At 47.3% G+C, this 70,187-nt stretch overlaps 4 protein-coding genes across 10 annotated transcripts in view; 2 read left to right on the top strand and 2 right to left on the bottom strand.

The window, feature by feature from the left end:
- Window positions 1-8,181, bottom strand: part of LUC7L (LUC7 like) — a 20,252-nt gene extending 12,071 nt beyond the window's left edge. The window contains exons 1-5 of one of the 6 annotated variants that reach the window (XM_063142977.1): window positions 7,973-8,181; window positions 6,228-6,298; window positions 5,130-5,224; window positions 2,537-2,635; window positions 719-829 (exon numbers count right to left, since the gene is read on the bottom strand). In XM_063142977.1, coding sequence (XP_062999047.1) covers window positions 719-829; window positions 2,537-2,632 — 207 coding nt within the window. In that variant the 5' untranslated portion in view covers window positions 2,633-2,635; window positions 5,130-5,224; window positions 6,228-6,298; window positions 7,973-8,181. Of the gene's footprint in view, window positions 1-718; window positions 830-2,536; window positions 2,636-5,129; window positions 5,225-5,880; window positions 7,194-7,972 lie in introns of those variants that run through there. The other 5 variants (XM_063142974.1, XM_063142975.1, XM_063142976.1 and 2 more) reach the window with 5 other exon arrangements.
- A 16,173-nt stretch (window positions 8,182-24,354) lies between these two features.
- Window positions 24,355-25,212, top strand: PERCC1 (proline and glutamate rich with coiled coil 1). The gene has a single exon (XM_063143402.1). The coding sequence runs from the start codon at window positions 24,355-24,357 to the stop codon at window positions 25,210-25,212; it is 858 nt and encodes a 285-aa protein (XP_062999472.1).
- Window positions 25,213-31,630: 6,418 nt separating this feature from the next.
- CCDC78 (coiled-coil domain containing 78) lies at window positions 31,631-51,793 on the top strand. The gene is made up of 15 exons (XM_063143265.1): window positions 31,631-31,708; window positions 32,710-32,841; window positions 33,431-33,517; window positions 35,726-35,905; window positions 38,422-38,595; window positions 39,607-39,657; window positions 40,623-40,711; window positions 41,947-42,025; window positions 43,214-43,339; window positions 44,596-44,810; window positions 46,438-46,612; window positions 47,049-47,092; window positions 48,997-49,063; window positions 50,382-50,482; window positions 51,648-51,793. Exons 1-15 carry the CDS (start codon window positions 31,631-31,633, stop codon window positions 51,772-51,774), a joined length of 1,725 nt encoding a protein of 574 aa, XP_062999335.1. The 3' UTR covers window positions 51,775-51,793.
- A 561-nt stretch (window positions 51,794-52,354) lies between these two features.
- Window positions 52,355-62,620, bottom strand: ANTKMT (adenine nucleotide translocase lysine methyltransferase). Of its 2 annotated transcripts, none has more exons than XM_063143267.1 (6): window positions 62,614-62,620; window positions 61,692-61,855; window positions 60,775-60,879; window positions 58,212-58,352; window positions 55,736-55,786; window positions 52,355-52,963 (listed from the first exon to the last, which is right to left on the bottom strand). In XM_063143267.1, exons 2-6 carry the CDS (start codon window positions 61,851-61,853, stop codon window positions 52,775-52,777), a joined length of 648 nt encoding a protein of 215 aa, XP_062999337.1. In that variant the 5' UTR covers window positions 61,854-61,855; window positions 62,614-62,620; the 3' UTR covers window positions 52,355-52,774. The 2 variants fall into 2 exon arrangements, with proteins under 2 accessions (XP_062999337.1, XP_062999336.1); XM_063143266.1 differs by lacking the exon at window positions 62,614-62,620 and adding an exon at window positions 62,123-62,204.
- Between the last annotated feature and the right edge of the window lie 7,567 nt (window positions 62,621-70,187).

Raw genomic sequence — 70,187 nt, 5'->3', positions numbered from 1 at the left:
ACGGTTAAAGTGTAGATTTAACAACTAAGTAGAAGTAACCTATGCAGCGGCTTGCTGTAAACAAATTCGTGTTTTGTGTTTAACAATTTTGTATCATCAATGAGATTTGGGGCCTTGCCCTCTTCTTCTTTTAATCTGCTCCTTATGAAGTCCATCACAGGGTTCAATGCTAATATAGGTTCACAACTAATTAGAAATAATATCTGTGGTGGCTTGCTGTATACAAACATGTGTTTAACAAATCTGTATCATTAATGATACTTTGGGTGTCGTTCTTTTCTTCATTTTAATGGCATTTGCTTTTAAACTGTTCTAGCTCCTGACGAAGGATTCATTAATGCGAAACGTTGAGCTCTTTGGACATCAATAAAAGGTTTTTTTTGCAAACCTCACAGCACCAGAGCTTGTCTCCCATCCACACCCTTGACTAAGACCACCCAATTCATTAGTGGCTGTGGTATTTTGTTTTATTTTATTAGAGTTTATATTCCAGCTTCTTACATGAACCAGAGACTAAGAGGATGGAGTCCTGGGCCGGATCTACACTACTGCTTTAAAGCGCTATAAAACTGTTATAAAGCGCTTTAAAGCGTAGATCCGGCCCTGAATAGTCCATTCTACAGGAAATCACAGAGCTTCGTTTAACAGCAGAATAAAATACTAACTACTAAAAAGCTCTTTTCTAGTTCAAAAAGGAACTATCGCACGATTGAAATACCTTTGCCGCCACCTCAGCACTGATCTCCTCCTGTGTTTCTGCAAGTCGTTTCTTAGCCAGTTCAGTTCTTCTGTCACACTCAGCGATGAAAGATTCCAAGTGATCCATTGCCTACGCACACACAAACAGACAAAGCTGACATTCGGTGTATCCTTCCTACAGGGGACTTTTAGATCCCTTCCCTGTTGAGAAGAGGCTTTGGGAAAAGCCCTGACATGGACCTGCTCATCTTGGACACAGAGCAAAACAATCCAATTTTCGTTCATGGCCTACTTTGGGACATCTTAGATCAAAGAGGATAGTGAAACTGATGGGGAAGGGAACAACTGATGGTGAAATAGGTACAAGAGGCGTTTCTTATGGGAAAGTGTCATTATAAAACCATTTCCCCAGAGCAAGAGGTATCCTAATGATGGAATGGTACCGTTAAATTATTAGAACACAGCAGTGATACTGGTTTACTTGGGTAATATGAAAGCAATACGCTAAGGGTGAAACCCTATGCATGCTTAGACGGGAAAAAGTCCAACAACTCCCAGCTAAACACAGATAGGGTTGTGTCCTAAATCACCCAAAGAAAGAATAGCTAAGCAGCAATGAGGACAACTTTGATAAAAAAATTAGATTTCAAAGCATGAAGGCCTGTTTCAGGGTCTTGGCACCTACATTGTTTTCCTTTCGTCACCAGCTGAAGACCTTCTTATTTTCTCAGTATTTTAAAACCTAACTTAACTTAAATTTAAACTCTGCTGTTTTAATTTCAAATTTTAACCTACATCAATTTTTGCTGTGTGGTTTTATCCTGGTCGTGCTTTTTATATTGTATTTTGTATTTGTGTTTTTAAATTGTTGGTTGTTTCATTATGCTCTTCATGGTTTTAATTTTTGTGAACCGCCCAGAGAGCTTTGGCTATTGGGCGGTATAGAAATGAAATAAATAAATAAATAAATAATTTTTTGGAGATAGAACAGTAAGCCAGAATTCCAGAGAATCTTGGCCTTATTTACAAGCTGTGTGTTGGTGCACATAGTTCTGCTTAGCTTTTTCCACCAGCAGGAGTGACATTTACCAGCAATTCAATACACACTGGACCTGTTCAGACAACACGGTAAGCCATGGTTATGCTGCTAACCTTCTTGCAGCAACTGGCTAGTGAGTGTATCTAAACCGTGGTTACATAGCCACCATGATTAGGAATGGGTCACATGACACGCTAAGCCATCATGGTTAGCCCAAAATGCTTAACCACCATGGCTTAGTGTTGTCTGCACAGGCCCTGGGTTTTCTGAACTGGGGCTCCTCCTTCTTGCTCCCAAACCTAGACATGAATCATAAACCAAGAACAAACCCTGGTGTGTGACAAGCCAGGAGTTCAAGTTCAGTAGCTTGGAATTCCTGGTTAGTTCAGCATTTCTGTTGGTGGAAGGAGCAAAGTGGAGTAGTAAGCAGGCTCTAGGCTCCATTCTGATCTCTCTTGGGTAGTGCAGGCATCTGAGTGATTGCAACCAGTTCAGGCAAAACTGCTATAGTTCTCAGAATCTGTCACATTGAAAGTTTGGAGCCAATAGCGAGCACAGATGAATGCTTTGGAGGAAAGTCCTAGGAGCTTCCTAGGGCAGTTCAATCACTAGTTACAGAAAATATGCGGTGCATAATCTGATGATCACCCTCTGGAGCGCCACGTAGTCAAGAAATCACTGAACGTTTTGGAAATGGGAGCAAAAAGGTCTCACGAGACTAAGACTAGCAAGAATGTCAGACTTACTGTTGGCCAATCTGATATCAGCATATCGTTATCAGAAACACAAAGAACTTACGTCCAGCTCAAAGAACAGGTCCCTCTCTTTACTTGCAATCTCATAATCTGCTCTTAGTGCCAAATCATGAATTTTTGTACACTCTCCCAGGTCCATGCGCTGTTGAAAAGGGGAGAAAAAGAAGACGGCAATAATCAACCCAGGCAAGATCTTTCTACCACTGCAAGCACAATATTTAATCACTTACACAGCTGTCTGCTACTAATCCCAGATTATATTCCCAAAACAATCACACAAAACTGTATAATGGCTAAGAGATTGGGCTACAAACCAAAGTCTCCAGTTTGAGGCTGACCTCTCCCACAAATTCTCTAGGTGGCTACTATCTTTCAGACTCCATCCTGTAAATCCTTTTGCTGTAAGGATTTCAATGAGATTATGTATGTGGACGACTTTGAGCACTTGAAGGTGCTATATAAATGCAGAGCGTTGTTATGCCAAATTAGGCACACAAACATAGGAAGCACAATTCCCAAGGCCTGCCTCGCATCAACATGCCTATCTTTTCGGCGCCAGGTCACAATTTTACCTCTTTTCCCAGGCATTTGGCAGCAAGTGGTGAGTTTTAATTGATCCCAGATTTGTTTTACGGTTTGCCCGATTGCTCAAAGTTGTTTTTAGATGTATGTTGTCTCTCTGTATATTGCCTGCTATGGGTTTTTTTTTTTTTAAAAAAAAAAGCTTTTAAATTTTGCATATTGCTTTTAATGTTTTTGATCTTTGTAAACCACCCAGAGGGTAGTATAGGGTAGTATGCTATAGGGTAGTATAAGAATGTAATAAATAATAATACATAATAAAAATAATTCCAGGGTGTCACTTTGTGGTGTGTTTATATATCTGCCCCCACCCACGGAGTGTTCAGACAAGTGTAATACATGATCTTAATTTATGGATGTTCATTTTGTGCCAGATAAAGTGTATATCTATCTATCTTTAAAGGGGTCTCGTATTCTTTTAACCAATTAAGATTCTCTGCATACTTTATCGGGATTGTTTTACTACTTTTGAAATTTACCAGTTCAGGATTTTTAACATTTCAAATACAGATTGAACTCAATTTTGCCACATGTTAACACACTGAACGTCTTTGTTGAATTGGGTCCAGAGACAGATTATTCATTTATATAACATCGTTAAAAAAATAAGAGGAAACATACAATAAACCATTACTGATAGTATACTCATTACTTTTCCTTATCAATAAGAAATTCCAAGGTGGTTGCCTTTTCAAATTAACTGCCTGCATATACTTTTGCCCATGGAACAATAGCAGCCTGTATATGCTAGATCAGATTAAGGGAACAACTAGTAATGTCTTATCACCCATGATTTTTAGCATCTATATGACACCATTGACTGAGATCACTGGGGAACGAGATGCTGTCACCCAGCTCTATTTCTCCTTGTCATCTGAATCAGGTGCGGCTGTGCAGGGGGTGAAACAGTGACTGGACTCTGAAATGGGTTGGATAGGGCCAATAAACTGAAGCTGAATCCTGACAAGATGAAAGCCCCATGGGTAAGTGGTTCTCATGTCCAGGAATTGGGTGTGTGGCCAGTTCTACTTAGGGTTGCACCCCCTAGAAAGAGCAGGTGTGTAATTTGGGGGTACTTATGGATTCAGCTTTCACTGGAGGTCCAGTTTGCTTTTGACCAGCTTTGATTCGCTAGCTACAGCTGCTCCTGTGTAGGGATAGTCTGGCCTCTGTGGTCCAGGCTCCGGTAACCTCCTGGTTAGACTACTGTAATGCACTGTATGTAGAACTGCCCTTATAGACAATCTGGAAGGTTCAGCTGGGGCAGAATGTGACTGATGGAATGTTTACGAGTGCAGACAGATGGAACCACATCACACAGATTCGAAGGGAACTGCACTGGTTACCCATTTGCTTCCAGACCAAATTTAAAATGCTGCTGCTTACCTTGGTACTTGAAAGAGCTTTTCTCCCTGTATCGGAACTAAAATTACGCGGCCTAGGCTCTTTTTAAAATACCTGCTACTTGTTCTGTGAGAGAGCCTTCTCTTACTGTGCCCTGTTTGTGGAACATCCTCCCCAAAAGAGGTGCAACTGACACCAACTATACAATCTTTTCAACACGAGGTTAGAAAACCATGATGAAAGGAGGACTAAAAGTATTTTATTATTATTATTTATTTATTTAATTACATTTATATACCGCCCCACAGCTGAAGCTCTCTGGGCGGTTCACAAAAGCTAAAAACAGTAAACACTAAAAAACATACAAATTTAAAAACCATCAGAAACATAAAAAAACAACAGTATAAAATAACTGTTTTAAAAATATTTAAAATAATAAATAACTTAAAAATCTTAACACTTAAGTGCTCAAGCAGAGTTTTTCATGATGCCTAAAATCTCAACAACTCCATTGTAACCCAGGTGATGATCCCCATATCACAGAAGTTGGGAGGTTGCTAGGTTGCCACCACTGGGTTTGAGTTCATGCCCATAGTTACATAGAATGTTCCCAGGCATATGTCTGCTGCCAAACCAAATTGCATATTGAGCAGAGCCCCGTGACAAGTGCAATTCTATCAGATGTTAGTAACATTAGAAAGAGTACTTACTGTCCCTGCTAGAATATCATGAGGGCAACAGTCCAGAAGATGGCTCTTGCAGACCCGTTCATCTGTAAACTTCACCCTTTGTCTGGTTTCATCTCCTGAAATTCATGTTTGGTTGTAAATATAAACATTAAGAGTGCTGACTGAGAAAGGTAAGCCGTGGTATGTTTTACTTTGCCTTATTATGCAGATTAAAATACTTCACGAACCCCAGAACTGCTTGGAAAGCTACAAAAGCATAAGTTATGGAATATTCAGTTTTCTTTCACAGCCGAGAATCAAACTAAGCACAGCATTTAACGTCACATGCACCACTTACTAAGTATGGTGCTGACCATATGTTCATAGACAAACATCTATGTAAAAAGACAAGAGTCAGAAAAGGGCAATCTGGATCCAGATCACGGAAGCTTTTTTTCTTCCTAGACAGAGAACAAGGATCCGGAGAAACCAAAACCCACGCTATCTGAAGGCCGTGAATCACAAGACAGACCCAGAAGTGGGAATTTTAAGAGGCAGCCATTTATTAATCAAGTATCTTTTCAGTTAAGTACTGCTGACTTGTACATATTAACACGCAGTGACTTTTTAAAGGCCACCAGAACATTTCGTGCTGGTCTGAACAGTATAATCTGTCTTATCCCTCCCCTTCCCCACCCACAGAAAACATTGTACAATTGGGAGCCACTTAAAACAAGCAAAACCAAAAAAAAAGTTAGTTAATACACACTGCGAGCTCCAACACATACTATACCCATCTGCATTCTTCAAGACCTCAGCTGCAGAATTTTATGCCCGCTGTTGAAAAGTTTTAAAGGAAAAGTTTTCTTGCCCATACCTGCAGTAAGGAAGTCAGGGGAATGATACATAAAAAGTAAAGGCAAAGTGGTAATGTATGTGACAATTGTTTTTAAAAAGCTAGTCTGTGTATGACTATAGATCAGGATTTGCAAGCATCCAGGATAAATGTTGTGTCTACTTGAAAATGTTTTTTTCCCTTTTTCCTTCTTTTCTAAGCTACACTTTTAAAGTTACTCGTGAAAAAAGCAGCAAACACTTTTTTTTTTGTTATAACAGCTTTAAAAATTGGTTGTGACTCACGGCTCGATGAACATGAGGCTTTTCTGCAACTCCCTTGCAGATTGATGTAGGCAGGCAAAGATACACTGAACCTTTATAAATAAAATAGAGGGGCCACAATTGTTCAGTTTGTATGAAATAAAAATATGGGAAGCAATTCAAAAGCAACTCAAATACACAAAGAAAGAGCGAGCACTTATTCACTTACGAAACAAAGTGCAAAAAGTTATCTGCAGAGTTCTGCAAATGTGCCAGGCTTTTAGTTGCCGATTCAGGTAAGGAAGCAGATACAAACCTTTTCAGGAATGCACAGCTTTTCAAGGGCGATAATATTTTTCCTGGAGCACACACTAAAGTCCTGTTTCTATGCAGAACAGGCCTCCTTCCGTGTTTTTACACACGAAGCATTACCTCTACAGGCGAGTCTACAAAAGAAAAGCCTCACCACATAAGACCAGAGAAGTCAAGCTTTTAGCTCATGACACAGAGCTATAGCTGACCAATCTGGCATTTAAAGCCTTATGTTTTAGGCAGATGAAACTGTCCAGGTTACAGAAATTAATGTCATATGTATTCCTTACTGGTGCTTTCCAAAAAGCCCTAGAAATGTACTGAACACACTAGAGATCTTATGTTACTCTGAAAGCCTGATTCTTCCGCTCACACCATCTGTACCAGTGTTTTATGCTACTGAGCAGATGTTTCCAGGGATCGGATGTTACGTCAAGAGCGACACCACCTGCTTTGGCAGGCATTTGGGTTGGCACACCTAGAGGATGTGATGACGCAGGTGCCGGGGGACTTGGCTATCCTGCTCGGAGAGCTGTGCCTGAAGAACTTCACCACCCACATTACCTGCCACACGGCCAAGTTTTAAACTGGCCGGACTGGTCTGACCTTTGGCTTGATCCATATCATTAAGCAATAGCTTTGGTCCAAACCAAAAGTCCCTCTAGTCTCCAACGGTGGTGGCCGCCAATGGCCTCTTGGAAAGCCCACAAGGAGGGCATGAAGGCAAAAGCCCTCGACTGTATGTCCCACGCATCTGGTATTTGCAGGTATACTGCCTCTGGATGCGGAAGCTCCACTCAGCGCTTGAGATCGTAGTTAATAACCACTAATAGAAGCAGTCTAAAGTCGCTCCGATTTTAAGGTGCATTAGCAAACGCTAATTGGCCTAAAGGTCCTTTTATTCGCATCCCACATTTCCAGAACAAGCCCAAATCTTAATCTGAGCAAAGGTTTCCAACGGCAGAACCAATGCAAAAGGCTCAAGCCAGGAACCTGCGAAATAACGAAGCAAAAAAGAAAAGAAAAAAGAGTGCCTCTGAGCATAGCCAGAGTGCTTATCCTTCACAGCCTTCGCCCTCCCGGAGTTTCTTGAGGGATTACAGATTGCAGGGATGACCTGAGCCCCAAAACGGGTTTTATTTTTTTATTTTTATTTTTTTTGGGGGGGGGGAAAGAGGGGCCTAAAGCGGGAATTCCGCCACTATCTCTGTGAGGGGACGGAAAGCCTCGAACGGCCAAGAGGGACGCGAGGGGAGGCCCCGAAGGAAGCGAGGCCTTGCTCGGGGTGGGGCCGAGGCGAGGCCCCGCTGCTGGACACCGGCGCGACGTGAAGGGCGGGGAGGTGGCCTCGGACCGCCACGCCAGGCCCCGGTCCGCGCTAGGCCCGAGGCGCCTCCTTCCTTCCTTCCTTCCTTCCTTCCTTCCTTCTCCTTCCTTCCTTCCTGCAGGCCCCCGACTTGCCCGCCTCAACTCACCGTCCCGGGCCGTGCCCATCAGCTGGTCGAGCAGCGCCCGCATCTGGGCCTGGGCCGACATGGCGGCAGGTGGGGAAAGCTGAGGCGCCGGAGGGACCCGCGTTGCCTAGGAAACCAGGGGAGACGAGGAAGGGGGGGCACGTCGCGAGCCAGGCCGCCAGCACCCGCCAGCCACTCCAACGGCCTCCGGTTCTCCAGCCGGCGCAAGGCACGATGGGTAAACAAGGCCGACGACGACGACGACGACGTCTACTTCCTCTTCCCCCTGCTGCCCCCTCCCCCGCTCTCCGCCCGGCAGCTCTGCACTCTGGGAGTGGTAGTCCGACGCCAGTTAGAGCCTCGGCCTTGCCGCGCTGTGCGCTCTGGGAGTGGTAGTTCGACGACTCTGACAGGCGTCTTTGCCGTGCCATGTGGGTGGAATGTAGACCTCTGAATGATTTGGACTTCAACTCCCAGCATTCCTAACGATTGGCCATGGTGACAGGGGCTTCTGGGAGTTGAAGTCCGAAGGGGGGGAAAAAAGGATAAGAATATAAAAAGTGCTATGCTGGATCAGACCCAAGGGTCCATCTAGTCCAGCACTCTGTTCACACAGTGGCCAGCCAACCAGCCATCGGCCGGGGATGAACAAGCAGGACATGGTGCAACAGCACCCTCCAGCCCATGTTCCCCAGCAACTGGTGCACACAGGCTTATTTCATGTGCTTTATATATCCATGGTGTGGAAAATGTGGATGAGGAGACTTTTTCTCCCTCTTTCATAATACTCTAACCCAATGGGCTCATCCTATGAAGCTGATAGGTGGGATATGGTGCAAAAACATCCTCCCACCCATGTTCCCCAGCAACTGGTGCACACAGGCTTACTGCCTCCGATACTGGAGATAGCACACAACCTTCAGGGCTAGTAGCCATGGATAGCCTTTGCCTCCAGGAATTTATCCAACCCCCTTTTGAAGCCATCCAGATTGGTGGCCATCGCTACATCTTGTGGTAGTGAGTTCCATAATTTAACTATGCGCTGTGTGAAGAAGCCCTTCCTTTTAGTTGTGCTCTATAGGTGCTCTACCTTCCGCCATAGGCCAGAGGCAGCTCCTGCACCTCAGATGTTTTCACTTAGAGCTCCTTTGATCCCCCTCACCATCAGCTATACAGGATAGGGGTGATGGGAGTAATTTATTTCTTTATTTGAAGTATTTGTATGCCTCAAATCTGGATGGCTTTAAAAGGGGGTTGGATAAGTTCCTGGAGGAGGCAAAGGCTATCCATGGCTACTAGCCTTGATGGTTGTGTGCTATCTCCAGTATTTGAGGCAATAAGCCTGTGTGCACCAGTTGCTGGGGAACATGGGTGGGAGGGTGCTGTTGCACCATGTCTTACTTTGTTGGTCCCTGGTTGACAGCTGACTGGCCACTGTGTGAACAGAACGCTGGACTAGATGGACCCTTGATCTGATCCAGCAGGGCTCTTCTTAGGTTCAAAAAGCTCCCCAAAGCGGGTTACATACAATCAATTAAACAGTGTGGTGTAGTGGTTAGAGTTCTAGTGGGAAATCTGGGTTCTGGTCCCCCACTCAGCCAAGAAGCTCACTGGGTGACTTTGGGCTAGTCACTGATTCTCAGCCTAAACCTACCTCACAGGGTTGTTGTGAGAATAAAAATGGAAAAGTTGAGCACTGTGTAAGCTGCCTTAGGTTCATTGCAAGAGGGAGGGTGGGGGGAAAGGCAGGATATAAACATAACAACAATAAAGAGAGTCCCTACCTGCAGGCTTACAATCTAAAAAGACATGGCACACAAGGGCGCACGCCGTCGGAATCAGTGGTGGAATCTCATCACAGCAGTGGTGACAGTAAGTAACCCAGGGATGTGCAATACTGATTCTAGGCAGCAGATGGTGGTGAGTCCATTCCGAATATGTTAGCCTCTTTCAGCAAAGATAATCTTCTTTTGTAAAGTCTATTTATAAAATTATGAGTGCCTTTTAGCCCAAAGAAGACCCCCTTTTATAAGCCTTAATTTTTTAAAAAAATGTTTTTTAAAAAAACTATTTGAAAACTTTAAAAGGAGTCTTAGAGCACTCTGGAGGCTGGTGTCTCTGATGTTACTTCGGGTTTCAGTCAGAACCAATCAGAACTCTAAAGGAGCCACCAGACTCCACTGGATTAATTGTTATCCAGAGTTGACACCTATCTATTTATCTATCATCACTTTTTAAATCTTGTTGAACTCTAATGGTTTTGAGGTTAGTAGCAGAGAATCCTGGAGACTTACATCCCCCCACTGATTTAATCATAGAATCATAGAATAGCAGAGTTGGAAGGGGCCTACAAGGCCATCGAGTCCAACCCCCTGCTCAATGCAGGAATCCACCCTAAAGCATCCCTGACAGATGCTTGTCCAGCTGCCTCTTGAAGGCCTCTAGTGTGGGAGAGCCCACAACCTCCCTAGCTAACTGATTCCATTGTCGCACTGCTCTAACAGTCAGGACGTTTTTCCTGATGTCCCGCTGGAATCTGGCTTCCTTTATCTTGAGCCCGTTATTCCATGTCCTGCACTCTGGGAAGATCAAGAAGAGATCCTGGCCCTCCTCTGTGTGACAACCTTTTAAGTATTTGAAGAGTGCTATCATGTCTCCCCTCAATCTTCTCTTCTCCAGGCTAAACATGCCCAGTTCTTTCAGTCTCTCTTCATAGGGCTTTGTTTCCAGACTCCTGATCATCCTGGTTGTCCTCCTCTGAACACGCTCCAGCTTGTCTGCGTCCTTCTTGAATTGTGGAGCCCAGAACTGTATATTTCTGTATATGTTTTAAAATTATAGCCCCCCTTTCCACCAACAATAACAATATAATCTGGATTAAAAACAAAATCTTAAAATTAAAACACAATATAGAAACAAAGGCATTAAAAACAAATTTAAAAACACAGTGCTAAAAAAAAGGGATAAAAAGAACACCAACCAATTAAAAAGCACTTTAGCAACAGACCAGTTTACGTGCCAAAGGCCTAAGTGAATAAAAAATGTTTTTGCCTGCTGGAGGAAGAGTAATAGAGGGTCGACCTAGTTTCCCTTGGCAGGGAGTTCCAGAGCTTGGGAGCAGCCACCGAGAAGGCCCTGCCTCATGTCCTTGCTGAACATGCGTCTGATGGTTGCAAGAGAAGGCCTCCCCCAAAGATCTTGAAACCCAAGCAACTTCATATGGGAGAAGGTGGTCTTTCAGGTAGCTTTGTCCCAAGCAGAACGTTCTCATTTTTAATACTGGATGTATGTCCATTGAAGAATGAAGCGTTTGTCTTATGAACTCACCGAAAGGGCATTTTTGGCAGGTGATGGCATGAATCATGATGAAGGACTAATGCGTGAATGACCCCCTGATAAGATGTCTAGCATTTTCAGGTCCTATAACTGCATTGTTGTCTGAGTAAAGTCAGCATCATTATTTATTGGAGCACTTTTGGTACTTCCAGACTTAGGGGTTCATCACAATTGGCTGAAATCCTCCAACTTCATCGGGGCTTTCTGTTTTCTTTCTGGGATTGCAATGGGTTCCTTTATACAGCAGACACGTGATTTGAGTTGAATTGAAAACTTCCTTTTCCTACAGCACCATGTAGTGGCTGAATTACGGCACAATATTAGCATTTCACACAGCCAATCGATCGGAATAATGCCTGTGACCGCATTATCTCCAATTTTTCAGAAAGCAGGATAAGGGTCATAAACCTCAGGAGGGGCCCTGGAGACTGACAACATCTTGTAAAGGACCCGGTAACTTCCATGAGTAGCCATTATATCATGATTGCATGATATAAGTCCCGTGTAAAAGGACTCTTAGTTCGTGGGCCAGAAAGGTTGGCTGTTACCATCTGGAGTGAATAAACGAGGTAGTCTTTTTCTGGATACCCTATGACCCTAGTAAAATTATTTGCCACGATGGCCATCTGTAAGGAGTAGCTTTCACTGAAAAAACGCCATTAAAAAAACCTGAAAATACATAAAATACTTTAAGGGCCTGAAACAAAAGCTGTTGTATCATAACACTTGGGTGTAGAGGTGGTGGAGAAAAGGAAACACTTCTTCACACAGCACATAAACTACGGAAGTCACTTCCACAAGATGTTGTGATGGCCGCCACTTTGGATGGCTTTAAAAGGGGGTTGGACAAAGTTATGGAGGAGAAGGCTATCCATGGCTACTAGTCCAAATGGCTATATCCACTATCAGAGGCAGTCTGCCTATGTGCACCGGTTGCTGGGGAACCTGGGTGGGAGGGTGCTGTGGCACTCATGTCCTATTTATGCCTTTCCCAGGGGCAGCTGATTGGCAACTGAGTGAACAGAATGCTGGACTAGATGGTCCTTTGGTCTGATCCAGCATGGCTCCTCTGATGTTCTTAGATCATGCGGTGTGCTCTGGGTAGTAACTGGAAGCTAAATGCACCATCTAGCTTCTATATTCAAACTGAAGCTGAATCCAGACAAGACGGAGGTGCTCGCTGTCAAAGGCCACAACCTAGGTTTGGAGGTGTGTCAACCGGTTCTGGATGGGGTTACACTCCCCCTGAAAGACTGTGTTCGCAGCTTGGGGGTGTTTCTGGATCCGTCGCTCTAAATGACAGCCCAGATAGATGCGACGGCCAGGAGTGCCTACTATCAGCTTCGGCTGATACGCCAGCTGTGCCCCTTCCTAGAGTTGGAAGACCTAAAGACCGTAGTGCACGCGCTGGTAACTTCGAGGCTTGACTTCTGTAATGCACTCTACATGGGGCTACCTCTGTGCCTAGTCCAGAAACTTCAACTAGTCCAAAATATCGCAGCCAGGCTGGTCACTGGTACACCTAAGGGTGACCACATTACACCAGTTTTAAAATCTCTTCACTGGCTGCCGATTAGTTTCCGGGTGAAGTACAAAGTGTTGGTTATTACCTTTAAAGCCCTACCTGGTTTGGGTCCAGGCTACCTGCGGGATCGGCTTCTCCCGTACAATCCGCCCCGCACACTCAGGTCCTTTGGGAAGAATCCACTTCAGCTAGCAAAAACTAGATTAACAACTATTACCGAGAGGACCTTCTCTTCTGCTGCTCCCAGACTATGGAATGGCTTGTCGGAGGAGATTCGTCAACTTGACAGTCTTTTAGAATTTAAAAAAGCAATAAAGACTGATCTATTCCAGCAGGCCTATCAGTGAAATTTTAGAATGTTTTCAGGATGTTTTAATCATGTATGGTATGTTTTAATTCGTTTTAGTGTGTATTTTATCTCATGTTTTTATACTGTTTGTTTTACACTTTGAATTGTTTTAGTTTTTGTGAACCGCCCAGGGAGCTTCGGCTGTTGGGCGGTATAAAAATGCAATAAATAATAATAATAATAATAATAATAATAATAATAATAATGTGGAATCAAACTGTTTAGGGCTCTTCTAAAAGGCAGCAAAGAAGGGGCTGTGCATTTCTCCCTAGGGGAGGTTATTCCACAGATGGGGGGACACCGCAGAGAAGGACGCGTCCCTTGAACTCACCAGTATAATAGCTCTCACTGATATATTGCCCTGCTGTGTGTGTGTGTGAGTGATTCCTCTGAAATGTGGTCTATACATCTATAAATAAGTGAGTTTGGGGTGGAATTCCCAGATTATGCTGCTTTAGAGTCTCACACCGTCTGGGTGGGTCTGCTCTCTTCTGTTTATCTTGCATATTTGTAAATGAACAGATATGATGAATACTAAGTCTCCAGAATAAATGGATACCCTTGGTGAAAGGGGGGGGGGAAGAAAGAGAAATCAAATATTTTTCTTCAAGCAAACTCCACCATGAGCAAAGTGCTGAGGTCTTCATTACCCATCCCAGAGATTGTCGTGATTCCAAGAACTCACCCGAGATTTGAGACAATAAAGAGGTCTGCTGTGCAACAAATCTTTATTCAGTAAAGAGACATCTCTTCACACCTGAAGGGAGTGTGAAGGCTAGGAGCTATCCTCTAAGCTTAATTAGCCTAACAAAGCAAGGCAGGTGCCTATCAACTCAATGGACTGTTTCTTGCAGTACTCAGCAGCCTTTTACTGAATCTCTCCTTCAGGGAGGGTCTTCAAGTCAGAGTGGATTTGATTTAAATCACTACTCAGAAAGACTTGATTTAATCATGTGACTCCCCCTCCCAAAAAACGTGCACTCTATTCATTGAATTTTTTGAAACTTAGCACTTAAGAGGTAAGGGCTTGATTCTGTGTACATAGATTTGCAAAAGAACAATGGAATTGTGATCTCTGCAGACACAAATTCACAGTTTTGAGAACTGTAAAACCAAGCCGCTGTGATAATATCTTCTAGATATAAAAATTGCCCAATAATCCTACAGAAACCTCTGGAAGAGCATGACATTGTGAATGGATGAATGGAACTGATTTACCCAAAAATTTAAACGTTGCATGAATATACAGCCTCATGCTACATAATTAAAAACTAATCCTTATTTCATGATGAATAACCTTTGGACTATAATGTATCTTAAATAGAAAACTATCTTTAGATAGGTTTTTCCTCAAAAAGCATTTTATTAAAAAAAAGAATCCGATTTAAATTAAAAAATCCGTTTTTTTTTCATTTTTTTTAAAAAAACCCATTGTTTTTTATCCGCCTTCTTTCAAGTTGAAACTTCTGGCGAGTGGCTAACCTAGCCGATTGCTTCTCATCTTGTCTAAACTCTGCTCGCTTGACCCTGCGGCAGACTCTGAGATCTGCCAACTCTGATATTCCCTCCCCCTCTGACGAAGATTTAGTTCCCAGGAGTGTGGAGGAGGATCTCTGAGACTGGGCGTCCTATCCAATAAGTTCCTGGGAAGATTCCTTCTTGACTCCTGGAGAGTCTTGGAGAATTTTCTTCTACGCTTCCTATCTTAGCTCTTCTTCTTCTTCTTCTTCTTCTTCTTCTTCTTCTTCTTCTTCTTCTTCTTCTTCTTCTTCTTCTTCTTCTTCTTCTTCTGCCTCCGAGTCGGATTCTGGCTTGGAAACCCAGTGCCCCACACTCAGGAAAACGAGCTTGATCCTGCCCGAGACTGATGCTGTAACTCCTCACTTTTACCATCCCGGTGAATAGAGGCACGCAGACCGCTGCAACCTAATGCTCCTTCTAATGGACAGAAGCAAGCTGAGTGCTTGCGGGGTTAATGGCTGGTGTAATATTATTGCAGCTCGTTTGGAGTGCTAACATATTGGAGCTATTGATTTTTCCTGCATGGAGACCAAGAAGAGGGCCCAGAATTCTGCCGTGGGGATAGAGCAGCGCCAACCCCTCGCCCGGAGGCACCCTTGCGGCCGCCTCAAAGCCAAAGGGATGATAAGGCAGAAGTTGCCTTGGCAGAAAGTTGAGCAGTGTGTATATTTTATGAGAAAGTTCTAGCCAGGAGAAGAGGCCATCCGACAGAAGCATATGCCCGGACATATGCTCTGTCGACCCGGAGTGCGCTCTCAAACCTCTGTGAGGTAAGAGGAACGGCGAGGTGCAGTTGCTTAACCAAACAGCCTGGGCGAGGAGAAGTTGGCAAAATCAACGCCAACCCATCTCTACATGCACACGCTTCTTTCCGAGAGCTAGGCTGGAATCCAGGGCTGACCGGCCCAGTGGGCAGTTTGGGGGCCTCCATGCCAGTCTGGAAATCCCTCCAAAGGGAACACGATCCCTTCACCTTTTGGAACAACAGGGTCTGAGAAGTGGGGCCCCCCAATTGTGTCCCCATGCATTTTCCGAATTTCAACCCCTTTCCCCTGCTCCATACAAGCGAGTGGAGCAGGGCGCCCATTGCAGCTCTTTAATTTTATTTATTTATGTATTTATTTATTTATTGAGGGTATTTTTATCCCGCACCTCAGCCAAAAAGGCTCTTGGAGCGGCTTACAATTGATCAGTAAAGAAGACAGTCTCTGCCCCCAGGCTTACATTCTAAAAAAAGTCATGGCACACAAGGAAAAGGGGATGGGGAGGGAAGAGGGAGAATATAAAGAAATTAAGGAGACTGTTCAGGCTGGTGGGAAGGCCCTGCTCCGTCCTCTCATCTCCTAATGGAGGGGCAGATCAACAGCTCCTTCTTCTTCCCCACAGGGTGAAGATGACATTTAGCCGTGTGTGTGTGTGTGTGTGTGGTGTCCAACTGAAGCAGGCTCCGATGGTCTCTGCCTGCTCCATTCTCCTTTTCCCTGTTCCACACAAGTGAATGGAGTAGGGCACCCTATGTGGCAACTTTGCCTTGCTTTGTATGAGCAAGTGGAGCAGAGCGTCTGTTGTGGCTCCTTTCCTCTGCTCCATACGAGTGAGTGGAGCACAGCGTCCATTGCAGCTCTTTCCCCCGTCCCATACATGTGAATGGAGCAGGGCATTCTATGCGGCTCCTTTCTCCTGCTCCATGTAAGCGAGTGGAGCAAGGCACCATCCATTTCAATGGGTCTACAATAAGTAGGACTTAGGTTGGATTTTACCCACTGATTCCCCACCCCTCCTCAAATAGAGGATGCCTTCACAGAGAGGACTGACTTCTCTCAAATACAGCACACGGCCACCCTAGCAGGATGCGCTCGCTGGGCCTGCCTCCTGGGTGGGCCTATTTCCTCTTTCTTGCCATGATCGCCGTGGTTCGCCCCTCTCTCTGGACCCAATGGACACCTTCTCCCAGAGAGAGCAGACAAGGTCAGCGGAGATTACTGCGTCTTCTCCTTGCTCCTCACACCGGCCGTTCACTCAGAGAGGGTGGGTGACCAAGTGGCCAGGAAGCGGACCCAGCAAAGCCAGGATGCTCCAGGGATTGGCTGTGGGCCTCTTCCCGGGGCATGGGCCTTAGTGGCTGCCCGTTGATGCCAACCTATAACGCCAACCCTGGTGCAGCAGACTCCTCTTTCAAGAGGCGTAGGAGGTCCACTCCGGTTTAGGTGAACCTGACCTGGTGTAAACAACCCTCGCATTATGCCCCCCCACTGATCCCCCCACAACGCCTCAAAGCTACGTTTAGTTCCCTCCACGCCCGTCCCGAAAGGAAGGCAGAGGCAGCCACGGTGACGTCAACCGAGCATACTGAAGGGGCGATGACCGGCTTGGCTTATCAGCCGCTGCTCGGATCTGTCTGTGTATCTAAACATGTTTGTTGAGCCAGCAAATGGGCTAGATGATAGCTGCTCCTGAGGCAGGAGGGCGGCCGGCGTGAATGTTTGGAGAAGGCTAAGTGCTTCCATGTGGGGCCGGGTCACACGTCGCTGGTGCTGGAGGGAGTCCAGGTACAAGGCTGCCTTCTCTGGGGCAGAGGGGAGAGAGAGCATCTTCTTCCGCCGGCCTGGGCAGCAACGGGATCTCAAAGGACATTGAAAATGCCGCCCTCCCACAGATCCCACCATTCGGGTTCAAATTCCAGAGGGGGCTGGACAGCAGCGTCAACACATACTTTAGCACAGGGGTAGGCATCCTGCTGCTATCCAGATGTTGTGGAATACAAGTCCCATCAGCCCCCCCTCCCCCAGCCAGACAATGCCCGGGGTTTATGGGAGATGTAGAGCTTTATCACACCAGCGTTATACTGTGCAATCACTGCGAATTGCATGCAAAGGACTCCGAAGTTTCCCACCTTATAATCTGCTTTGATTGTGAAGTACTCCCATGCATCCTGCCTTAATTGTGCAAGAAAGCAAAAAGATCCGCCGTATTTAGCCCCTACTTTTTGAGCATTTCTTCCGAGCCGCCGCTGGGGCGCAGGAGCAGGGTTTTAAAGAAATGCTTCCATCTGCGTAAGCTTTGAAGATAAAGACACCAAAATTGGCTATTTAATTTGCTATATGCGGGAATTTGTATTGGATTAGTTCGACAATTTGCACAGTTGTAGATAGATTACGTATGCCAAGTTTCAGATTGTTAGCTCAAGAGATGGCATTTTTATAAGTGGTAGAATTCTGAAACTTATAACGGTGGAACCTTATTTTTTTTAAAAAAAAATTTTATTCCCCCCTTTTTTTATTGTGGTGGAATCTTATTTTATGATTCATATCAACTAAAGCAGCACTCTGGTGCCCAATCCGCACATGCATGCACGCACACACACACACACACACACGTACGTTCCTCCTTCACCATTGTAATTATATTATATATTATAATTTGTGAATACCCTAGAAACAGTTGCAAAACTTCTCCAGGGATTGTGAGGGAGGGGGAAATGTGTGTGGGTGACATCACAGGCACTGACCAGTAGGTGCCCACCTTAGCTGTCTCTCCCACTCTCTCCAGTATTCAAACTGAACCCTGCTAAAATTCCTCAGAACCAGTTCTGGATGGTTTGGGGCTGCCCATTCCCCCCCCCCACACACACAGATAGGATGAATGCAATGCTGCCCTGCAAACAATGAAACCTCCTAAGGGTTTAACATTAAAAAAATTATTACGTTGCTACCTGTGATTTACGACACAAATTGGTACCAATAAATCCATTAGGAATAGGCGGTGAAGCAAGCCATCAAGGCCATTATTATCAGCCCGTTAGGGATGGGCTCAGGCCAGGAGAGGAAAACAATTAGGATAGGAAAGGGGGAATAGTCCAACGATGGATCGATAACCGCTGTGCTTTCGGATGAAAGCCGGTGGGAGATTGCTGCATTTCCAACCTAAAGAAGAATTTGGATGAACTCAAGGGGTTTGTTTGTTTCTTGCCCCCCCCCCCTTGAGTTGGTCCTAATAAAGGTATTCCTCTTCAGTGACTTTTGAATTATCTGCTAATTGATGCAGATCTAAATGCCGTTAAAAGGACAGCTGCCGGGGCTGGCCAAAGGTTGGCCATAGCTGAGTGGTAGAGGATATGCTTTGCGTGCGAGAGGGCCTAGCTGCCGTCCCCGGTGTCTCCAGGGGGACTCTTATCCGAGAGCCACTGGCTAGGGTGACCATATTTGGGAAACCAAAAAAGAGGACACCTAGTGTGTGTGTGTGTGTGTGTGGAAGCAGCTTTCTGAGTCCTGCAGAAAGTACGTTATTCCTCTGCCACCTTAAAGAACCCGATTGGAGTGGAGGAGGGGAAAGGATTTCATTCTGCACCACCACCATCCACTCCAATTGGGGCCTTTTCTATAATGTCCATGAATGACCCACTTTCCCCTTTAAGACCTCAATTGGAGCTCGGGGTGGGGGAACGATGTGCCTCAAGAAAGCATGTCACTCCCTCCTGCCATGCTAATGGCAGCCTTAAAGGGGAAGGTGTGTCATTCCAGGACATGATTGAAAATTATAGAAAATCCCCCCTGACACCATGGAAAGAACAAAAACCAGGACAAATCCGGGGAAATCCTGACAGTTGGTCACCCTACCACTGGCAGTCAGTAGAAACAAAACTGATCTTGATGGACTGATGGTAGTGTCCTAGGCCCTGTACCATGGTCCATAGAAGGAGATTTTTTCTTGGCACGGAGCTAAGCCAGGGCACTTGCTAATATTTGATGATCGAGCTGTTGTTAAAGGTACTGGAGCAAGTTGGCTGGGTAAAACATATTGACTGGGTTCACACAACATGCTAACCTCATCTTGAGTATTGCGTCCATTTCAGGGCTCCACAATTCAAGAAGGACGCAGACAAGCTGGAAGGGGGTTCAGTGGAGGGCAGTGAGGATGATCAGGGCTCTGGAAACAAAGGCCTGTGAGGAGAGACTGAAAGAACTGGGCATGTTTAGCCTGGAGAAGAGAAGATTGAGGGGAGACATGATAGCACTCTTCAAATGCTTGAAAGGTTGTCACACAGAGGAGGGTCGGGATCTCTTCTCGATTGACCCAGAGTGCAGGACACGGAATAACGGACTCAAGTTACAGGAAGCCAGATTCCGGCTGGACATCAGAAAAAACTTCCTGACTGTTAGAGCAGTACGACAATGGAATCCAGGACCTAGGGAGGTTGTGGGCTCTCCCACACAAGAGGCTTTCAAGAGGCAGCTGGACAACCATCTGTCAAGGATGCTTTAAGGTGGATTCCTGCATTGAGCAGGGGGTTGGACTCGATGGCCTTATAGGCCCCTTCCAATTCTACTGTTCTATGATTCTACGATGGTTTAGTTTCCGGAACAAACCATTATAGATTAGCATGTTGTTTGTGGGAAGTTTCCCGCTCTGTGGTGGGTTATTTCCCCTAAATAAGCCACCCTGAGAACTCACGGTCTGCAGTAAGGGTTATTTTACATATGGGGGGTTAGCGTGTTGTCTGTCATGCCTGTGTGGGTTATGGAGATCACTTACAGAGCTGCTCAGGAGGAGTGGCCAAAAACGCTGCTGCCACTCTGTTCCTCTCAAGCAATCTCTATTCCCACCGCAAAGGAAGCTGGGACACCTGCCCGGTTGGGCAGGAGGACTACAGGAGGAGGAGGGGCAAGGGGGTGAAATAAAGCTATCAGTAGCTTTTTTGCCTGATCATTTGATGGGAGCACAATAGGGTGTTTGCGTGACCCAGACAAAAGTTGGCAACTTTACATTTATATGTATGCACTGACGATTCCAAAACAGCATCCGAGAAATTATTAAGGAAGTTATTAGCCGAGGACCAACCTAGAGTATTTGGATAGCTTTGGGGGTGGGTTTTATCCTTTACATTAACCTTTCCCAACTAGCACTCTTGGTATGTCTTGGACTACAAGTCCCATCGTCTCAGGCCAACACAGGTAAATTTGCACCTCCTGAATCAATGTGTGAAGAGGAACGCAGTACTCTCCGGGTTTTTGCACGTCGCAGAATTTTGCGATGCAATTCTCAGTTTTAACGAACGCTTACGAAAATTCTTATATTAGGAAAATAGCACTCCAAAACGTATATGTTGTGGGAAATTGCTTGCCCAAAATGTGTATATTAGGGGAAATAGTGCACAATAACACATATACTAGGAGAATGCATGCCCCCCCCAATTTTTTTAATCCAAACTTCTTTTTTTAAAGTTTGCAAATTGATGGAGAAACAGGACGGAATGAATTTGCAACTGGACGAATTTGAAAACCGCAGAAAGCAAAATGGACAGATTCACCATCCCTTGTTTTCCACTATATCTCCCCCCCCAATTGAACTAAGTTAGGGTGGGCCTTCTTTTTTTGCTTACTGCTGAAGTTATCAGGAGAGTAAACTGTCTTTTAAAAAGGGAGGTGCATGCAACGAAAGCTCCCCCTATATCCCTAGCCTTGCCGCTGTGTCAGCCCCAGAACTGGGATGGGTTCTCTCCATATCAGGGGCCTTTGCCTGGGAAAACCTGAGTCTGCAGCCAGGCCTTCGCTCACCTGTTCAGGCTCGGCACCTCTTATTTGCACACGAGTTGTTGGATAAGCATTACTTTCTTCTGGAGATGATGCCTACTCCTGGAGTCAAAATACCATGAAATTTAATTTTACGCCTGTTTGACAAGGCTTGATTTAGTCTCCAAATCGACGTCGGAGATAAGAGTCCTCGGCCAACCCACGTCGGAGCGGTTTGGCAGCTGTGGCTGCAGACCTAATAGGGGCATCGACAGGAATAACACTCGAAAATCCCCCAGGAAGTCGGCCATTAAGGTGAGTCCTATCTCCCATCCTTGCCGACTCCTTGTCTACGGTGTTCTCCGGTTGCCGGGCACTAAAGCAAACCAGAGTTTTGTTTACCGAGTCTACGATTACAATAGAGCCACCAAATATTTGCTAGTCCCCAGTTTCACAGCTCCACTATAAATACTTCAGCCCCAGGTGGAAGGACAGAGAGTTGGCAAAGAAGAAATAGGGGGCCCAGCCGCAGCTCACAGGTAAGCAGAGGGAGTATGTGTGTGTGTGGGGGGGAGGCAGCCGGGGACGAGCAGAACTCATTTCAAGGTCCACAATCTCTAGCTAAGAGCCACCGTTCTTACCCTCTTGGTCTACACGTGCAGCAAAATGAGGCGGTAGAGAGGACTGGACCACCACGTATTCCCTTTTATTTTATTTATACCTTGCCTTTACTCCAAAGAGTTCAAGCCATATTCATGGTCCCCCTTTGCCCCACCCCATCCCACCCGCACATTTTCTGCTCACAACAACCCTGTGAGGGAGGCTAGTCCGAGATAGAATGATCAGCCCAGCAAAGTTACCCAGTGAGCTTCATGGCTGAGTGGGGATTTGAACCCAGCTCTCCCCGGCCCTAGCCTGATACGCTAGCCGCTACACCAGACTGGGTCTTCAGGCTGTAGGAGAGGAAGGGGTGAGGAATGCCATTTTATAATGCTTCTCCCCACCCAAAAAATAAACTTCTGTAAAAGGGGAACAAAACGCACGTTTTTGCCCAGACTTCTGTCTCCTACACTAGTTTTCGACTTGTAGAGAGGTATTCCTTTCTCTTCTTTTTTTTTTTTTAAAAAAAGAAGCAAGGGAGCATTCGAAAATGATATGCAGCCTGAACTGGTATAGTCCGGTTTATCACCACAGGACTTTACCACCTCATTCCTGGCACCTTCTGCTGCACAAATTTACTAGGCCTTAAGCTGAACATGGAATAGAATGCTGGGCTGTAGCACTGCAAATGACAGGTGTGTGTGTGTGTAGGTGTGTTGAGTGACATATTTCTGAATTAACTCCCACATTCAAAAACATCCTGCATGTAGCAAGCTAGCATGGCAGGCGGAAAGGGTAGCTCTTTCCCTGATACGTAAGTTTTCTACATGCAGGGAGCTTTTGATGTGAGGGAGCTTCACACGCAGCTTGAAGAAATACAATCAGGAATTCTATCACTATAGTAATACCACCTCCAACCCTAAATGAGAGGCTCTTGAAAGATCACCTTAATAAACTTTCTTCTGAGGAAAATTCCCATGCAGTTGAGATAACTTTTTTTTTTAATGAAAACAATCCTGTCGGCAGGGGACTGATGGTACAAGTCCTCATCGCAGAATTTGCGCCCCAATTTAATGAGCCACGAAATTGAAGAGCCGCAAATAAATATGACAAAACTCATACAACTGTTTGTTTTTTTGTTACAGGAGGAAAAGCACTTTGGGAGGGGGCAATTTAGAGCGGAAAAGCAGGAAAGGAGAGGTAACTCCTAGTCCTTTTCTTCATTGCTGCTCCAAATCACCCCTCAACAGGGCTGGCCCTAGCAGAAGGCAAAGTGAGGCAACGGCCTCAGGCAGCAGGTTTTCTGGCGTCATGAAAAGGCAGCCAATGTTTAGCTATGAATTTCCTGTTTTTATTGTATTTTTGCTGCCAGGGAGAGGCGCTTGTGAGACTTTCCACCTCAGGTGCCAAAGTAACTTAGGCCACAGCTAGACCTAAGGTTTATCCCTGGATCGTCCAGGGGTCAAACCATCTAGGTGACACACAGGTAGGGTGACCATATGAAAAGGAGGACAGGGCTTCTGTATCTTTAAAGTTGTATAGAAAAGGGAATTTCAGCAGGTGTCATTTGAATGCATGTAGCAGCTGGTGATATTTTGTCTTCATCATAAGAGTTAAAGCTGCAGGAGCCCTGCCCTCTTGACCAGATACAAAAGAGAGGAGGGCACCTGCACCTTTAACTATTGCTATGAAAAGGGAATTTCCCCAGATGCTGTCTGCATACAAATAACATCTGCTGAAAATCCTTTTTCTCTACAACTGTTAAAGCTGCAGGAGCCCTGTCCTCCTTTTCATATGGTCATATGTTTCATATGGAGACAGGTTCCACCAGGGATGCTGAAACGGGTGGGCCCGTTTTAGGGGTGGGCCCTTGACTACAGGTGGAGACTGTGTGACACCCCCCCACCAGACGTTGATGGACTGCAACTCCCATCAGCCTTAGTCAGCCCAGGCAATCATGAGGGCTGATGGGAGTTGCAATATAACATCTGGAGGGCCGCACATTCCCCCATCCCTGTATTATTATTATTATTATATTTATATCCCGCCTTTTTCTTCCAAGGAACCCAAGGTGGCGTATATAATCCTCCTCCTCTCCATTTTATCCTCACAACAACAACCCTGTGAGGTAGGTTGGGCTGAGAGTCTGTGACTGGCCCAAAGTCACCCAGTGGGTTTCCATGGCCGAGTAGGGACTAGAACCTGGATCTCCCGACTCCCAGTCCAACACTTTAGCCGCTACACCGCACTGTATTAGAGGCAACAAGTGAGACCTGCAACAAAATGTTGGAGTATATCCTTATCTCCTAATGGGAGGGCTTCTGTTCAGGGTTCCGAGTATGTTGATTACCTCCCCTTAGTCTCCTGTTGATGCCTGGACCCATTGGGGCTCCAGTCCTATCGGCACTCACCATCTGAGTTTGCTCTTAGAGGGAGCGATGATTATAATGATGATGGGAAAAGGCTTAGTTATGCATCCCATCTCTGGCAGCTAATGCTTTGCTGTCCCTCCTGTTATTCAGTCTAGCGGTTCAACCCCCTGTAGTCCGAGAGAGAGGAGAAAATGGCTGCCGGAGTAATACAAAGTCTAAGCAAGTTTAGGCTCCCCGCGGCCTTCCAGCCTTCGTTCCTACCTGCCGCAGCCTGCCAGGAGATGATTTTCCAAGATTTCTCCGAGGAGGAAGAAATGGAGGAGGGTGAGGAAGAAGAAGAGGAAGAAGAGAGGGAGGATATGGAACCAGCGGGCAGGCTTCCCGGCTGTAGCGCCGGCAGAGGGGAACAGGCCACTGGTGCCGTCTGCAGCCCGCGCGACACGGAAATGACACTGCAGCTCCTTCGGTTTGCAGAGCGCATCAGCGGCGATATCCAGAGATATTTTGGAAGGAAGAGCAAAGAAGAAGATTCGGATTCCTGCAACATCTATCAGGACTGTTGCTCCCCTCGGTTGTCGGGGAGGGTGCTGTACTACACCGACCTGGTCAGGATTTCTCAGAGCTGGGAGTCCGGACAAGACGAGGGCTGTTTGGACTCCTCTAAGCCTCCGCCACAGCCAGACCGCGAGCTGTGGAGGTCTTTCTGCAGCCAAGATGAAGCCGAGAAACTGGGGCCGCTGACGGAGCTCTTTGAATATGGCCTGGGCAGGTACGTCAAGGAGCAAGTCTCCCCCGACAACAAGAAGCTGAGCCTGGACAGGAAGTATGCCCACGTGGCACCCATGCACAGCAGGAAACTGCCCCAGTCCTTCTGGAAGGAGCCATCCTTTGGCACCATGTGCATACTCAACGGCAACCCCCCAGATTTTAGTGACCTTCTGGCCAACTGGACTTCCGAAACCAGCCAGGAAGAACTTAACGCCATCCGAGAGCAGGCTAGCGAGGCTAACAGGCGGGTGGTGGATGCTGACCATTTTAGTGGCCTATGAGAGATTCGGATGGGAGGCAACACCCTTACCCCTTCTCACGTTAGCACTGGCCTCTTGTCTATTGGGTGTCTTCTCTTCCATGCTCTGCTTGTATATTTGTAAATAAATATTGCAGGAAAAATGTCCGTGTCCTCCATAGATGTGCACAAGGGGTGTGCTGGGTGTGTCCAGGCACACCCTAATGTCTCAAGCAATAAGTGCTGAATTAGAGGTCCACCAAGTAGGGATCCAGGTGCAGTGGGAATGGCCCTCCGATTGCCCTCCAGCTGCTCCACCACCACACCAAAGAATTGCTGCCTCCAAGACAGCATCATTGCTCCAGACAGCAGGAATGAAAAGGCCAGTGTCACCACAAAGCCCCATCAATGCTGGGAGCTTGAGGACCGTCTCCTCATCCCCCCCCACAACAGCCCTCCCAAGGTCAGCCAAGCCAAACGCGGAGTAGCGCATCAGTGCCTGCAGTGTTTAATAAATAAATGAATACAAATAATGTCCTTTATGACCGAGTATTCAATAAATGTTCATCTTTTTTTAAAAAAAAATATATCCCTGGGTGTACACCCTAATGTAATGTGCTGCACACACCTGTGATCTCCACCGGTACTTTCCCTTTGTAAGGAAACTGGTCCTGTACAGATGTTTGTGGACCATATAGACAATAAAGCAATTCCAACCAGGCCTTTAGCAGGGAAGACTTCTGGGTCTGTGGGCAGAGCTTAGAACAGATCTGGGGTGGAGCGGCTGGCCGTGTAGGCATTACCAAGAAAGAGGACATGCATCACTGACATGAACCTACCTGTACGCTGCGCTCAACATCTAAGGTCCTCCTCCAAGTGCCTACTCTGAGGGAAGCTCAGAGGATGGCAACAAGGTAGAGGGCCTTCTCAGTGGTGGCCCCCCAATTATGGAATGATCTCCCGGATGAGGCTCGCCTGGAACCAACGTTATCTTTTCGGCGCCAGGTCAAGACTCTTCTCTTTCCCCAGGCATTTAACAGCATTTAACAACGTTAAGTTTGTTTGTTTTCTAACGGACCCCAGAACAGTTGTTTTTAAATGGATACCGTTGTTTTTATATTGTTTATGTTTTTGATGTTTTTAAACTTTGTATACTTTTAATGTTTACTGTTTTTAACTTTTGTAAACTGCCCAGAGAGCTTCGGCTATGAGGGAGTATATAAATTTAATAAATAAATAAATAAATAAATAAATAAATAAATAAATAAATAACCCCAAAAAGGGGGATACAGATTTGCATAAAATTTGCAATCATTTATGATTACATTTATATCCTACCTTTCTTCCTCTTGCAACAAACCCAAAGTCTTCCTCCCATTCATTTTATTCTCACAACAACCCTGTGAGGTAGTTTAAGCTAAGTCAGTGACTGGCCCAAAGTCACCCAGTTAGCTTCATGGCCGAATGGGGATTAGGAACCGGGTCCGACACTCTAACCACTGCACCACACTGGTGTTACTATAATTTATATAGAAATACAATGCATCTGACCATAGTGGGAAAGAGTGACCAGGTGAGCTGTGTACCTGTTCAGTCAGGTACTGTTGTCCAGGTATTTTCTGCTGATGGGCCTCTTCAAGGCACCTGCAATGCCTTTCCTTCTTCTGGTTCTCTCTCTCTAAACAGCCTTTGGACTGGAAAGCCCATCAAACAGAGGACACCTTCAAACAGAGGACTGTCTTCTGACAGCCTTTCAAATAGAGGACTAGCCTCTACAAAGTGGGACATATGGCCACCTTAAACGGAGCCCAGTGATTAGGAGCAGGTGTGGAGACAAAGCCTAACTTTCCACGGTCAACCTTACAGGGCTGTTGTACACATTCCTGAGACACTGCATGGGAAGCGCTGAGAAGATTCCGTTGTACTTTTATCGATGCCACGTTTTTAAAATTATAATCTCAGAGGACGGCAGTTTCCTTAAACGAAAGGGCTGAGGCCCTGGCTTCAAAATTCAGGTGATATCAGGTGTGTGTGTGAGTGTATGTGTAAGAAAAAGGGGTAATGACTGGAATGCCTAGAAACAACCCCTCAGAGGATTGCAATCGGCAAAGGCATTTGTCTTCTGCTAAGCAAACCTCTCCTCTTCGCACAAAAAAACTCTTATCGGTAAGAATAAAGCAGACCCACATTTCTCGCCCACCCTCTTTTTAGGCCAAGAGTCAACAAATCCCCGGCAGGTGAGATCCCTTGCACTAGGGAAGGAGGAGAGCCGGTTAAGCTTCAAATCTTCTTACGCCCTCCTCGTCTTCTGCTCCTCCCGTGCCCGCCGCCACCACATGCCCCCAAATCCCTACAAACAACAAGTCAGAGTGGCGGAAGCTGATATGGCCATGGCCAGACGTGAAATGGGGGGAGCCGTTTCAGCAGCTTTTCAGGGACAGAAGTCGTTGGGCGACACTCAGTTCAGTATTTTGTGAAAAATGGGTATTTTGTAGGGATGTGCTCCGCTTCTAATCGGACCGGCGAATTAAAAGCGGAGCGGGGTGCTTCGCCTCCCCTTAAGGCGGAGGCGAAGAGGATTGGGGGGCCGGCGGAGTGTGGCGAAGAGGATCGAGGTGAAGGCGGATCCTTCGCCTCGATCCAGAGCTCCTCCGGAAAGGTAAGTGGGGTTTACCGGGCCCTGCCGCTGTCGCCCATGCGGCGACAGCGGCAGGGCCCGGTAACCCCCCCTCCTCTCCCTTACCTGCCTCTGTCCGCGGTCCCTCGGCTTCTTCAATTGAGCCCGCGGTTCAACCAGGAAGTCTAGGCCACACTTGCAGCCCAGATTTCCTGGTTGAACCGTGGGCTCAATTGAAGAAGCCGATGGACCGCGGACGGAGGCAGCTAAGGCCCCCCTCCCCCTTGGTCCCTTACCGGGCTCTGCCGCCATCGCCGCCCGTGCAGCGACGGCGGCAGGGCCCGGTAACCGCCCCCCCGCCCTCCTCTCCCGGCCTTACCTGGCACCAATCCCCTCCACTGCGGAGCTCCGATTCGGAGCCGGAGCTCCGCGGCGAAGAGGAGCGGAGTATGGGCGGCGCGGAGCGGAGCGGGCCGATCCGAAATTTTCGGATCTGCCCGCGGGGCGGAGCAGGGGGTCCGTGCACACCCCTAGTATTTTGTGGAAAAAAATACATTAAAAAGAACACATTTTTTTGTGCGGGTTAAAAAACCCTGCAAGTTGACATGGAAGTGGAATGGGCCGGATGTATGAATGAACACGTGTGAAACTGACAGGGACCAGAAATAGACCGATCCATCAAACCCTGTTCTTAAGCTAAGGATGCATGGTGTGCAGAAGTCTTGCCTGTCCCAAATGACTGTCGATCAATTTCATTGGGTGACCTTGAGTTCTAATGTTGTTTCTGTTGGATCCTGGATTGGATTCAGTTTTACTTTTACCACTGTTTTTTCAAGTACCTGGAGACCTGAAGAAAAGGAGAAGTCAGCAGAAAATATATTCTCTAAATGTCAAGGTCTCAGCTGGACAATTATTGAATTGTTGGATGGAAGTGTTTTTCAATTAATCAATCAGTGGTTCCATGATTGTATAGTTTCCCCTCTATATAAGTGTCTGTATTTTTCATTCTTCTTCTTCTTCTTCTTCTTCTTCTTCTTCTTCTTCTTCTTCTTCTTCTTCTTCTTCTTCTTCTTCTGCATGCTGCTCTATATTGATCGTCTGTGAGTATATGTATGTGCTGCTATAAATTATTCAAGTGCTAGTAAAGGATTTGTTTTTAACCTACAAAGAATCCTTTGCCTCTTTGAGTCTTTGCTGCGTCCTATACTGAGAGCTGCTGCTAATTCTGCTTAGCTCTGGATCAGAGTGTGATTTTCCAACAGTTTCTACTAGATCAGCCCTTCCAACTGGCCTCCAACGCTTCCTCCATGACAAGCTGTAGCATGCAAAGTTTGTCACTGTGCTCTTGTGGCTATTGGTATGACAGAACTCAACATCACACACACTGGCTGTTCACAAACTAGGTCCGTCTAGTCCAGTACTCTGTTCACACAGTGGTCCACCACTGCCCACAGGAAAACCACAAGCAGGACATGGGTGCAACAGCACTCTCCCACCCATGTTCCCCAGCAACTGCTGTATATTAGACTTACTGCCTCTGATACTGGAGATAACGGTCCGGAAGCTTCAGCTGGTACAAAACAGGGAAGCCCGTTTACTAACGGGGACTGGCTGGCGAGATCATATTACGCCAGTCCTTTTACAACTTCATTGGCTGCCAGTCCAGGTCCGGGCCCGATTCAAAGTGCTGGTATTGACATTTAAAGCCCTAAGCGGTTTGGGGCCAGGTTATTTGAAGGAACGCCTCCTCCCATATGTACCTGCCCGGACCTTAAGATCATCTACAGGGGCCCTTCTCCGTGAGCCCCTGCCAAAGGAAGTGAGGCAGGTGGCTACTAGGAGGAGGGCTTTCTCCGCTGTGGCACCCTGGTTGTGGAATGAGCTCCCCAGAGGTCCGCCTGGCGCCTACACTGTACTCCTTTCGTCGCCAGCTGAAGACGTTTTTATTCACTCAGTATTTTAACACTTAATTTTAACTTAAATTTAAAATATACTGTTTTAACTCTGTATTTTAACCTTATATCAATTTTGCTGCATGGTTTTATCCTGGTTGTGCTTTTTATATTGTATTTTGTATTTGTGCTTTTAACTTGTTGGTTGTTTTATGATGGTTTTAATTTTTGTGAACCGCCCAGAGAGCTTCAGCTATTGGGCGGTATAAAAATGTAATAAATAAATAAATAAATAACGTTCAGCCATCAGGACTCATAGCCATTGATAGCTCTCTCTGCGCCAGGAATTTACCCAACCCCCTTTTAAAGCCATCCAAATTGGTGGCCGTCACTACATCCTGTGGGAGTGAATTCCATAGTTTAACTCTGCACTTTGTGAAGAAGTCCTCCCTTTTATCCGTCCTGAATCTCTCACTAATCAGCTTCATGGGATGACCCCACTGGGTTCTAGTGTGAAAAATGTCTCCCTATCCACATTCTCCATGCTATTATACGTAACAGTTAAGATTCATATAGTGCCTTCAAGTGTTCAAAGCACTTTACATGCTTCAAGGTAGAGTTCAGTATTCCTGTCCCCATATCGCAGATAGGAAGACTGAGGCTGAGTGGCTTGCAGTGGCCTAAAAGCATTTAGTGAGTTGTGGGCCATCACTCTGCAATTCCATAGTTTAACTGCACGTTTTGCGAAGAGCCAATTTGTTCTCCATTGCTCCAAATGATAAGACCTGAATTAACAGAAACCTACCGACAGCACAAGCTATTCAACTGTGGCACACACTGCCCCAGAGGGTGGTGTACCCTTCTCCATTAGAGGTATTTAAGCAGAGGCTGGAAAGCATCCTACCTGGGATGCTGTAGCAATGGCTTTTCCTGCATCGGTAGAGGGATGGACTAGATGACCTTTGGGGCCCCTTCCAGCTCTATGATTCTCTGAGTGGGATAGGGCAGAGAATATGGTGATCAGGGAGCATCGTATCTCCACTCTAGGGAGCTTCTCACCTCCAACTTTTAAGGCACTAATTCAGTGTTGCTTCTCAATACACTACTTGGAAGTTATTTGGCTCTTTAAACTAATACCACATGGTAGGTAAATGGGGGAAAGACCTTCTTTGCGTTACAGAGACATCTGCTGGAGCTGGAATTAAAAAAAATGCACAAGTGCAAAACTCAGCTAATTTAGTGCATTTGGAAACCGTCAAATGCGAAGAAGGAATTTGCGAACGTTCTCACATCAAGTTTTGTTAACAGTAACAGAATGTACGGATGGAATGTTGGTCTGGGAGTTTCAAAACTTGCATTTCAGCCCAGAAAACCTCAAATCCACCACTTGTAGCCATTCAAACAGTTGCACCCTTCAAAATCAGCAATATTCTCTCTCCCCCACCCACCCCGGCCTTAGCTAGACCTAAGGTTTATCCCAGGATCGTCCCTGCCTGCTCCCGGGATATCCTGTGTGTCATTTACATGAACAGAGATGACCCCGGGACGATCCTGGGATAAACCTTAGGTCTAGCTAAGGCTCCCCTTTCCATTTTGGTGAGATTTTGCAAATCACTCTTTGTATTCCTGATTTTGACAGCATTCCTTCCAGCAACCCTCACAAGGAGTCAAATCTGGATCTCGCTTTAGCTTTCCATATTGCTAGAAAAGAGCTCGGCTTGTGTTCCCCACAGTACTTCCTGAGAGAGCCGGTGAGTCTCTTTCCCGTTCCACCTTTTTAAAAAGATGAAAGCCACACCTGCTAGCAACCTGAGTTGATAGCAACCCTGCCTGCGGAAGCAAGAGCTACTGGCACATACGTCGTGTTCCTGATACAGTTCTCTTTGGCTTCTTTCTGCCCTTCTTCCCTGCAGCTGATCTTCCTAGCCCATCATCCCCAGCCCCTGGACCACATGGACTTTGGAAGTGGCCCTGAAAACAGCAGCGTTAGTACCTTTCGAGAGCAGGTTCAGCGCCTCACCAATGAAAACGTAAGTGTCAAATGATTAAATGTGCCTTCTCTTGCTGTCCATGCAGGGCTGGTCCAAGCCACTTTGCTGCCTAGGAAAAAGGAAAGCGATAGGTGAGGGCTGGCACCCCAGTAGCGGCTTCACACCTTGAATAGCTTCTTTAGAGTTCTAAACGAAACCCGGAGCGGATTCACAGCCCCACTGACATCGGAGCCACCAGCCTCCACTGGAAATAATAACTAGAATCGAAATGGAAATACAGTATATCTCACCATACTGGGAATGACTGTGACCAGGTGACCTGGGTGCCTACCTGCACAGTCTACTGCTCAGGTGTTAACTGTGGATGGGAAACTTCAAGGCTCTTGGACTTTCCCGGTTCTTTTAGGGTTCTTTATGCTCGAACCGGACTTGGAGGGGACATACCTCAAACAGATGATGCCTTCAAACAGAGGGCTGTCCTTTAACATCCCTTTGAATGGAGGATGTCTCCAAATCTTAAATTGTGCCCTTTAAATTAGAGCAGTGGTTTCTAAATCTACAACTATACCTATAAATTAGCCCATACATGTTTTATGCCACTCAGTGGGGCTGTTCACACAACACGCTGATCCACACTCAGTGGTTGTGTGCGGGTTGTGGGTTGAACTGTGGATTAGCTCATTGTCTGAACCCAGAACACTTCCCAGAAGGTGGCTTATTAAACATGCAATGTGACTTGTTAACCACCCTGAACAACCCAACAACAAACCATGGGTTCTCAAGGTGGCATGTTTGAGGAAAACTAAGGAGTACGGCAAGGCTAACAAACCACTTAGTGGAAAATGTCCTGAGTTCAGGGGACACGCTAACCCACGGTTCAACAAACAAGCCATGGTTCAACAACAAGCCACACTTAACCACTGAGTGTGGGTTAGCGTTTTGTGCGAACGCAGGCTATGTCTTCTTATGTCCTCTTTGGGGGCAATGCGTAAGGGGTCACCCTAACTTTCAGTGGTGTAAGTTGTTTTCGCTCGGGGCAGGTTCAGCTGCTAGACCGAAATGAAAGGATCTATGGCAAACTTGGAGAGCTCCAGGAGAAAATGGGGCAGATGGCCGGCTCAAAGTCTGATTTGTCATCCAGGCTGATCCACAGCGAAGAGGAGAAACTCAAGGTAAGGCGTGGGCAAGCCCTCTGCACAGACACACAGGGCAGATAATAATTGTCCGCTTGTTTTGATCACGTGTTCAAAGCACTTCACACGCGATTGCGATATCTCAGTGATCCTTACGACAGCCCTCCGAGGCAGGCCAAGCTTTCTCTGGAAACAAACAACTCACAAAAAGCACATATAGCTGTTTTCTGGGGAAGCACAATACCGCAAATTATTGCATTAGAATCGGGCCTCGCATCCTGGTTTCGTGGGGCAAGAATAGCGTCCGATGATTTTTTGCATCCAGAAGTAGAAGGGAAACTTAATTTTCTTTAAATTTTTTACTCACTCAGTATTTTAACACTTAATTTTAACTTAAATTTAAATTTTACTGTTTTAACTCTGTATTTTAATCTTATAATCAACTTTGCTGTGTGGTTTTATCCTGGTTGCGCTTTTTATACTGTATTTCGTAATTGTGTTTTTAACCTGTTGGATGTTTTTTGTGGTTTTAATTTTTGTGAACCGCCCAGAGAGCTTCGGCTATTGGGCGGTATAAAAATGTAATAAATAAAATAAAATAAAATAAATAAAATTCTCACCCTCTCAGATTTCCAAGGACTTCGTTGATTTCCAGATTGAAACCAACAAAATGAGAGAGCAGCACGAAGCGGAAAACTTCGAACTGAAGAGTCTGGTGAGTCTGTTTTGGGGTGGATACCATGTTTCTAGTCCCTTTATACCAGGGTAGGTGACATGACCGCCTCCAGATATTGTGAACTACAACTCCTATAATCCCTGACCATTGTTCTTGCTGGCTGGGACTTACGGCCTCCACCTTTGCACCCTTGCTGCTGCAAAATTGCTGACCAAATTTGATAGTGTGGCAGCCCAGGCAAAAAAGCAGGGATTTCTCTTTAATGCAAGCCCAACTGGCAACGCACATCTTGTTCTAAAGCAAAAGGGCGCTCCCCGGAGGCAAATTTGGCAGTGGCAGGGAGTGGTGCAACCCACGGAGGGTTCCAGGGGTGGAGAATTGGCCTCCAGATCCCCTAGAAGTTGCAATTTCCATCTGCTTTATGGAATCAAGGAGGAGCCTTGGTAGGGCCAGATCCAGGGGGCTGCGTTGGATCCAGACTGAAGGCAAAGTGGTATTTGGTCAAAGGATCGAAAGACAGGCAGGCAGAAGGCAGGTATTCATCTAGAAAAAAAACCTGGGCAAAACTAGAATGTGTGGCAGAAGTATGAACTTGAGGAGGAGGAAGTGTCATGTCTAACCCTACTGCCCCTGTTTTGGGAGAAGATGTCTCAGGTAATCAATCAGATTCAGAACTAGAAGACGCAGCACCAGACACCAGCCAGCCTGTACCAGTGGGGGAGGAAGCTCTCACGGGCGATTCCCCAGCAGGGAGTCAGCCCTCTCCAGAGCTTATCTCCTCAAGGCCAAATCCTACACAGTGAGAAGTGAGCTTTCTTCCGGAGGTGAGCGTCCTGACAAGCTAGCTGATGCTAGGGTCCGCTGGAAGCTCAAACGCACAGGGCGGAAGGAAGGCGTGAGAAAGTCAGTTCAATTACGCCAGAACCTGCCTCCGCACCAGGCTTTCTGAAGTTAGGGGCATTTGAGAAGTAGCTTCCTATTCTTCTTGAGCGGACAATTGTCTTGCTTAGTTTGCATAGTTTTGCCTAGGGGGACTTTCCAAGAGGTTAGGCTCTCTTCAGGTAAAAGAGACGTTTGTTGCTTAATAAAAGCTTTGTAGATTACTTAGCAAACCTCATTTGCCTCCCATTGAAAGCAGGAGTTTTCTGAGAAACACGACAGCAAGGAAAGAAGGAAGGTCAGATTTTAATATTAGTAGGACTTGTCCACATATATTTTAAAGAACTGCCAATCCATTGTTGTTATTATGCTATTTATTTCCAAATATAAAAATCACACAAAAGCTAAGCTCTGTTGGTCATTCCAATGGCACATAAGCAGGCCTCCTTGGTAATGGCACCCACCTAGGGCCGGCCCTACCATTAAGCAGCGCGAGGCAGTCGCTTCAGGCAGCAGATGCTGCGAGGCAGCAGCAAAGTCTTGGAGGAGAGAGCTGTGTGCCAAGCAGCCTGCTCAACGCCCCCTAAGCTAGCCTACTGCCTTCAGGTGTGGGGGAAGATGCTACCTCATCGCCAGTGTTGAAGAAACAGTCCACTTGGCTTTTGTCCATGGAATGGGCAAGGGTGCCATCTTGTTCTCTGCCTCAGGCAGCAAAATGTCCTAGGCTGGCCCTGCACCTACCGTCCCACGAGATGTTCGAGAGGCAGAAACTGTGCCCAGCTTTAAACGCCTCTTGAAGACATATTGAGCCAGTGTGGTGTAGTGGCTAAGGTGTTGGACTGGGAATTGGGAGATCCGGGTTCTAGTCCCCAGTCAGCCATGGAAACCCACTGGGTGACTTTGGGCCAGTCACAGACACTCAGCCCAACCTACCTCACAGGGTTGTTGTTGTGAGGATAACATGGAGAGGATTATATATGCCGCCTTGGGCTCCTTGGAGGAAAAAAGGCGGGATATAAATGCAATAAATAAAATGAAATAAATAAACGTTGGTTTGTACAAGCATTCCCTGACTCCTCACGGACACCACTCCATTTTATTATTGTCTCTGTTGTAATGTTTTTAATCACTAATTATTTTGATTTCTTTTTATACTGTTATTACATTGGTTTTGTTACCGATTTAATGTGACCCGCTTAGAGATTTTTAGGAAATTATTTATACAAGTAGTATAAATAAATCAAATTTAAACAGCAAGTCATTACATTAAAATATTGTCCAACTCTTCCCACCCTTGCTACTCCTCGTGCTCAAAGCAGTATTTTTCTCCTTTCATGCACTTCCTCCCATGATTTTGTGCTTTCGCAGAACCTTGCCCTGGAAAACCGTATTTTGGAGCTTGAGCTTCGTGACGAAAAGACCGCAGGAGAGAGAGATGCCTTACGGGAGCGCCTCCATACCTTCGAGGCCAACCGCAAGGAGTTGGCGGATGAATACCTCGTATTGAAGAGCAATTATCTTGCGTTGGGCAAGGAACACGAACAGGAAGTATGGGCTACGGATGTATGAAGCCTCTGACATTCGTTCAAGAAGCCAACTAGCACCACACACACACAAAAAAGCCAGAATCTAGCCAGGATTTGGGGTTACTAGTCGGTACCTTGAATTTTATGAGCAAAGCAGGAATTTGGGGGTAAAATGTTCGTTTTAATGCACATCAATGTGCATGCTCGAACCTTTGAGCCCACGCATGTGCAGCCAGGCACCCTGTGATTGAGCTCAGCCCCAGTGGGTCATGCCTGTTTACTAGCTCTACTCTCCGTTATGAGTCTACCACGCTCTCCCCCCACCCCCCGGCCTTCTCAAATACCAGAATTTTGAAATCAAAGATGGCAACCTTAGAATAGTGGGCTCCTAATTTAAGGGGAGGGGTGTATTAGCAGGGCCGGCGCCAGACTATATTGCGCCCTAGGCAGGCGCGTTCTGAAGCCACCTCCCCGCTTGCTCACTCACCACCCCCTCACTCGCCTGCCCACCCACCCGCTCGCTCACTCACTGCTCCCCCGCCCGCTCGCCCGCTCACCTGTCCGCTCGCCGCCCCCGCCCGCTCGCCGCTCCGGCTCCCCCCTCGCTCACACGCTCCGGCTCCCCCCATTGCTCGCCCGCTGCACCGCTCGCTCACTCACCGCTACGGCTCCCCCCTTGTTCGCCCACTCACCGCCCGCTCCCTCCCGCTCCCGGCTTTGAAGCCAGGACGCTGGGGTTGGGGGGCGGGGCAGAGGCTTTGAAGCGGCGCGCCTGGAAGTGGCTTCCTGGCGCACCGTACTGAAGCCTCTGCCTTCAACCCCAGCGTCCTGGCTTCGAAGGAGCCAGGACGCTGGGGTTGGGCGGCAGCCGGGGCGGCGGCTTTGGAACAGCGCTCCCAGAAGCCACTCTAGGAGAGCAGCTTCTGGGTACGCTGTTCGGCGCCCTTGTCTGCTTGGCGCTCTAGGCAGCCGCCTGAGTTGCCTCTATGGCAGCACCGGGCCTGTGTATTAGAGCACATGCTGTGTATGTAAAACGTTCCAGGGTCAATCTCAGGTGAGAACACAAAAGCCTCTAGCATTAAGTTAGACAGGAATGGGCAAATTTGGGCATTCCACCCCTGCTCTGTCCAAGAACCACTCTTTCTGCTGGTGCCACAGTGCAGGCAAAGAATTCGTGGTTTGCTACCGAAAGTTGGTGATAAACCACAACACGGGTTCAAAAGGGGTACATTTAGTTTGAGAACAAGCAAAATTTGGCACAACCAAAGACGTCTTTATGACTATTCGGACATGATTTGTCTACTGCTTTGTGGAATATTTATGACTCTTTCTGAATCTGCATGCCTACTAATGGGCCTGTTTATGACTTTTTTTTTTTATGTCAGTGCATGAATGGATTTCTATGATTATATTTATATTTATGATCATTCATATATATATATATATATATATATATATATATATATATATATATATGTCTTTCTGGTGCTTTATTAGGAGTAGAGGTAATTCTTGCAAAAGGAATTAAGATGGCTATATGTAGGGAAGATAGGAGACGGGTTATAGCCTAGTCATGTAGATGTGTCGGTTTCTGCCTGAGTGAGAAGGAAATAAGATTGCTATATAGTTCTATGGTTAGTATTTGGATGTAAAGCTGTATTTGTACATGTAAGACCAATCTGATATTGGTTGGTGATACTCAGTGGAGGCTGGTGGCTACAGTGTCAGTGGGGCAGTGAATCTGCTCCAGGTTTCGGACAGAACCAGTCAGAACTCTACAGGATCAATCCAAGGTGCAGAGCAGCTTCCACTGAGACGGGCCCCTAAACCCGCGAAGTCCAGAATCTGAAATTATCTTGCTGCACCAGTGGATGCTACTCAGAAAAGCATCCTATCATAGAGCAACCCCCTGCTCTTATTTCAGACCACCGGATTTATGAGCAACTCTAAAGCTCTGCTCCTTGGATAGCAGCTTTGGAGTTCTGACTGGGTCTGAGAATGTTTAGCCTGGAGGAGAGAAGATTGAGGGGAGACATGAGAACCTTCTTCAAGTCCTTGAAAGGTTGCCACACAGAGGAGCGCCAAGATCTCTTCTCGATCCTCTCAGAGTGCAGGACAAGGAATCACGGGCTCAAGTTACAGGAAGCCAGATTCCGGATGGACGTCAGGAAAAACTTCCTGTCTGTTAGAGCAGTACGACAATGGAACCAGTTACCTAGGGAGGTCGTGGGCTCTCCCACACTAGAGGCATTCAAGAGGCAGCTGGACAGCCATCGGTCAGGGATGCTTTAAGGTGGGTTCCTGCATGGAGCAGGGGGTTGGACTTGATGGCCTCATAGGCCCCTTCAAACTCTACTATTCTATGATCAAAACCTAGAGCAGATTCACTGCCCCACTGGTATCGGAGCCACCAGCCTCCACTGGTGATAGGCATGCTTTGGGATCCAGAACTCCAGCATTCAGTCAGAAATGTGGGTAGGGAGAAAAGTTCCACCTCGTTCCCGATAAACCTGCTCTTTCGCTTGCTTCTGTTTGCAGGTTGCTAAGAACGAAGAGCTGAGTTTAGAGTTGCTCAACCTGGCCAATGCCATGAGTTCTCTGACCTACACAAAAAGCGACAGCCCCAAGGTCCGAGCTCGAGCTGAGGAGCCTTCGGCTGAGCTGGAGAGGGTGCGTGCTTTGGTCCGCCGTCTTTCTGCCCGCAAACTCAAGGTGTGCATCTTTGGGCCTCTCTGCGTTACAAACGTTTTGTTGTGAGATGGCGCCGCGTGATTATTGCTAAAGGGACCATCGCTATGGGTTCGCCTTCAAGCAAAGCTTGATCACAGCCTGGAATCTGACCAAAGAATATTAGGAGTCCTTAATGCAAGGAATGCAAATGAATTAATAGAAGGCTATTTGGGCTACTTTTGTTGAGGTTTATGTATAATGCTCAGAAAACCATTATTGCATCGAAATGGATCTATCTTATATAAGAACATGGTAGTGTAAGGCTTGTTACTCGGGATCTACCAGACCAGTTTTGCTCATTTTTGTTTTACACTGAAGCACGAGCAGTGTAGACATGCAGAAAATTTTGAAAGTTCGAAAGAATTCTAAGCTCGAGCTTTAATAATTAATTTCCTCCGCACTAACCAGGCAGGGCAGCCCCTCTGCCACTGGGATGACGGACAGCCCTCTTGGCCAATCCGTGTGGTGTGAAGGCAGGCCCTTGCAGCAGCCATGCAGTTAAGGGGGAGAAGGAGACGGAGGCCACTAATGAGGACACACAAGGGGCAAGGGAGGGGTGGGGCCCAGCGGCATGCAAATTTTGGAGGGGGGGATTCGCTACGCATGAGCCATATTTGAATTATTGCTCTGTGGTGACAAGACCCAGGGCTGAAAAAGGAGCAGGACTGCGAGCACCCATGGCGACATCGGCTTTACAATCTATATAGCTACATTTCCACCTTTTTTTGTTTTGTTGAAAATGTAAAATAAAATTAATTATAGCTAAAAACAACGACGATTCCTTAACACAGGGATGGGGAACGTGTGGCCGTCCAGGTGGCGGACTGCATCTCTTATTGTTCCACCACCGCTGGCCATGCTGGCTAGTGCTGATGGGAGTTGCAGGTCAAGAACATCTAGAGGACCATAGATTCCCCCACCCCTTCCTTAGTGGTTCAGGATGGCCAGGGAATCAGTCTGTCTCACGCGGCCTTCTGTGTCTTATTGCCCTAGCCAGAAGATGTGGTCGCTTCGGAACATGAACGGCGGAAACTGGAGAGAACCGTGAGTGGGCAAGTGTGTAGCTCCCCCAAGAAAGATGTTCCTAGCAAAGGCTCCTTGCCTTTGCATCAGCTTAAAAAGGCAGGCGTAGGCCTCTTCCAGACCACTTGACAGACAGGGGCCTTTGGCCTTTCAGCAATGCTCCTGTCCAAACATGGCGGCACTGCTCAGCCCACCAGGATGACGCTTCAGTCTGGACGATCCTTCTACAACACCCCCTCCACACACACACCCTTTCTCTGACAGGTTCCCACAGAGAGCTGCTTCTTTCCAAGGCTGAAGCCAGTAGATGGATGGGGAATAAGGTAACTTCCCCTGGCTCCACTCTGAGAACACCGACAGAGACAAGCTTACACAGATTCTAACATTCCAGAGGCCAAATAGGCTGAAAAGCCCTCCAGACTACTTCTAATTAAATCTTAGCTAATAACGACAAGGACACACAGCAGTGCTGAAAATATCCCTGATAGCTGGCGACCATGGTGGGGAGAAGGCAGACTCACTGAGGGAAGGGATTGGGCCCATGGGCCTTCCAAAACCTGGAGCCGGCACTGTTCGCCATATTTGGGACCCAAAGAAATTGAGATTAAAAGCAGTTGAACATGGGAGAAACTGAAACTGACAGATTCCATCCATCTAGACCCAGGCTTTGAGTGCTTAGCTCTTAAAGCAAAGGTCTGAGGTCCAGGCCTTGACATCTCCTGGTAGGGTTGGGAAGAGCCTCCTGTTTAAAACCCTAAAGAGTTGGTGCCAATCAGTGTAGACCAGGGGTAGGCAAGCTGGACCCTCTAGATGTTTTGGACCACAACTCCCATCATCTTCGACCACTGGGCATGCTGGGTGTAGTCCAAACATCTGGAAGGCACCAGGTTGTTTACCTGGGAGATGGACCATTGTCTGACTCCATAGAAGGCAATTTCCTAGGATCTTACAACCTGCCAACCTTTTTTCTCTTCCTTCCCGACCAGCTATTTGGAAACCAAGATCACATCGCCATGGAGATGGAAAAGATGAAAGAAATGTACAACTCCCAGCAACAGAAATTAGAGGAGAGAATGTGAGTAAGACCATATCTGGCTAAACGGCAAGGGCTCAGCATTCTCCAACCAGGTACCCTCCAAATGTGTTGGACTGCAACTCCCAGAATTCCTAGCCAGCATGGCCAAAGGGAATTCTGGGAGTTGCAGACCAACACACCTGGAGGGCACCAGGTTGAGGGAGGCTGTGCTAGAGTGTATCTGTGCTGCAAACTTTTATTGGTATTCTAACACTCTAATTATCATGGCTTCCCCTAAAGGATCCTGGGAATTGTAGAATTGTGAAGGTGCTACGAATTCGCTTTCACAGAACTACAAGTCCCAGGGTTCCCCAAGAAAAGGGAATGAAAGCTACACCAGCTGCACTCTGTTGTACAGAAAATATGCCTGTGGGCCTTTCTACATGCATGCTGGGGAGAAAAGGGGGACAGAAACCTTGTTGATATTTTCCTTAAGGTGACCCTATGGAAAGGAGGACAGGGCTCCTGTATCTATACAGTTGTATTGAAAAGGGAATTTCAGCAGGTGTCATTTGTATATATGGAGAACCTGGTGAAATTCCCTCTTCATCACAACAGTTAAAGGTGCAGGTGCCCTGCCCTCTTTTAAATCTGGTCACTCTAGTATAGCTCCTGCAGCTTTAACTGTTGTGATGAAGAGGGAATGGTTCTCCATATATACAAAGGACACCTGCTGAAATTCCCTTTTCTATGCAACTGTTAAAGATACAGGAGGCCTGTCCTCCTTTTCATATGGTCACCCTAAAAAATTCCCTGCTTTAGCTATTGCCACTACATTTCTATTTTTTCCTTCTCGGCCACGAGGGCTAGAAATTTGTGGATTGAAAAAAAAAATGAAAGCAGGGATTCCCAGAAAGCCTTCATTCCCTTTTGTGTTCCTTTACACAGGCAAGAGGGAGAAAGCAAGCCATGTGCTCCCAGCAATGGAGGAAGGTCAGAGAGAGAGAGAGAGGGGGGAGGGGGAAAGGAAGGGGAGGAGCAGGAAACCACACTGTAGGCTATAGAGACCTGAACGCTAGCTATGCTCCAAATTCCCATGCATTAACTAGCTAACTGCAACACTGCCCCCTTCCTGCCACTCGCAGGCGAGGTTGCGATATTCCCAACTCACTTGATAGGGTTGGACATTCATCGCGGCACTCTGCAAGCTGAAGCACCCCCTCGCCGTCACCTAGATCATGCCAGGACAAGAGTTCCAGGGGTAATGGTGGACACCATGTTCTTTGTGTGCACAGGGTGACCATGGGCAAGGAACTGCAGGAGGCCAAAAAAGCCATTCGGAACACGCAGCACAAGCTAGCGGAGCAGTCGGCGGTAAGAAGACCTCAGCAGTGCTTAGGTTGCAAAAAAAGGGGGGGTGGCAGAGGGAAGATGGCAGGGTGCACACCTGGCAGTGGAGAGTCAGAGCTGGACTATAAAGTTAACAGGACAGATCGATATATGTGGGGGGAGGGAGGGTTAGAAGACACATTTTGGCTTAAGACCCTGAAAACAGTTATTGGATAAAAACAAATAATTAAAAAAAGAACCATACAAGTCTACAAAAATTAAAGCAGCAGTAGATACAATCAGTACCTATGATAGCATGATGAGGACTAGCATCTTGATTGATGAAAGAAATAAAGACAGAATTTAGACAAATGGAAGGAAGGATGGCTGAACAAGTTGATTTTTAGCAACCTTCTAATCGGGGCTGGGGAAACTTTAGTTTTGGCCTGAGGGGCACATTTCCTTTGGGGAAATCTTTTAGGGGTCACATGCCACGGGTAGGCACCCTCCTCCAGCTCACCCACCCCTTAGGCCGGCCTTGATCAGAGATAATTACAGGGATGCAGGCCATCCACGGAGGATTCGGTGACGGTGGGAGGTGCTGGCCACGTGTCTTACTCCGTGACTCTCTTAGCATAGAGAGTGGGGGGATGCGATCAGGGCGTGCCCTGCCACTGACACCATCTGACCCATGGAGACCAGCTAGGGAGCAATCCAGCCCTCCCCCTTAATCTGATGCTGCACCCCTTTCTTACACTCAATGGTGTAGCAGTAAATTTTGAAGTGCAGGCATGCAGCGTGACAGTCTACGCCGCTACGGAGAGTCCCAACATTCAGGCAGCTGTGTTCATCCATCCCAGTGAAGCAATTCTAGCAACTCCCAGCTCCATCAAGCAGGTCTTTGCTAAAGCTAATGGGTCTGAACTGCCCGTTCGAGACCAAACCATCCGGGAAAAAAACATTTTGCGTTACAAGGAACAATATATTGCTGGGAAAATTCTTTTCTTTCCAGCTCCTGTGAAGATGGCAGCTAAGCTCAGAGAGAACAGGGAAGCCTGAAGGGGGGTGGCTGATGACATCAGAGTTCCTGCTAATAGAAAAGTGCCGGGCCTGCATCGCTGTGAGCCCTCGCTCCACTACACCAGTGCCTACACTCTTATTTTGAATGTAAGATGTGTCATTATACAGAGCCTGGTAATTATTAGGACAACCATTTGTCTGCTTGGACCATAGGTCCTGCTCTCATCTCAGAGCCAGCTCCAAGAGGTAGAGGCAGAGAATTCGCGGCTGCAGCTGCAGCTGAAGGAGCTAAATGAGGAGTACCGGTCAAGGCTCATTCAGTACATCACGGACTTGGCGGTAAGCATTTCCTTCTGGAGCGGGCAGCAGACGACGAGTGCGAGTCCAGGTCTTTTCCCCTCCCACCCTCCCAAAATCAAAAGCCAAGTTCTGCAAGAATAATAACCTAAACCGTTGCCAAGGTAGACTCAATATTTACAAATCGGAAGGATTTGGATTTATCTGCCTATTTGGCATGAAAAGTGAAGTTCTGCAGTATTCCCGGCATTCCTATTGTAGGACTTTTTTTCATTCTAAACCCGCATAGGACTGCACTCTTAGTTGGATATGGCTGATGTCTTCAAATCCAAGCCTTTGGTGATGATCATAAACAAATTTAAGGAGGTTTGGTACCTGGGAAAGAGGGGTTCTACAGGTACCTGACCTGTAGGTACATCGGAAGCTGCTTTATGCCAGCTCAGGCACCTTGGTCCATTTAACCCGGTATTGTTTGTTCTGCCTGGCAGAGGATCTCCAGCCAAGAAGAGTCTTGTCCACATTCTTTCTGCAGAAGAGCCCAGATCCAGTCCCTGGAATCTCCACTTTAACACATCTCTCTCTGGGGAGCCACAGCCAGCCCGAGTAGGCAGTACTGGGTTTAGATCAGGGGTGTTGAAGTTCTTTCAGCCTGTGGGCCGCATTCCATTTTGAAGAAGATCTTAGGGGCCTCCTTCTAGGAGTGGGCGGAGCTAAAGTCAAAGGGGCGGGCCCAAAATACCAACAGCCAGTACCTAGTCCTTAAGAGGGGAGGGAAAAGGGGAGGGAAAATCTGCAGAGAAGATGGGAAACTACCAAATCAGCAGTGGTCGAGACCAGGAGAAGGGGGTGTCGGAGGCAGGGACAGGAGAACTTCAGGCCTGTGGGCCATCAAGGAACCTTACAAGGCTGGATTGAGAGCCAAAATGGGTCCAATTTTGGCCTGAAGTTCTCCACTCCTGGTTTAAATGGACGAACAGCCGGACCTGGTGCAAAGCAGCTTTCTGTTTTCCAATACTATCCAGTGCAGAGCATGGCAGAATAACCTGGCCCTCAATGGAAGTTGGAAGGAAGGCAATCTGAGAGAGACAGTGCAGATCAGGGACTCATGGAGAGAGACAGTGCAGATCAGGGACTCATGGAGAGAGGCAGTGGGCAGCTTCTTCCGCACGTAGGTCCTTAGGGGTCATGAGAGCCTTTCCTTGATGCATCTGACATGGCAGGCTCGCGTGTCCTCATCCGCACAGTCTGGGAACAGCTCCTCTAACGTGTGAAGCTCCCCTGCATGTGTGTGTTTCAAGGAATACATCGACAGCAAGACAGCTGCTGCTCCAGCGGGGACCAGCAAAGCGCCGTCGGAGCCTGCTCGTATGAAGCGCTTTGTGGACAGCATGTTGAAGGACATCCGGGCTTCCTACAAGTCTCGGGAGGAGCAGCTGGCCGGAGCCGCTCGGGGCTACAAGAAACGCATGCAGAACTTGGTCAAGAGGCACGAGGGCCTGTTGATTGCATACAGGTAGGGGCAGAGGCGGTCTGGGAAGTTCGCGACCCACGTAGCACCAGCAGTTAAATCCTAAGGAGTTCGGAGCTGTGAGGGTAAAGCCTTTTTGGAAGTGAACAACATAAAGAGAGATGTGCCGGATGAGAGCAAACGCCTATCTAGACCCGCATTGTGTCTCCACAGAGGCCAACCAGAGGCCCCGAGGGGAAATCCACAAGCAGAAATTGCTGGGGAACCTGGGCCCTTCCTGGTGATTTGGCCTACAACTCTCATGATCCCTCACCGTAGGCCATGCTGGATGGGGCTGATGCGAGTTGTAGTACCTCTCCAGACGTTTTCGCTTTCACGTTGCCCAGCCCTGGTCTAAAGGCTACATCATGCATTAATCTCTAGAAGGGGGTAGTTCACGAAGCAACTTCTGGCATTTTAGGAGCGAAGAAATGCGTGGCACCCTAAGCTTTTGCGGACCTGGGCCCACTTTGCGAGATGCATGAAACAGTCACCAAAGGGATGAGTTGTCTTCCCAGGGGTGCCGTGTCTTAAGGGATGTATGATGGCTCAGGAGGAGAGCCGTGGACAGCGGAGATGCCTTCTGGAGCATTGGGAGCCCAGCAGGCCACACTGGCCCCGCACGTGGGGGGTTCTGCACCCCTGCCCTATGTCCTAATAAATTCATTACAGATGTTCAAGGCGGCCCAAAACTCTGCTGCTCCTTTGCTGCAATAATGTGACCACTCCTCTGGGATTGGTCTTGTTGAAAGGGTCAGACAAAGCATGGACCCCGGGCCGTGTGGATTTGATACAAAAAATAACCTCATCCTCCATCGAGAAATGCTAAGATCGGCAGCCTCTATACATTTTACAATTAAAACAAATTTGTTTATATTTTCTTCATTTGCCTAGTTGATCCTGGCTAGTCCCAGGAGAAGCAAAATGTTTGGGGCTAGCACAGTTCTGCCTAGATCAGCCTTCTCCATCTTGGCGCCTTCTGGATTTTTTTGGGACTGCAACTTCCATCAGCCCCAGCCAGCACAGCCAATGGCCAGGGATGTTGGTAAATGTTCTCCCAAAACTTCTGGGAGGAACCAAGTTAGGGAAAGTTGTCTGAGATGAATGCTTCCCATTGGCAGTTGAATTATTAAGCATTGCAGGAATTGCGGCAAATGTGCTGTTAGTGAATCCACCTCCCTGCCAAGCCTAAGGGCTGATCGGTGGAAACAACTTTCTGCTAAGCCTAAGGGCTGATCGGCAGATCCACCTCTCCGCTAAGCCTAAGGGCTGATCGGCGGATCCATCTCTCCGCTAAGCCTAAGGGCTGAGCAGTGGATCCATCTCTCCGCTAAGCCTAAGGGCTGATCGGCGGATCCACCTCTCCGCTAAGCCTAAGGGCTGATCGGCGGATCCACCTCCCTGCCAAGCCTAAGGGCTGATCGGTGGAAACACCTCTCCGCTAAGCCTAAGGGCTGATTGGCGGATCCATCTCTCCGCTAAGCCTAAGGGCTGAGCAGTGGATCCATCTCTCCGCTAAGCCTAAGGGCTGATCGGCGGATCCACCTCTCTGCTAAGCCTAAGGGCTGATCGGTGGAAACGCCTCTCCACCAAGCCTAAGGGCTGATCAGTAACCCCTCCAGTTGGTTGACAGGATGCAGCGTGAACAGATCCGGTCGCTGGGCAGTAACGACATGGATCCGGGTCCAGCAGAACACCATTTCACCATCACGGACGCAGAGCTGTTGACAAGCACCACTCAAGAGCTGAATCGGCTACGGGAGGACAAAGTCAGCCTGGAGGGACAGCTGCACGAACTACAGATGAAGGTGAAACTGGCCGGACGACCTAGGTGGTGGTTGGTTGGTTTTTTCTGGTGGAGGATGCGGGCAGGGGCGGGAGTTTCCAAGAGGATACATTGAACCCCTGAAAAAGAGGAGCCACCGGGTATTCCAAGTCAGGGTTGGACAAAGGTTCTGGTCAAGTGGGCTGCAGCCCCAGCCTGAGCCCTAGGTTGGCCAGAGAATAGAGAGGAGCATCCTGTATTTGAAAGCCGTCCCTGGTTTAAAGATAAGGAACCGTAAGAATTGCTACCCATCAATAGTTTGCATCTGAACAGGCAGGCACAGACGTCACTTGGTCACAGTCCCCCATACTATGGCGACATGCACTGTATTTCTAATTCTAACAATGCCTTTCAAGCAGACGTTCTGATCAAATCCACCATTTATTATTAACGATTCCTTTAACAAATTTGCCTTGCAGGTAAAGCTAAGTGAAAATGTCGCCGCAGGGACGTCGCCTCCCCAGTGAGTACCGTATATTATTGGATGTGATTGTTCGAGGCTATCCGAAAAATTTCCTCTCTCTCACGGGGTGACCAGGTATAAAGGAGAACCCGCTCACCCCCACGCATTTAAGAGTTGTGTAGAAGAAAGAATTTCAGCAGGTGCAGCTCAGATCTCTTTTCTGCATGAGAAATGATGCTGAGACACCCATGTCCTCTTTTTTTGGGGGGGGGGGAGTTGCACTGGTTATCGTAGGGATATCAGCAACTGGAAACCCGGGGGGGGGGGCTGGACACTCCCCTCTCTCCATCCACCACTGTGTTTTAGAAATTCTGCAAAATTTCCTGCATGCTGAAATACAGAAAAGACCTTTTTCCTTTCTCCTGGATTTTCAGCAACTCACATCCCCTCTGGAGGGAGCCCTTGCTATCCCAAAGCAGCTTCTATGTATGCAGACCAGAGCACAATGCATTCCACCATTCATACCGTCCTTTCTATACGGCAGAAAGAATTTCCCCGAACATCAAATGTGACCTATATTTTGCTTATGCAGTCCCAGGACAGACTAGCAAGAACTTTCCCACGGCTCGCCTGCCCGTTTCCTCACAATTAGATCACCTATCCTCACGCCTTAAGCCACCGCGGTGAAATAAGTGGATTTAACCATAAGCACAAAACGAGAATTAAAAATAAAAACAAAAATGCAAGAATTGGCATTTTGGGGAGGGGGGCATTTCGGGGTTTCTCACCAGACGAAGCCCTACTGTCATGCAGAATGCTTTGCTTGTGCAGTAACTGGGATCGCTAATGTCATTTTGTAGTCGGTCCTTTGACCACCTTTGGGGAAGACAAAGGGCTGGTTCCATTGGTCCATGTAACTCAGAACAGTCTACAGCCCAGAGAGCTCCAGCTATTGGGCGGTATAGAAATGTAATAAATAAATAAATAAATAAATGCAGCGTCCCGCAATCTGTTGTCCTCCAGAGGTGTTGGAGTACAACCCCCATCTTCCTCAGTCAAAACGGCCATGGTTCTCTCCAGGGCTATAGGTGGGAGTCTTCCCTAGTCCTACCAGATGTTGAGGATCCATGCAAAGAATGTGTTCTACAACGGAGCTACAACCTTTGGGCAAAGGTTGTCTTCAGGGGGCATCTTCCTTGAATGGGTCCACCACCACCTCTTAAGCACTGCCCTGCATGCGCCATCTTGGTCTCGACCCAACCAGTGTGGCTTCCAAGGAGAGGGCAAGACCAGTGGAGGCTGCTGTTCTTCTCCTTGCTCCTGTCACTGGGTGGTAGGGCTCAGCAAGGTCAGCCGGAAAGGCAAGGGCAGTAAGGAACAGCAGCACCACCAGGCCCCTTGCCTAGGCCAATGCCCAATCATGCCAACCCCCAATGCCGGCCCTGTAGCCCCAGGGATGGAGGGACATAGATCCACAACGCAGCAGCTCAGGAACAGTTCACGCTTCCCACCAAGGTGGGTTGGGGAACCTCAGACCTCAGGGCCAAATCCAGCCCTTCTGGGGTTCCCAGGACAGCTACACCTTATTTTTTCAGACTGCAGTTTTTCAGTGTGCAGTTTTTCTCCATTATGAATGGTTAAAATGCTTCTTCTCAGTTATTAGGAGGAAGAACATGAAACTGCAATAGGCGTGTATTTTGCCTTTGGCTCCTTTGGGTCCACCCCCTTTTTCTTCGGCACCGCCCACCACTGGAATGCGGGCCCTGATAGCTTCTCCGAAATTGAATTCGCCCCTCCGCCTGAGAGAGGCTCCGCCACGCCTGCTGCAAGAGCAGGAGGCGGAGGGAAGTGAGCGTGCAAACTGACAGCAGGCCGCTGCGGCTCTTTTGAATTCACACCTGCTTTTTCCTCCCTTTTTCCTTTGCATTTTTAAAAACTGTTTTTTTTTTTTTTTAATCCCTTAGTATGCCGGATGAGGCTGGCTGGGCCGAACTCAGGAAGCAGCTACGGGAATTCACTCACACCACCCAGGTAAAACGTTCCGATAGCGTCACAACGCTGAGGGCGTCGATGCGAGCGGCTTTTGGGCGGATTCGCTTTTCCAAGCGTGCCTCCTAGCAAATAGGCCTACATCCCAAAAGGCCAGATTTTGGGCATCGAATTTAAAGTTAACTCAAGTTAAGCGTGCGGGAACGGTGAGGTACCAATTCATGCCTGCGCTTTTCTCTCCTTCACATAATTGCCATATTTTGTCAACAATGGAAAGCATACACACATTTTCAAATATCATTTCCCCCTGAAAAATACCTTGTTCACATCAAGGTCATACCTGAGGGGATGTTCTCCAGTCCAGAACCACTGAAGTCAGTAGCTGGAACTGAAACTGGGAGGAAAGTATTAAGTAATTAATTACATTTCTATACTGCCCAGTTGCTGAAGCTTTCTATTACTGCTCTATTCACCCAGCAGAAGTAGGCTGGTTCTCCTAACATTTATACCAGGCCCGGCCAATCCAACATCTGGGAGATGACTGCTTTATATGTTGGAGTGTGTCAGGGGTTCCCTTCTATGTCCTGTACTTCTTGAGCAACTCTTTAAGGATCCTTTGCCTCCTTAAGAGTCCCATGTGCCTTCTTTTCCCCAGTAACGAAGGGTTTAGGCTGTAGATGTGGGGTGATTGGCACATCAGACACACAACAGTTTACTAATATATTAAAATGAGCAAATTACAATTAAAGGTATTTAGTCAATAGAGCTGAGTGATATAAAAGGCAAAAATGCAAGTTCTTTTACCCTAAGCTGCACCTAGACTTCTTCAGGCAGCTTCTTTCTGCTCCTTCCTCATGCTCTGGTCTTTTGTGACTCTGCCCTGGCTGGATCTCTTTCTTTTTATATCCTCTTTTCCCAAAACAGAAAGCGTTGCTTCAGTCTTGAAGAAATGAAACTTAACCAGAGAAATGAAGCTTAACCAGGAAAATGTATCTTAACCAGAGAAATGAAGCTACTCCAAGGCCTGACTTTATTACATTCCATCTGTAGGGCTCAAACCTTCACAGAGTGGTTCTGCTGCTGTGCTTCTCCTCCGGTTATTTTATAGTTAGGCCAGGGAAACTGTGGCCATCTAGATATCGTTGGGCAGCATTTCCTATCATCTCTGACCACTGGCCATTTTGCCTGGGGCTGATGGGAGTTGTAGTCCAACATTACCAGGAGGGCACCTTTTTATGGTCCAATTCTACTGTTTGGTTGTTAACCTTATGAGCCCCTATGAGAGGCCTATAAATATCTACCCATCCGTCAAAGATCTCCCATCATTCCTGCCTCTTGGGTTGTCTTCCCACAAGCTCAGGTGGAGCTGGAAAGGGAGAGAAGCCAGCTCCTAGCACGGGCGATGGTGGCAGAAGAGCAGGTCACTGAACTGCAGGAGTACGTGGACAAGCATCTTGTGAGGTGAGTCCAGAGGTCCTTTTGGACTACTGAAACCTGTCTTTCTGCTCCAGTAACCTCATGTCTAGCGATCGTAATGACATTAACGTTTTGTGTAGCACTTTCAAGGATTCAAAGAGCTCGGCATGCGTTGTCTAGTTGTAATCCTGAAGACAACCCTGTAAGGCAGGTCAGAATTATTTCCCCCTATATTGCAGATGAAGCGGGTGGACAGAGGCTGAGAGAGGTTGGCTTGCCTAAGGCCACCTGGTAAGATCATGGCAGAGGTGAAATTAGAACTAGGGACTTCCTGATTTGTAGCTTAGGACGCAATTTTACGCATATTTAGACAGGGAAAAGTCCTACAACTCCCAGCATGGCCCAGCCAGCATGTGTAAGGTTGCGGCCTTCGTCTTTTTGCCATGACGCTGCACCAGCTCACTAGAGTTCTTTAAGGCTCCCCCTTGATGGCCGTCCCCTCTTGTCTGGAAAGTCAGATGAGGCACCAAGTCCCTGTGCCTCCGAGTCAGGCTTTGGCCCACAGGCCATAGGAACCAGGGGAGGCTGGGGGTCAGGGTACCAGAGGAGGCAGACAAGGAAGCCATCTTGTTCGACAGTTGCCATCGGATTTCTCAGGAATGAGGAAGCCAGCCTGACGCAACTTCTATAAAGCTAGCCAGGCCCCTCTCGGTTCAAGTCACCTGGTCCAGTTGGGCTGAAAAGCAGCTGTGCTTTCTGTGGCCACGGATGGTGCTGCGGTGCAGTGGAGACCAGCCGGAGAGCTCCCTCTGCCCGAGAGCAGCTCAGGGCTTTGGGAGGCAGAGAAGGAAAGAAGGAAGGGGCCTGGATCCTGCAGCCCAATTTGCAGCCCCTGGGAGCAGCGGTCAGAGGAGGAAACTAGACAGATGCAAACTCCGTGGTCCAGAATCTTCCTGGTCCTGGGAGCCAGGTAACCTTGGCGAGGCAATGGCATCTATACAGCCCCTACCCGTTAAGGAAAGACACAAGTAGGTTTATTCCTCGGTTAGTTTCCTACCATTTGCTGGTCTTACAGCTCTTTTTTTTCTGTGCTCTAGTTACTTGTCACCTCGCCAGCCGGGCACCTGATGTCAGATTTTATCAGGCCCCCGCAAGGCGTTGAGTGCAGCAGCGCCGGCTTCACGCTGCTTTCGCCATGCCTGTGTTGCAGGTACAAGCAGGAGATATTGAGGCTGCGGAAACTCCTCGGAACAGACGGCCCTCGAGCGTTTAGCGCCGGGACTTCAGATGCCGCGGCGATTTCGAAAACCAAGAGGAATTTCAGCAACGATATGTAATCTCTGCGTCACAAGCTACAGGGACGTCCTTGTAGCATCCTCAAGAGGACCGGCCTCTTGGCTGAACGGCAACCAGATTGCAACATTTGGTATACTTCTGTCCTCCCAGAGCGGATGCCAGGAAGCAAGTAGCTCAAAGCAGTTTTTCAGTAATTATATTTGCTTTGATTTTTATCCTGCTCTTCCCGTCCAAGGAAAGCTCACTCAAGAGTGGTGCACAAGGTCGTTTCCCCGCACCATCCCATGCCGTTTTATGCTCATGGGTAGGTTAAATGACCAAGTTCACCCACTGAACGTCATGGCGGAGCAAGGATTTGAACACAAGTCTCGGACACTCAATCCCTGACACCACATGGGCTTTTGGGCTCCGAACGCAAGCAGCTTGATTGTCATTTCAATCCTGCACTCATCTTACTCAAAGCAACTTTCATGACTTTCTGAAGCTCAGACACTCATAACAACCTCTGGTATATGATTTGGGGGGTCATGAAGTGGTTTTTAAAAGAGAACCTGCAAGAAAACCCCGTGAGGAATCTGCAGCTTAGTGAAACAAATCAGTATGTGGATAGGATCACCGCCGTTAGGATCTGATCTTTCTTTCTTTAATTCCCCACCTCCATGAGAACTAGATCTTAGTAGACGCTGCTCACTGCATCACGAACATAGGCAAGTTAAACAATGTATATAGCAACAGCTCGTTACAAATGAATAAAATAAAGTATGTAGATTAAACCCAAACAAACAGATTTATCTGTCCAATCTTTAGGTGAAAGTTCTAGAGAATTTCCCAGAACGGCAGGCATTTGATGGAGGTGGGAGGAAGCTCAGTGCATGTGATTTCTCCGGACAAATCATGTCGCTCCTCCGTGCTTCTCTCCCATGTTGGAGCCTTAAGACGCTGTTGAGCTCAGCAATGGAAAAAGGCGCGTCCCACCATAGCAGCCTCCTGAAAGACTACCCATCTGCCTTGCGAGGCATATGTTTCTGAGCCGACCAGTCGTTACACTGGGCTTCCCTCTGGCTTGTCCTGCTCTGCTTGACGTACAGTCCTGATATCATAGGCCCAGGCTCTGTTGAGACCTTCCCCTGCCGTGTTGCTGGGTGTCCAGCTGGGGAGAGGGAAACGTCCGGCGACCACGCGGGCCTCATCCGGAAGCTCCATCAGCAACTTTCTTTCCAGGAGCAGCAACTGGGAAGGGAAGGGAAGGGCAGAGGCGGTGTTATGAAGGGGTAGAGGGGCTCATTCCTTGTTTTAAAGTCTGGATTCATCCATCTGGAAGGAAGATCAGCTACTGATTTTCTTCTGTCCTTAGTCGGTTGAAGCTCAGAAAGGAGCCTTTACTTTTAACTGAAATCATTTCCATGTTATAGATTTTTCTTTCTTTCCTTTCCCTTCATTTATTTAAAATGATTTTGGTTGGGGGGCGGGCTTAAGAGTAGTCCCTCTCAAGGCAGCATACAAGATAAAAATACAAATATATACAAAAACAGAAAAGCAATAAATAGGGTAATATTCAATTATAAAAACACAGTACATCGATAAAACCTGCAGCCTACAGATGATGGAAAGGCTGGCGAAAACAGGTGGGTCTTCAGAGTCTTCCTGAAGGCCTGAAAAGAAGGGGCCTGATGAACCCTGATGGAAATTGATTCTAAACGTGGGGCCACCACTGAAAAGGCCCTGTTCCTTGCACTTACCAGCCCAACTGACCTTGGTGGTGAGCAAGTGAGAAGGGCCTCTGCTGATGACCTTAGAGGGCAGGCAGGGTCATATGTGTGAAGGCAGCCCTTAAATAACTTGGGCTGGAAACCATTTAAGGCTTTAAAGGTTAAAACCAGCACTTTAAATTGGGCTCAGAAATGCAATGGCAACCAAGGCAGCTGGCGCAGTATTGATGTCACATCAGCAGATCGCCCCCACCAGTATTCCAGCAGCTATTTTTTAAAGCATACACCCAACACCCCATGATTTTTCTAAGTTAAGCAGAGAAGATAAAGGATAAATCAATTTGAACAGGAATGGGATCCATTTAGGTCAGCCTCCCTCAACCTGGGCCGCTCCAGATGTGTTGGACTGCATCTCCCAGAATGCCCCAGCTGGGGCATTCTGGGAGTTGTAGTCCAACACATCTGGAGCGCCCCAGGTTGAGGAAGGCTGATTTAGGTGGTCTTGGAAAAATAAGCAAGGCATGACGAATGGCAATCCCTTTCCTTCATTGCAGTGTTTCACTGTTCAGCCATCTTTAACGTTGTGATGCCTTACCGTTATCAGGTGTTTGATGGGCCGCGGTGTTTTTAATGTTTCTAATAGATTTTTGTGTGTTAAATGCGGAAAGGATAGTAACGTATTTGCAGCGATTTCCTTTCGTTTATTGGTAAAGGAATCCGTTTAAAAAGAATAAATGCTTTTAAAAACACACATACTCCCTTGCTTTTGAAAAGAACACTCTGCGTTAGACATGGGTGGGTTCCACCAATCCATTTTGATTTGGAACGGCCTCTGCCTTCCACAGCTTTTCCCCACCCCGCTGCACCTGCTTCCACCTCCCAGAGAATATCCTGGGAATTGTAGTTTACCAAGGCTTCTGGGTCCTTCTAAGGCACCCAACCTGATTTCATCAGCCTGAACCAGTGTGGCAAATGGTCAGGAATGCTAGGAGCTGTAGTCCAAAATGTCTGCAGGGCACCAGGTGGAGAGAGCTGTTTTAAGGAGCCAGACACCCTGGCAAACTGCAATTCCCAGCGATCCCAGTGGGGAGTTTCCTGTTTTAGGCCTAGAGAATGCCTGAGGATTGGTCCTCCTCTTTTCACACCTACCCACACGTCCTGTCACTGATACTGAAAGGGAAGCAGATCAGGGAGGCAGTTTGGAAAGGCCCCGGCATATGCACGAGCCCAGCCAAAACTCAAAAGGATTTTGGATCTCAGATCATAAAATGCTCATTTTTGCTAAAGTGGAGATTCATTCCCAAATTTCTCCAGTTCCCCATGTTAGCAAAATCACTCGCCTACTTGCAGACAAATTATTATTTTAATATTATCATCATCACTCTTTTTTCGCTCATGGCAGTTTTATACATGAACACGACAGGCTTTGCCAAGTCACGCTGTCTTTTACAGATTCAGGAATTTCCTGACTATTGAACATGTTTTAAGTATGACTGCTTTCTGGTGTTTATGTATTTTGGTAGGCCCAATTTTGGAAGGTTTTCTGTAAAAAAAATTGATGTGATGCCTGTGACTGATGTGACTAACAGTATAATTGCAACCTTTTCCTGTTGCCATAACTTCCATAGCCAGGAGTGTATATTTTCCTCTTTTCTACGACATTGTTGTCATTTCGTATTGCTATGTCAATGAGGTAGGTGTGTTTTTCTTTTTTGTCTATAACTGTTATGTCTGGTCGATTGCAAGGTATTGTCTTGTCCGAATGAATTGTCTTGTCCCAGCATATCATCATCATCATCATCGAACAACAACAACACTCTTCTCCAGAACCTCTTACCCTATCTCCTTCCCAAGCAGGGAATTGCTGACATAATGTAACATCAAACCACCACTGAGCACGGGCAAAACCTTATCAGCAGTGGCCCAGCTGGGAGTAAATAAATAGCAATGAAAATGCAATATACTTTCGGGAACGGTTTAATCCAAGCTTTCAAAGCAAACTACAAAACCGAATAGCCCAACGGCCCACATATCCATGGGTTAGCCCTTTGCAGCCTAAAACAAAACAGCAATCAAGCTCTGGAAAGATTCTTTGTCTGTTTAGCGGGAGACCATCACCAAGAATAACCAGGCGAGCAGTTATTTGCAAGCCTGGTTTAATTTGGAGTGGGGTGGGTACCATTCAAACACATCCCATTTCATTGAATATCCCCATCCATCCCTGTAAATTTATCTTAGGTGGAAGAATACCTCTCTCTTCCTACACCTCTCCCTGGACAGACCTTGTACGTACCACACTGGGTGCCAGGAACACAGTGACATTCTTACAGTCCGACAGATTCACCTGTTGTTGTTGTTTTAAAGGGAGACACAAACAGGGGAATTGGTTAGCCCAGCACAGGAGTGGAGACTTTCAGGCCCGCGGGCCAAATCCTACTCTCCAGTATTCCCCAGATGGCCATGGCCCATTTCCTGCCTGCTTCCCTTTTCCCCGACCACCGATAGATTGGTGGACTCCCAGCTTTTGTGTGTGGGCCCCCCCCTCCCCAATGCCAAAAGGTGGAAATGTTTCTCCTAAGGCTTAAGTCTTGGCAGTAAGAGCTTTAAGCTAAAATATTTTTGCAGACTTTGACCCTTTTGGAGCTCCGTAGCAGCTCTGGACGCCATTTTGTTTTCGGCATCCGCAGAGGGTGTTTGCCCTGCTGGGGGGGTGGGGGGGAGGTCTAGGGGCAAAAATGGCTCCCAGACTCCCCAAAGTTGCCCACAGATGATGCAGATGGACAACGCTCCATCTGCACTACACACTGTGTCTCTTTCTGTCTCAATGACAAATACCTAAAGCCAATGGTTTTTTGTGCCTCTGCCATGCCTCCCCCAGAGTCCTCATCCTCAGAGGACGAGCAAGCTCCAACAGATCCTGGGGAGGGGACTAGTGGCCAAGGTGAACGGGAGCCCTGACTCACAGGGAGCAGGCAAGACCCGGCAGAAGCCCCTTTCATGGACTCGGAGAACGATTATTTATTTATTTATTTATTTATTTATTTAGAATATTTATATACCGCTCCCCATTGAAAAATTTCAGAGCGGTGTACAAGGCAAAATGAAAATAAAAACAGAATAAAAACACTTAAAACAAAATTTAAAAGAAGCAAAAACAGTAATCCAAGGCTGCACGTTAAAGAAAGGCTTCTTGGAATAAAGATGTTTTCAGGAGGCGCCGAAAGGAGTACAAGGTTGGAGCCTGCCTGACCTCCAGAGGCAGGGAGTTCCACAGGAGGGGTGCCACCACGCTGAAGGCTCTTCCCCTGGTGGATTCCAATCGGAGGATGGATCTAGGTGGAACCACCAGGAGCAGGCCTTCGGATGACCTCAGTGACCGGGCAGGTTGGTAAGGGAGAAGGCGCTCTCTCAGGTATCCTGGTCCCAAGTTGTTTAGGGCTTTGTACACAAGTACAAGAACCTTCAACCTGGCCCGGTAGCGAATAGGCAGCCAGTGCAGTTCCCTCAGCAGAGGAGTTACATGCTGAACGATGAAGGGGATCTCAAGGCTCCCCCGGCTGAACGCAGGTTAATGAGAGTGAGGGATCAACGTCAGCAGGCTGCCAGAGCACGGAAGCCACGGGGATAATTGCCGGCACCTTGCGTCCAGTTAAGACTTAAAAGGCTCAGAGCAGCACAGCAAAGACCCTGGAAACAACACACACCCTTCAGTGTTTGGCATATCCAGATTTCCAGGCGTCTGGACTCCCTGCTAAATCATGACCCCTGGAACAATGACCCCAAACTCTGCCCACATCCAGGAGCCCTGCGCAGTGACTCTGGACAGCAGCTTTCGACTCCAACAGCATTCAAGCTGAGGAAGCTGTGGCGTTACACCCCACAAGTCAATTCCAAATGTATGTCTGCAGTTTGTAAGTCTGTGGTTTGTAGAATGTTGGCCTGAGTGGGCGGAGTTAGAATGTCTGGGGAGGGGGAGGAGTCATATATAAGGGAAGGACGGAGGGGATTGAGGGGACTTTTCAAGGTTCTTGTTCTTTTCAGGAAAGCTTTCCAGGGAGACTTGTTAGGTACTCTTAGAGTCTGTAGTGCTCTCTGTATTTATGGTACTTAAGTTCTGGGAAATTTGAGAGTCAGTGTAGTGCATGGTGTCTTTAGGGTGTGGTGTGCACGTAGTGGAAGTATATTAATCAATACTGATAATAAAGAAAGTTCAAGAGTTGATTGTGTGAGAAAAAGGAAAGCGCGAATGTGAAGGAGTGACCGGATTGTATGAAAGGTTTCAAAAAGGTTTTTAAATGTTGTTATTTGAAACAAAGCTTGTGTACTTTTAAAAATAAATTTTGATTGTTTTGTTTTTAAACTACCACAAAAGTCCCACGTGTGTTTGGCATTTATCATCTGAAGTTTACACATTCAGCACCCACTCTGACAATCATTCACCTCAGCAGATCTAACTCACAGCGCATTATTATATATATTAAAATCCTTTTCCATTTTAACCCCTTTCTCCACATAGTTTGGAGGAAGGTGGGCTTTATCCCTCGCCTCAGGCGTATCAAGTGGTGGTGCTTGGCTTGAGCAGGGAGTAGCCTCGGCCGGGTCTGGTGTTCAGAGCCTGTGTCGTGGCAGAAGCCTGCTGCAGTTTAGCGGGCTCAGCCTCCGCACTTACTAACAACGGACGTGAATCTCCACTTGTAGCTGACAAACGCTGACACCCTCTCCCTACACTTCGAAGCTCAAGGCCATTTCACGGGGGGCCTCAGTCTCACCTTCCAAAGATCTTCCCGACGGTAGGAAACCTTCTCGTAACACCCAGCCTTCCAGGCGCGATAGCTGGACAGTCGCAGCAGCCACGGATTGAGTTCGTAGCCAACAGCTGGCCTGAATCCTCGATTGTAAGCCTCCAGTACCTGGGATCACAGCCAGGGCACTATTTATTGCCTGGGTTTTTATTTATTCATTCCATATCCACATTTATTTATTTATTTATTTCACTTATATACCGCTCCCATAGCCGGGGCTCTCTGGGCAGTTTACAGAAATTCTAAAATTAAGATAAAAACAAGTATATAAAATTTAAAATTCTAAAACACAGAACATACACACATAAAGCATTAAATACCGTTAAAAAACTAAACATGTGGGTGATTAAGATGTGCCGCCATATGCCTGGGCAAAGAGGAAAGTCTTAACCTGGCGCTGGAAAGATAGCAGCATTGGTGCCAGGTGAGCCTCGTCAGGGAGATCATTCCAAAGTCTGGGGGCCACCACCGAAAAGGCCCTGTCCCTCGTTGCCACACTCCGAGCCTCTCTCGGAGTAGGCACCCGGAGGAGGACCTTAGATGTTGAACGTAGTGACCGGGTATATTCACGTCGGGAGAGGCGTTCCGTCAGGTATTGTGGTCCCAAGCCGTGTAAGGCTTTATAGGTCAAAACCAGCACCTTGAATTGGGCTCGGAAACATACAGGCAGCCAGTGCAAGCGGACCAGAGCAGGTGTTATGTGGTCGAACCTTCTGGTTCCCGAAATCAATCTGGCCGCTGCATTTTGCACGAGCTGCAGCTTCCGAACCGTCTTCAAAGTCAGCCCTACATAGAGCGCATTGCAGTAATCTAACTTGGAGGTTACATTGCCCAATACCCAAAGCTCTCTTTTATTCTTCAGAAGCAAAAGATACTGCCTTCTACCAGGTCAGACTGTTCAGGAAGGGCCACAGCTCAGCAGTAGAGCCCCTGCTTTGGATGGAGAAGGTCCCGGGTTCAATTTCCAGGTAGGGCTGGAAAGAATCCTGCCTGAAACCCTGGAGAGCTGCTGCTGCCAGTCAGTGTCGACAATACTGCGTTGGACGGACCAAAGGTCTGACTCAGTATAAGGCAGCTTCCTAGGTTCCTATGTCCAGGTGTTATTTACTCTGACCGGCAGTAACTTTGCAGGATTTTCCTCCATAACCCTTTTTATTTGGAGGTGCCAGGAAACGAACCTGGGACCTTCTGCATGGAAAGCAGATGTTCTGTCGTTGAGTTATGCGGTCCTTTCCCTCTCTCCGCTTTTACGTGAATGATCAAGATACTCTTATAAAAAGAATTCTGAAAAGCACATTCAAGTCATAATAATAAAGCAATAAAAATAGAACAAAAATATAATCAGGGGGCTAAAAACCATCGAGCAGATTTGGGTGGGTAGGGGGAGCATAGCTCAGTGTGATAGACCACATGCTTAGCAGGTTGAAGGATGACCAATTGGGGAATGCTGATCTAAGCCCTATGAAGAGAGACTGAAAGAACTGGGCATGTTTAGCCTGGAGAAGAGAAGATTGAGGGGAGACATGAAAGCACTCTTCAAATACTTAAAAGGTTGTCACACAGAGCAGGGCTAGGATCTCTTCTCGATCATCCCAGAGTGCAGGACACGGAATAACGGGCTCAAGTTAAAGGAAGCCAGATTCCAGCTGGACATCAGAAAAAACTTCCTGACTGTTAGAGCAGTACGACAATGGAACCAGTTACCTAGGGAGGTTGTGGGCTCTCCCACACTAGAGGCCTTCAAGAGGCAGCTGGACAACCATCTGTCAGGGATGCTTTAGGGTGGATTCCTGCATTGAGCAGGGGGTTGGACTCGATGGCCTTGTAGGCCCCCTTCCAACTCTACTATTCTATGATTCTATACTGCATGTCTGCATTGGCAGCAATTTGAGAGGGACCATAGCTCAGTGATGGAGCTGGTGCAGGTTCAATCCAGTCTAAAGGATCAGGTAGCAGCTGAAAGGTGCACGGTTTGAGTTCTCAACTCTAATGTACTGGGGCATCATCTCAGTTCTGTCATGAACCCTCCACCCATTTGCAAGTGACATATTTCTAAACGGTTTCCATGGCTTTTGGTGACTTAGGATTGTCTTTATTTTAAGTCACGTATAGCGTCTATCTAGCGTTAGCATTTCAAGACAATATTGGGATAGATCGCAAGAGGAGAGTTGGAGAAGAAGCAGCCCTGCACTCACAGAAGGCCTTCAAGGGGCAGCTGGACAACCACCTGTCAGGGATGCTTTAGGGTGGATTCCTGCCTTGAGCAGGGGGTTGGACTCGATGGCCTTGTAGGCCCCTTCCAACTCTACTATTCTATGATTCTATGAAATAGCTGAACCCCCTTGCCCACTCAGGTCATTTCTGTGCTACCCAATAGCCAAAGATCTCTGGATAGTTCACAAAAATTTCCACGAATGGAACTGCACATTTTGATCCAACTCAATCTATTATATATTATAGTGCTATTTCTTTCAAGGAGGCCCAGCCAGGGTCTTGGGAATATTGCATTCAAGCAGCTCCCTGTGCTTACTATTCTGCCATCTCCTGACCCCAAATCTACCATCTTCCCAGAGCGTCCTTTCAACAGCGACATCACATTCTCCACTTGCTCAGCACTCGCTGGGACATACGGGACCTGGATGAGAGAAGAGAAAGGAATGAAAGCTCTGTGTGGCGAGGGGCCATACAGCTCCCAGGTAGAGCATGGACATGGGATGCCTCTGGACGTCACACTAAAGGATGGTTTATTACAGAGGTGGGCAACCTTTCGGGGACCTGGGCCCATGTGGCAATGTGAGCAACCGTCCTGGGCACCACCACAAAATGGCTGTCAAGGGAGGCGTGGCAAAGGGCAAGTCCCCAGCCCAAGTGACTGAGTAAGAGGGAGAGGGAGGCTTTGAGCCCCAACACACTAAACAACTCCTTTGAACCCACAGTTTTCGGCGCTTAGAGAAACTTGGACCGCTTCTACACCTGCCTTTTCCCCTGGGATCATCCCTGTGCATGCAAATGACGATCCCTCCATTTCCTTGGGATAATCCTTAGGTGTAGAAAGGGCCCCAGTGATTCCAGCTGCTGGTAACAAAATGTGTTAATTATAAAAGAAAATGAGAGAGGTAGGACACCTTGGTGCCCAAGAAAGGTGCCTGGAGCACCATGTTGCCTACTTCTGGTTTATTATGTCACGAACAAGCCCCTGGCCTCGTGCACTCCCCCTTCCTTCATTCCCTCCTCCGGTGGGGCCACGAGGAGGCGTTAAGAAGCTTCCGCTTCTGTTTTAGATTAACCACACCTTCGTGCGTCATCTTACTCCAACAAATCGTGGTCAATCTTGTCTCACAATATATCATTCTGCCTTCAGAGGTTCCCACCCAATTCTGTAATTCACCTGCCAACGAACTGCACCGCGCTCCCCTTAAAAGCCCTGCCAAATCACCTGCTGCGTACCTGTAACCGTAAAGGCACTTTGCGGAAGCCTGGCATGAGAATTCCAGCCCACACAACGTAGGCCGTCAAACCGGTGCCTGCTGCAATTTGCAGGAGGCCCCAGCCATCCACAGTCCGTCCGTGCATCTCAGCTGCCAGCTCTTCTGCGTCCTCAGGATCCATGTCTGTAAGGGCAAAAAAGGGTTGCAATTCAAAGGGAAGCAAACAGGATGGGTTTCCTCCCAGTGCAAATACTAGTTTCTAACCCCACCGAAATAAAATGCTTCAGAAGAGGGGTTTTCTTCAGGACTACGGTAGCGGAGGACAGGGTTAGATTCCGATTTCATGATTTCTGTGATCCTGATCATTATCACACCCACCCATCCTTTACTCTAAAAACTTTAAAAAAACACTCCCCCACCCAGATCTGTAATTTGGTATCAAGCACCTACCTCACCGGGTTGTTGTGATGATGAGAAAATGGAGAGGAGGAGGTCCATGTAAACTGCTCTGGGTTCCTTGAAAAAAAAAAGGGGAGGGAGAAGGCAGGATATCAATGTAAATAATAATAATAATAATAATAATAATAATAATAATAATAATAATAATAATAATAATGGAGGCATGGTTCCATAGGACCATGTATAATACTTTCCTCAGCTCTTTTAGAGGAAAGATGGGATAGAAATGAAATAATAAAGGACGTGGAGAGTACATCTGAGCATGGACAAAGTGCAAACCCCTCCCCAATGAGTAGCCAAGGCAGCTGGGAATAAGAAATGGACAAGTTTCAAAGCCAGAGTCGGAACAGTATTCAGGCTGCCTGGCAACAGGCAGGCAGGCTCGCTCTTCTTCTCCTCCTCCTTTTCAAACCCAAATCAGCCCCCGGCCCTTCCCCAAAAGACCCTCCCCCGCCTCCGCCCCCTGCCCACCGCCCCTTCACCTCTCCCGGAAGCCGGCTCCGGCTCCTCTCAGACAGTCCGTCCCTTTTGACGCTCCGTGTGGAAACGGGGTCTCGAGACACATCCCGTTCCTCCGGGGAGAGGCGAAGGGGCGAAGGCAGCCGGGCGTCCAAAGCCCGAGCAAGGGCTGCATTTCTGGAAAGAAGGGACGGGGGGCTCATGGGCTCTAGCAGTGGCTACATGTTGAGCCAGGGCCAGTCCAGCCTCCCCAGACTACAGCTCACAACATCCCCCAAGAGAATGTGTCAGACTACGATTTCCAGCATCCCCTCCCGAATGTGTTGGATGTAGTACAATTCCCAACATCCCCCCACCAGGAATGTGTTGGACTACAACTCCCAGCATCCCCAGGAACGGGAAGGACTATAACTCCCAGCATCTCCCAGGATGTGTTGGGCTACAATTCCCAGCACACACCCCCCCAGGAATGTGTTGGACTACAACTCCCAGCATCCCTCAGGAACGGGAAGGACTACAACTCCCAGCATCCCAGGATGTGTTGGGCTACAATTCCCAGCACCCCCCCAGGAATGTGTTGGACTACAACTCCCAGCATCCCTCAGGAACGGGAAGGACTACAACTCCCAGCATCTCCCAAGATGTGTTGGGCTACAATTCCCAGCACCCCCCAGGAATGTGTTGGACTACAACTCCCCAGACATTGTGGAGAAACTTTATTATTGTATTACTGTTGTCTGTATGTTTATTATTTTTGTGTGTATGCCTCTAAAAAGTGTTCCACATTTTATTCTTTAGATAGATAGATAGATTGTTTTTGCTATAAGTTTATTGTTTCATTATTTCCTTAACTTTATAGCCACTCATTGTTTAACTTCTGGTTAAGGTGAGCACCTATTGTTCATACGTTTTTGGACTACAACTCCCAGCATCCCTCAGGAATAGGCAGGACTACAACTCCCAGCATCTCCCAGGATGTGTTGGGCTACAACTCCCAGCACCCCCCAGGAATGTGTTGGACTACAGCTCCCAGCACCCCCCAGGAATGTGTTGGACTACAACACCCAGCAGCCCTCCCAGGAATGTGTTGGACTACAATTTCCAGCACCCCCTAGGAATGGGTTGAACTACAACTCCCAGCAGCCCTCAGAGATGCTGGGAGTTGTGGACCAACACATTCAGAGGGTGCACAGTTGGGGACAGCTGGACTAGATTATAGCCGACCATAGAACTGTTAGAGTTGGAGGTACCCATAAAGGCCATCTAGTCCACCCCTTCCTCGATGCAAGGAATCCAGGACTAAGCATCCCTTCCAGCTTCTGCTTGAAGACCTCCAGGAAGTGAGATCCCAGGCCACCTGCTTCTTAGGGAATTGTTTCCACTTTTGAACTGTTGTTACCATTGAGATGTTTCTCTTAACGTTCAACCAAAATCTACACTCCTCTAGCTGAAGTCCAGCCTGCCCTCTGGGGCAGTGGAGAACTCTTGACAGCTCTTCAGGGACATGTGATCATTAAGATCCTCGAAGGAGGTCTTGCTGGTGGTGCCACTACCTGCAGGTTGCCATCTTGCCGCACAAGATGGGCTTTTTATGGGACGACCTCCCCGCTAGAATTCAGGAGGCACCAACTCTATCATGCTTCAGGCATCAATTAAAGACCCCGTGAATGTGCTGCCCAGCCTGTTGGTAATTATGATGTGGTTTTGATTGATTGTATTATAGTAATGTTATTTTAACCTTAATTGTATTTTAAGATATATTATAATGTCTTTTGTGAACCGCTTAGAGATAATTTCAAATATGTTCAGAGGTATATATGTCTACTAAATAAATACATATGAAGCATGCTCTCATCCCCCTTCCTGCCTGCCCCCTCTTCACTCCTCACTGCTCCACACTAAACATTCCCAGTTCCTTCAGTCTTTCCTCAAATGCTTTCCATGCCTCTGACCATCTTCGCTGTGCACCTCTGATCAGAGACACCCAGGTTCAAATCTCCACACAGTCACGAAGCTCACTAGGTGAGAGCTTCTTGAATGAGTCCCCCTCAGAGCATAGGACCAAGTATGCTCTCCTGAGCTCCTTGGAGGAAGGATGAGATAGAAATGAATGAATAAATAGGGAGGGAGGACCACGTAACTTGCTGGCTTCTTGGAGGAAAGATGGAATATCAAAAATGTTTTTCCAGCCTTCTGAACTGCCACTGCTAGACGGGCGAAATTGCCCATCTAGCAGAAATGCAGGAAGGCTGGAGCACAGAGGTGGTCCTCTCTGCTCTCCAGCCACCCAGCATTGGATTTATTATTATTATTATTATTATTATTATTATTATTATTATTATTATAATAATAATAATAATAATAATAATAATAATAATAATAATAATAATTTGTATCCCGCCTTTTGCCAATACTGTGAATTTGGAGGCTGTCGACTATCTTCATAGGATTGTGTCCTTAATTATGCATTGTATTTCGGTTTTGTATGTCCAACACAGATTGAAGCAGCCCAGCCAGGGAATATTAGTTATTGGGAGGATTAGAAATGTAATAAATACATGAGAAATAATAAGAGGTGAAAGCAGTCAACATAGGAAATTGCTTTATACGGAGTTATGCCATTGGTCCATTCAGCTTGTGGGAGCTTTTCCGAAATGGAATTCTGCCTTTTGGGGGGCGAACATCCTTGCATTAAGGGATGTGTGTGTTTGTGAGTGTGTGTGTGTGTGTGTGTGTGTCTTTCCCATATCACTTGAGCACTTTGACTTTTCACTCAGCATTTCCTTCGCCACCTCTGAAGTCCAGCCAACGCCAGACTTTACGCCGCCATGTTTTAGATTACAACATATCTTGCAAAAACCGTGAGGGGAGATTAGACTCTCGGAGAGGGGTGGGGAAAAGCATCGAGGGGAGTTTGTCTAACTAACGCCACCCCCCTTCCCGGCTCGTGGCTTTTGGCGTCGGACATTCAGCGGAGGAGGGAAATGTGATTTTTGTGGCCGGATAACTTCAGAGGAAGGGGGACATCCATCATCCCACACGCCATTAAACAAATCTAGTCAGCGTGAAGCCCATCATTCATGTCCTTAAACCAACAGCCCTCTGGGCCCTGAGCTGCACAAATAAACACTGGGGTCCGCGGAGAGGGTCAGCCGCAGGGGGACAGGCCCAGCGCACGGCGGCGCGTATCTTCGAGAGAGAAAAGGCAACATTCTGTCATGCTCCTCAGGAAGGAGCTGCGTGGATGGACGGGGGCTTGTATCAATGGCTGAGGTCACCAAAAACAGGAGGAAGGATTTAGCCACCACTCAGGAGGTGTTTAAGATGCCCAGCACCTTATTTTGGAGACATGTGAACAGATTGTCTTTCTGTCTATATTTTAAAATCGGCTACAGTGGGGTTGCGGTGATGGAGGAGGGGATCCTGGGGTGGGAAACATCATCATCATCATCATCATCTCTCTTTTCTTGCTCGTTGAGGTTTTTTTTTAAGATGAACATGACAACCAAATTCACTAGTCCGACCTGACTACATGGGAGTGACACAATAAGCCACAAAACATCCACAGAAACCACGTGTGTGAGCGGGAAGGCTCCCCCCCCTTGAAATGTTCGCAAATTCTCAAATTTGCAATTGTGCTTTTAAAAATCCATACTTTTAAAAAATGATTCGAAATGTGTGCATTCCTCCTTGCCCCCCAAAAGCATTTTCACACTTTAGTCAATGGAGGAAAGTGCACACTTTTGAAAACGACGCAAAAGAAATTTGCACATCCCCCTTTCAAAATGCACCCCTTTCCTGCTCGAACAAGCCGAAAACCGGGTTGAAAACAAGAACAGGAAGAAGCCGAAATCCGTTTTGAAGTGATTTAGGGGGTATTTTGGTTAGGGCGAAAAATGCTGGCTCTCCCATCCCTAAATACAGATGTCACTTGGAGTTCTTTCTCTTTAAACCGGACTTGGAGATTGCAACCTTCAAATAGGGGATGTCTTCAAAGAGAGGACTGTCCTCTGATAGTCCTTCAAATAGAGGACTGTCCTCCATGGAGTGCCCACCCTACCAGGAGGGCATTCCACAATCTGGGCGCTCTGACAGAAGATGACTTCAATAAGGATTGTACAACACCCTGGGTTGCATATATTTGTAGAGCGAAGCAAGGCTGCCTTTTCCCAGTAGAGGCTGCTAGAGGGATGGTCACAGCTCATTCTATGCCAGCAGAGTAGGAGCAGGGAGCCATGGAGCTTCCTAAAACAGTGCTTGAATCATGGGGAGAAGTAGCAGAGCCCTGAATGAAGCCTTCCCCGGCCTAGTATCCTCCAGATGTGGTGGAATAAGAGCTTCTTTCAACAAGTGTTTTATAGCATGCTCGGGACTGGCCACTCACAGACGTTTGCGCATCTCCCGCTCCATTTTGCGGTTTTAGCATCATAAATCAAGCCACAGAAAACCCGGCTTTTCTGAAATAAGTGGGTATTTGTCGGGTTTTCCTGTCGTGTGCAGGTGACGTTGCGCTATTAAAATGCCCACTAGAGGGCACTGTTCCCATCGAACTGTACAAGCCATGTGGTTGCTGCTCTCTTCCTCGTGTAATTTCAGCTTGTTGCAAATGTGGATGAGAAGCAGGAAGCAGAGCCACGGTAAGGAAACGTGATTCCCTCCCCCCAGTCTGAAAGAGTTCTAAATCTCCCAGAACCCCCCAGCCAACTATGCGCTGGGGTGCAGGCCAGGCTGTGCGGCACACACAGCACAATGCCTCACCACTAGGATGGCCCCTACAGATCACCACAAAAGATGCCACCAATTTGCATAGCATTACAGGTGCATACAAATTCTGTTGTTTCATTCGCTATTTTCTCTTTCCTTCCTCCACGTTTATTTGCTTTGCTTTTTTGCTGTGTACCTGTTCAGTCTTCTGTCCAGGTGCCGTTAATCCGATCATTTCAAGGCCCCTTTTCTCCCTACTTACAGTCCTTTGACTTTAAACCAGACTCAACCTGTACATCTCTTCAGAGGACTGTCCTCTGCCAGCGCTCCAAAATAGAGGACTGTCTTCTATAAAATAGGACCTTCTCCAGTGATGCTGTCTGTGACACATTCAAAGAAGGCAGGCAGACTGCCCAGGGTAGCAACAAGTAAGTAGGCAGGTCAAGTGTCCTCTTTTACAAAGGGCAAGCCTCTATTTGAAGGGCTAACAGTCCTCTATTTTGAAGGCACCCTCTGTCTAGCCCAAGATCAAGAACCATTCGAAGTTGCCCATCAACAGCACCTGGACAGAGGACTGAGCAGTATTCCTTTGTCACCTGGCCTAGATCTACACTACTGCTTTATAGCGGTATTGAAATGCACTGATCCCTGTTGGGGCCCAGGACCCGTTCCACGTATCGCTTTCATAGTGTCATTTCCTGCTTTTTATTCCACATTCGTAATGATTTGACACAAGATGTAGATCTGACCCTGGCCACCGTCTTCCATCCTATGGTGAGATGTATTGCATTTCCCTTTAAATTATAAGAATTATTTCTAAATTTGCATGTATACATATAAATCAGCAAATGGAAATGTTATGCAAATTGTGGTCCTCTTTTTTGGGGGGGTGATGCATGTCCTCTTTTTTGGTGATTCGTAAGTGGCCACCCTACACTTAAGTAATGCCACTTTAGGAAGAGGGAAGCAGCCGGTATGGGGGCTCAGGAGGAAATCCCAGAGGGGAGGCTGCCCCTCCCCACTCTGCATCCCCCACCTGAGGCCGCTGCCTCACTCTGCCCAGCATTAGGGCTGGCTGTTATTTATGACTGTTGAAAAGCAGCAGCTACAGGGGGCTAGCACAAAAGGTGAGGGCCCCTATGTTCATCCCGTCTCTATGATTTGAGCACCGTCCCTGAGCTGGATTCTATGATGGAAATATAATGGATATTCTGAGCAGGCAAATCTGGAACAATCTGCTCTCCATCTGCCTTGCTACACATTGTCTTGATCTCTGTCTCACAGCTTTCATCACCACACTCTTTTCTTGATCCCATGGAGCATGTGTGGAGCATCTGGGGCTCCGTGCCTGGAATCCTGGTGTGTGTGAGTGAGTGTGTGTGTGTGTGTGTTTTAAACTAATAGAAAGAATGATGGTCTCAGGCAGCAGAGGCTGGGAAGGGAGGGTGGCAAGGACAGAGCTGGAGGAGAAGGCTATCAATGGCTACTAGCCCTGATGGCTATGTGCTACCTCCAGTATTTGAGGCAGGAAGCCTGTGCGCACCAGTTGCTGGGGAACATGCGTGGGAGGGCCCTATTGCACCATGGCCTGCTTTGTTGGTCCCTGGTTGGCCACTTTGTGAACAGAGTGCTGGACTAGATGGACCCTTGGTCTGATCCAGCCTCAGGGGCCTTCTTATGTTCTTAGGTGCAGCGTCTCATGCTCTCCCATGTTGAAGGGAGGGAGATTCAACTACCAGCCTGGTCGGCTTTGTACATGGAGTAAAATGCAACCGAAGTCCTATTGAAATGATTGGGACTTCAGTTACTCACCACAAATTTAAATCCCTCTCATTTCAATGGGTCTACTCTAGGTAGGACTTGGGTTGGATTTTACCCATGGAATGGAAGGGGACCGCCATCTTGTCCTTCACCTAAGGCAGCCAAATGGATTGGGCCGGCCCTGGGCTGAAATATTTGCCCTACTCTTTTAAAGCACTTCCACACACACACACACACACACAAAATTACTGGGCGAAACCGGCTAACAAAGCCATGCCTTATTTTTGGAGGCAGATGAAATCGTAGTATTGGTGGGGGAGATGGTTGTGGTGGAGGAGGAAGAGGAGGGTCTTACTATTAAGACAAGACAGCAAAATGGAAAGTTCTGACTGTCTCTTTTTTAAAAATCAAAACTTCGCCACCGCTTGAAGGGGTGGCAAAGATACAATGTGCATTATTTATTCCTATAAAATGCCCAAATGGGAATGATTCTAGCATAATTCACTGTGTGTGTGTGTGTGTGTATTGGCAGGGGAGATGGCTGCCTCTACTGGCTGGTGGGGGTATGAATTATTATTATTATTATTATTATTATTATTATTATTATTATTATTATTATTTTACATTGCTTTTCAGCAAACACCTCCAAAGTGAGCTTTACAACCAATCCCATAAAAACTTCGCGATCCCATTTTAAAAATCCCACCGAAAGCCACACAACAGAACAATACAGGGCATCCACAGTAAAGCGGCAGAAAAAATGCCAGGAGGAAGGGGCATGGGGTGGGTTTCGTACACAGCGCCCGACCCAAGCCTTTCCATTCAAAGGCTTTCATGTCTTGGGGCTGGTAAGGAATGCACGGCTTACAAGCAAATCTACTGGGAAACTGCTGGCGTGGTGAATGCGACGGGGCGTGTGGGAAGGCAGGCTGCACTGCATTAACATTCCTCAGCTGCTCTGCCTTTTTAATTATTTTTATTTGAAAGCTGCCTTCTTTCTTTTCCGGGCCCAAATCCTCCCCCATCCCATTTCCCACTTCACCCAATGCCTCCGAAGGAAGTTGACTTAAGTTTAAAGCATCTATCTATCTATTTATCTAACTATCTCACATTCACCCCCATCTCACCACCG

Source organism: Elgaria multicarinata, chromosome 17 (assembly GCF_023053635.1).
Source record: "Elgaria multicarinata webbii isolate HBS135686 ecotype San Diego chromosome 17, rElgMul1.1.pri, whole genome shotgun sequence".
NCBI lineage: Eukaryota > Metazoa > Chordata > Lepidosauria > Squamata > Anguidae > Elgaria > Elgaria multicarinata.
Note: the sequence above shows the minus strand (reverse complement) of the source record. Positions and strands in the feature narration are given on the sequence as shown.

Bases quoted from the DNA above. Each gene is read 5' to 3' on its own strand.
- PERCC1 (XM_063143402.1), top strand. From the start codon at position 24,355: ATGGCTGCCGGAGTAATACAAAGTCTAAGCAAGTTTAGGCTCCCCGCG.
- ANTKMT (XM_063143267.1), bottom strand. From the start codon at position 61,853: ATGGATCCTGAGGACGCAGAAGAGCTGGCAGCTGAGATGCACGGACGG. The intron at 55,787-58,211 runs GTGAGACTGAGG...CAACAACAACAG, and splicing joins GTCGGGAAGATCTTTGGAAG to GTGAATCTGTCGGACTGTAA. The intron at 52,964-55,735 runs GTACGTACAAGG...TTCCCTTCCCAG, and splicing joins TGTTCCTGGCACCCAGTGTG to TTGCTGCTCCTGGAAAGAAA.
- CCDC78 (XM_063143265.1), top strand. From the start codon at position 31,631: ATGGACTTTGGAAGTGGCCCTGAAAACAGCAGCGTTAGTACCTTTCGA. The intron at 31,709-32,709 runs GTAAGTGTCAAA...CGCTCGGGGCAG, and splicing joins AGCGCCTCACCAATGAAAAC to GTTCAGCTGCTAGACCGAAA. The intron at 47,093-48,996 runs GTGAGTACCGTA...TTAATCCCTTAG, and splicing joins GCAGGGACGTCGCCTCCCCA to TATGCCGGATGAGGCTGGCT.